At 38.6% G+C, this 72,089-nt stretch overlaps 4 protein-coding genes across 4 annotated transcripts; 2 read left to right on the forward strand and 2 right to left on the reverse strand.

Moving 5' to 3' along the window:
• Window positions 1-20,246: 20,246 nt before the first annotated feature.
• LOC134291697 (uncharacterized) lies at window positions 20,247-23,678 on the reverse strand. Its single transcript, XM_062859792.1, has one exon. It carries the CDS (start codon window positions 22,705-22,707, stop codon window positions 20,851-20,853), a length of 1,857 nt encoding a protein of 618 aa, XP_062715776.1. The 5' UTR covers window positions 22,708-23,678; the 3' UTR covers window positions 20,247-20,850.
• Window positions 23,679-27,026: 3,348 nt separating this feature from the next.
• Window positions 27,027-47,907, forward strand: LOC115264640 (SET domain-containing protein SmydA-8). The gene is made up of 6 exons (XM_029868539.2): window positions 27,027-27,551; window positions 28,522-28,659; window positions 35,329-35,451; window positions 36,666-36,856; window positions 46,728-47,470; window positions 47,531-47,907. The coding sequence occupies exons 1-6, from the start codon at window positions 27,354-27,356 to the stop codon at window positions 47,776-47,778; spliced, it is 1,641 nt and encodes a 546-aa protein (XP_029724399.1). The 5' UTR covers window positions 27,027-27,353; the 3' UTR covers window positions 47,779-47,907.
• Window positions 47,908-56,674: 8,767 nt separating this feature from the next.
• On the reverse strand, window positions 56,675-58,400 carry LOC115269876 (uncharacterized). Its single transcript, XM_029878671.2, has 2 exons — window positions 57,129-58,400; window positions 56,675-57,046 (listed from the first exon to the last, which is right to left on the reverse strand). Exons 1-2 carry the CDS (start codon window positions 57,512-57,514, stop codon window positions 56,887-56,889), a joined length of 546 nt encoding a protein of 181 aa, XP_029734531.2. The 5' UTR covers window positions 57,515-58,400; the 3' UTR covers window positions 56,675-56,886.
• A 2,885-nt stretch (window positions 58,401-61,285) lies between these two features.
• LOC115264754 (uncharacterized) lies at window positions 61,286-62,946 on the forward strand. The gene is made up of 4 exons (XM_029868781.2): window positions 61,286-61,868; window positions 61,937-62,028; window positions 62,463-62,658; window positions 62,730-62,946. The coding sequence occupies exons 1-4, from the start codon at window positions 61,748-61,750 to the stop codon at window positions 62,831-62,833; spliced, it is 513 nt and encodes a 170-aa protein (XP_029724641.1). The 5' UTR covers window positions 61,286-61,747; the 3' UTR covers window positions 62,834-62,946.
• Window positions 62,947-72,089: the final 9,143 nt, after the last annotated feature.

The raw sequence follows: 72,089 nt of genomic DNA on the forward strand, positions 1-72,089 counted from the left end.
GATTTATTCGTTGATTAGAAGACTGTTTCCATATCAAATCACAGATCGACTCAACTTGCTGGTTCATGATTCGAATGAAATTTTTGCACTTCTTTTCAAAATAGGAAACAAAACATTTTTCTCAAAAAAAAAGTTTTTTTAATTCATGAATAAATTTAGAAAAAAAAATGGAATTTGGAATTCTGCCTGTCCTGTCCTTAAACAACTTTTTCATATTTTTTTCTCAGTTTAAGGAGCAATTTATAAAATTTTCATTATTGACTTCATTTTTCGAACATTTTATGCTTTCTGGAGAAATCTTTATCACATATGAAAAATCTGTTTTTGCCTTTCTCGTACACCAAGGTGTAACGAAAGGCTATATGTTCACTCCAAAAACGAAATTTTGATAGAGCCCCCGGAGGGGCAAGTGTTATATACCAATCGACTCAGCTCCATATTTGTATACTAGGCTGCGGCTTATTTTTGAAAAGTTGTTGAAACCTGGAATTCGTGAACTCTTTTGAATTCAAATGACATAAAAAGAGAAACCTCTGAGTTTGAGCCAAAAATATTGAGATTTAGAGGTGGCGCCTCAAAGATGAATTTTTGAGTAATAAAAAGGTGTTTTCACTTTAAGTGTCATAACTTTTCCAAATTTCAACATATTTCCAATCTTTTTTATGAATCTCTCACAAATTAAATTTCAAATAAACGCGTAGAACATTGTTTCAGTCCAAAGTCACGTAAAATATGAGTTTTCCAAGATTTAGTTAATTTTTTCCTTCTTTAAAAAAAATACCTTTAGAATCCAATAACTTTTCAACCGTTTGACCAATTTTAATTTTTTTAGCTTGCTTTTGTAAATAGGGAATCGCGCCACTTGGGCGGTGGCTTCTATATTCGTCTGTTTTCCACTATAACTCAGTCAAATTTGAACCAATTGACACATATTTTGGAATGTGGTGAGCTAGGTATAGTACAGTAGACGTTCGCTCAGTGCAAACGGTTTAACTGCAATGCTTTTTAACTGCAAGTCCGCTAAGTGCAACAATTTTGCAGTTATCGCACTGCTATCTGTCAAAAACAAAACGTCAACAAAGTCGCGATGTTTTTCGGATTCACTACAGCTGCATTGCGATGTTTTTGAGTGCATTCTGGCTGCGTCCAACAGCAATTGACAACTCTTTGATGGCTGTCAGTCATTGCAGTTAACGAATTTCATTCGGTAACTGAAACGTAAACATGTTGCACTTATCGAACGTCTACTGTATCTACCCGTGTACAACATTTCAAGTCAATTGGTTCAAAATTGACTGAGTTATAGTGGAAAACAGACGAATATAGAAGCCACCGCCCAAGTGGCGCGATACCCTGTTTCTGTTGCCTATCTTTGTCCCAAACTATTCATCAAAGTAGTCATTTTTATGATACTTTTCACCAAAAATTGCCAAAACATCCCTTAAAACTTGATTTTTTCATGCATGGAGCTTTTGGCGATTAATTGCAATTTTTCACTCCAAACCAGATACTAAGCATCATATTTAGAGATATGAAACACATTGAAGGATTTTTTTTCAGATTTTTTTCCTCGCATTTCGAACATGAAAATATGTTTTGATTCAGAACGCTCACAAAATTGAAGTTTGCGGCTTCCATATCGTTATTTAGAATAAATTTTTCATTTTAAGCACAGATTAGTGCATGAAAACACTTAAAATTCTGCCAAAATTCTGATTTTTCTAATAAAATACGTTATTTGAACGGTTTTTTAGTATTTATCCATTTTGGAACGATTTTTTAAAGGTACAGTTCATTCCCAGCATTCTCTTCAAAAATATCCACAAAAGCAAACTTAAAAATTCAATATTGATCAAACGGTTAAAAAGTTATAGGACTCTAAAGATATTTTTTTTTGTAAAAAGAAGAAAAAGTAAATTAAATCTTTAAAAACTCATATTTTGCGTGACTTTGGAAAATAATAATGTTCTACAAGTTTATTTTAAATTTAATTTTTGACAAATTTATAAAAAAAGATTAAAAATCGGTTGAAAATTGAGAAAGTTATGGCACTTGAAGTAAAAATACATTTTTATTACTCGAAATTTCAACTTTGAGGCGATTGCGCCACCTCTAATTCTTAATATTTTTGGCTCAAACTCAGACGTTTCTCTTTTTGTGTCATTTGAATCCAGAAGAGCTTACAAATTCTAGGTTTCAACAACTTTTGAAAAATAAGCCGCAGCCTATTGTATACTCTGATGTTTCCTTCAACGAAGATAATAGATTTATTCGTTGGTAAGAAGACTGTTTCCATATCAAATCACAGATCGACCCAACTTGATGGTTTATGATTCGAATGAAATTTTTGCATTTCTTTTCAAAATAGGATACAAAACATTATTCTCAAAAAATTGTTTTTTTTTTATTCATAAAAAAACATAAAAAAAATGGAATTTGGAATCCTGCCTGTCCTGTGCTAGGGGTTTGCTTAGGTTTTATAAGAAAAAAATATTACGCTGGTCAGCACATTACTATTTGAAGGAGAAACCATCAAAATACATCTAAACTTTAAAATGTCTCAATGTCTCTGTTTGATAACAAGTTACAATTTTTACTTTATTTGAAGTATATGTTAATGGCCAAAAGTTCTCATATGAGGCTATTTTCGACATATTTCAAGTAAGCATTTTAGTTTATTTGAAATTCTTGAGAAAAGTATCGAGGTCAAACCAAATCTAATGCCTTGCGACACCCGAGTGATAATTGACCCCAGGTATACCTCGAGCTACTTTTGCGGCATCGCCCAGGATGGAGATCTTTCAATTTGGCCCTCTGATCCACCATGGGTGTTCAGGACTAAAAGTAAGTTAGTAAGTAAACCTCGTGCTGGCTGACGGGTGACATTTTTCGAACGTTATTGATGTAAGGTCCATCAGAAGGCCGACAGTCATCTTGTAGTCACAAAAAAAATCGGTCGAGATTGGCCAATGCAACGAGTTCAAAAACAACTGAACTATGCGTTTAAATATCTATGCTTGTCAGATAAAGGGGTAACAGTACCAGCAGAACAGAGATGCCAGCTTATTTTTTATCAAAAATCTGTATCAATGCAGATTTTACTGTATCGCCGTATTTGAGTATACAGTGGAAACCGAGAGTCCTAGATTTTAATAGAAACTAATAAAATTGTTCCTGTACCGACTTTTCGAACCCTCTAAGCAGAATACCCTCTTCGAATTAGTGTAAGCAGTTTCGTACCTTTCAATTCCGCCCTTATTGCATATCCTTTGACAGATACGCATATTTCGACTACCACTTGTAATCTTCCTCAGGGCGGAATTAAAAGGTATGAAACTGATTACACTCATTCGAAGAATAATAAAATTGTACTACTTTTTAACGATTTCTAATTTTTACTGTCTATTTATTTTTCTAAAACATGTGTGAAAATGCAAACATTTTCATATTTTTTTTCTAAGTTTAAGCAGCAATTTATAAAAAAAAAATCATTATTGACTGCAATTTTCGAAAATTTTATGCTTTCTGGAGAAATCTTTATCACATTTGAATAAATCTGTTTTTTTCTGTACTCTGTATATATGCTATACGAGCCATACGAGAGGAATTGAATTGTCAACGGTTAATGGGAGTTTGTCCATGAAACAGTGTCAAGAACAGCGCAGGATTAGACAGAATTCACAATACAATCAACAAGGACTACAAACGAGTAACGCCAAGCAGTCGAATATTAGTGGCTGGTACCCGGCTCAAAAAAGAGTTATTCGGCTCTGTGACAAGGCCCCCTTTGTAATGTACATGAAAATTAAGTTTTTTATTCGCAGGAATAACTATACAGGTATAGTTCGATTTAATCATGAATAAACCACTATTTCGCTAGCTTGTCACGATCGAAATCTTGTCTTCAAAAATATGTATGGTTGATTCAAAGCCAATATTTTGAGCAGTGGACACACAATAACGCTTTTTTTATCTGTACTAACGAGATTTTTAGCCCTAGGCTAGTTCATCTCGGGACCCACGCTTTACTTCCCTTCCGGAGGAAGAACTCACATTTTGCGAGTTTGTCGGGAGTGGGATTCGATCCCAGGTCCTCGGCGTGATGGTCAAGTGTTCCACAATAACGCTATTGGTATGAATGTCCCAAAAAAATCAGTTCAGAATTTCATTCAGGGACTCTTTTGAAAATGTCCCCGAGGATTTTCTTCGGAATTCCGTTACGAATTGCTTAAAACAATTTTCTTTACAAATCTGAAATTCCTCAAGGGATTTCTTCGGCAATTAAGAGATTTGTGACAAGCACTTGATAGAGCGTGGTTACTGGTTGTGCTGTATTTGCCGAACGATCTTTCTGTACGAGTGGTGTATCCCGGGCAGAAGAGAATAGCAACAGCATAATAAAATACATTTGGCAAAATAACTGAGTACCGGGAAGAGTTATTTTCATGTTAGGAACATAGCATATCTTGTTATAAACTTGTCTGTCATAAGCGGCAAAATAACAAAAATCATAACAAAAAAATGTTCCTGGAGGACCAGTTAAATAACACGTTTTGTTGGTTTCAATAACAACTTAATAATAGCGAATTTGTAAAATATTTCAACAACAAATTTTGAAATGAATAAGTTATTGATAACAATAAAAAAACAAAATAGCTATAATATAATTTCAAAATGAAAGTGGTCGCGATGCAGTGAAAGTGACTTTTTTTTAAAATTTTGTCCGAAATGTATAGTTCATCCTGGATCCAGCTTATCCAAAACATAAAATAGCTAACACTCTGCTGCAATTTCTATATTCGCACTCGTACCCAACTGGAACTGAAAAAAAAACATACTTATCAAAGTGCTTCTGTTACATTTAGAATGTAATGTCAAGAAGAAGAGCAAGAGAAACTGATGAGAAAATAATATTTAATCTTGAATGCTGTAGTTTTGTACTAATAATGATCAAACATTTGAACAGTCTCAATAACACATGTTATGGAACGGTAATAGCTCAATAAGTTAATAATAACAAACTAAGATATAAAAACAGATTGTGTGATTCCATAGTTATTATTTTGATATTCTCCTCTGATCGGGATGTAGGTATATACCGTTATCTGCTCGGTCGCCTAATATTGCGAAAGTAAGTGAACCCAGGATTTTTTACTTTTATACGAAGAAAACTTTCCAAATCAAATAATCATGCGACAGATAATTTCAGAATATCTTGCATGTGTTCCTTTAGAAGTGTCACAAAGAATTCTTTTACGAAATCTGGCATGAATTTCTTCACCAACTCGTCCATGATTTACACATATCATTCAGAAAATGTATGGGAAAATTTTCCAGGGATTACTTCAGGAATTCTTCTGAATATTAATTTCGGAAAGTATTCATTTAGAGAATCTATTGGAAATTCCATTAGAAAACCAACAAAAATTTTATTCAGATATTTAAAAAAAAAATCAACTTTTTTTTGGGAATTATTCCAAGTACTCGGCCTCACAGATTCTTTAAAAAAATCTAATCTTTCGAAAATTTTTCTCAGGGATTTGTTTATACAGTTGTCCTTTTTTACAAATTCAACAAAGAGTTATTTCAGAGCATCTTGCATGATTTACTTCTGAAATTTCTCCATTTATTTTAAAATAATTATCCATGAATTTAGGCAGGGATTCTTCCAAAAATTCGTTCAAAGATCGTTTCAGAAATTTTTTTTAGACAATTATTCAGAAAATTCACTAGAGATTGCTTTAACACAACTTTCAGTGATGCCTTTAGAAACTATTCCAGAGTTTTTCAGAAAATGTTTCAAAGTTTCCTTAAAAAAATTGTACTTTGGAAATTCTCCCAACCATTTCACCAGACATTCCCACAGCAACTTCCAATTTCTCCAGCAATTCCACTAGGGATTCCTCCAGAAGTTTCACGATTTCAGTTAGAATATCTTCCAGAGATTTCTGTAGAAATTCTTCCAAGGGGAACGGAATTTCACAATTTTATACAGGGATTCCTATCGAAGCTGCCCTAGGGATTCCTTCACAATTTTATCGATCGATTCTTTCAGAAAATCTCCCATGGCTTTTATTATAAAGTGGATTAATAATTTCTTCAGAAATATCACCAGATTTTCTTCCACATTTCTTTACAAATTTCTATTTGAAAAAAAAATCCACAGATTTTTTTGATGTTTTTTTCATGCACCCTTGCTGGAATCCATCTTAGGATTAATTAAAAAAGGGTTTCCTTTAGATTTTAAAATGTCCTTCACAAATTTCTCCAAGAACGCCTTAGTTCTTGCATTTATAGCGCCAAAAATGTTGCATGAATTCCTTTAGAAAATACTGCAATCAAAAAATATTGCATAGATTGTTCCAATAATTAATCTACGTTTTTTTTATTATATTCATCTAGACAACCTTTCATGAAGTTATTCCAAAATTCTTCACACACTGTTTTAGAAAACGATTTACGGATTCGTTAAGAATCAGAAATTCAGAAGTCCTTCAAAATTTTCTCAGTACCTTTCTAAAAAGATCTCCATAAAATGCTGCAGAAATTCTAGAAAAGAAGAAAATTCCTAAGATGTCTTCACATTCCTATAGATATTCCTTCAAACAATTTCTGTTCCTGAAATTGCTTCAAGGTTTTCTCAAGAAAGTCAGAAATTTTTCTACAGACTCCTTCATAGATTCTTATCAGATATTGCCTGTAACAGTGCAATTGTTAAGTTGTGAATTTATATACCGGATGTTTGATTTGACCGGCGAGAGGTGGTAACGTGAACTGCCTACTGACGAAGCGGCTTAGTACTACTCGTGAAAAATACCAGCACGGGGCAGGGGTGAATAAGTGGCAGCAATTGGAATTTAGAAGAAGGTGGTGCCTAAGAAGATTTCACACTGAAGAGATTCGCATTAAGATTTGGTGCTAATTTTATGGGTGTAGGAAAAGCGTCGTTAAATAAAAACGGCAGTTGCGATAAAGGAAGAATGGCATCGCGAAATGAGCAAATGTGCATTGGTGTGCACGCTTTATATGCAGTTACAAGTTGTGAATGCCGTGGGTAATAAAACCATAGAGTCAAGGCCCTAATTAGAACCAATATGGTGAGATCTTTCTGATTTATTTTTCTGTTTTTACTCGTATCAGTAACATCTAAATATTACGGGTAAATGTTTATTTACGGAGGGCTGGATACCATAACTTTTTTCTCGTTTCAGAGAGCGAGTAAAGGCGCTTAAGCCTAGGCTTAAAAGCCAGGGCATACGGGGGAAATACCGTTGCCCCATCCCCGGATTCCAGAGGACATGGAGTGACATTAACATTCTTAGCAAGTCACTCCCAACGAAACGGCATATTACTCACACTTTTAACAAAACGGTTGGTACGAGATGTCCCCGTTTACTGATTCCAAAAACAATAAAAACGCTGCACAGTAGGCCTGGCCGCTTTGATGCTTGTAATGCATCTCTGATGCACTGCAAACATTAATAATGACAAGAAAAATGATAGGAGTAGTCGATCTTATCATTTTCCAGGATTCTTTCAATGAATGGCTGTGTATGTGTAGACTAGACTAGACTAGACTAGACTAGACTCCTTCATAGATTCTTATCAGGATTCTTACGCAAAGGCACATTCTTGCAGAGTTTCCGGCAAATTCACACAAAGATTCCATCAGAAATTCCGCCGGGTATTCCTCTATGTATTTTCTTAGACATTACTCCAGAATTTCCTCCAAGCGTACCTCTTGGAATTTCTCTATGAATTCCTAAAGAAATTAATTAAAATATTTGTAGTATAGTATTTGTAGTATAGGAAGATTTCTCCAGGTTTTTTTTCAAAATATCTCAAGAGTTTTTGTTTATTATTCCAGCAGGGATATCCATGTATTTTTTCAGGGGTTCCTACTGGAGTTTCTTCAGAAAATATATCCATGGATTCCTAAAATATTCCTGTTTTTGAGAAATTCTTTCTGGAATTTAGTTAGAGTTTTTTATTTTTTTTTAATTTCTATTGAAAGTCTTTAAGCGATACTTTCGGACATATGTTTAGAGGCTTCTTCAATATTGCTATAGAATTGCTTTAGAAATTTCTGCAGGGATTTCTTCAAAAGTTGTTCCATGGATTCTTTCAGAAATTGTTCCAGAAGTTCCTTCAGAAATTGCTCAAGCGGTTTCTTCAGAGATTCTTCCAGCAATTCATCCATGGGACTAACTAGCTCTGATTTTACCACGACAGCACTGGAAATATTTTATCACACATCTTGGCAGTAATCTGCCAAAGCATTACAATGGCCTTTTTATGAAATTTGCTTCAAATTTTGGAATTTATTCAGCCAGCCGAGTACACGCCCTGATAGTATAAGGCATCTACCAAAAATATCTGAAATATATTATTATTTTCGGTTAGGATGTCATACGAAATTATGGAAGAAATTTGTTGGAAAGCTTTGAGGAAAAGTCTGGCGAATGGGCAGTTTGCATGCAACCGCCAAAAATGTTTTATTATTTCATTTTGGGTGCACCACAAAAGAATTTATTGATGTGAAGTACTCCGTATGTCAAAAAGCTGAAAGCCGCTGCATTATAAGTCATCATAATACAACTGTTTTAAACTGGTTGGACATTAACAAATGTACGATTAAAAAAATGAACATAAAATCGAGGGTCCACTAAATCGAGTATATATTTTTCGACAAAGTCGTAAATCCATTAATTTTAAGCAAGTTTTTTTTAAGTTATTATGTAGCATTAAAATTGGACGATAGCTTAAAAGCTTTGACTGATTCAAGAAAACCTAGTTTCCTGGTTTCTCAATTTTTGATTGTAGTTAGCTATTTACTCATCAATGTTACCAAAAAAACACTTAAACAGCGTAACAACAATTAACTTTTGGTCTGTCTCAAGAGCAAACTTATGTGTCTCTGACAGATTTTGGGCCGCTGAATCCGAATCCGGGCTCAGTTTGCTCCAGCACGTCACAGTTTTGAGCTATACCTCAATTTACAGGGCAAAATATGAGGTTTTGGGCTTTTTAGACTGCAAGCCATTAAGCATGGAAATATTTTTTTAAGCAATCAAAAGGTAAATTGGTCAATTAACATCTAAATTAACGACTCATGCAAAATATTTCGGAAAATTCGCCGGAGACACATAAGTTTGCTGTTGTGACAAAAAAAATGTTGCACTGTGTTATTGAGGCCTTGAAAACGCGTCGTTTTGTGTGCTGAGATTGTCGTTATCTCTTTTGATTCAAGAGTTACAAGCGTTTTTCTTTAAAAATCAAAATTTATTCAAACTTGTATATCACGGGTCAGGGCACACATGCAAATTATTTCTTAGTAGTATTTTAAAGAAGAAATATTCTAAAAATATCGCAAATAAAGAAAGGTCTCTCTCTCTCTTCTTGGCGTAACGTCCTCATTGGGACAAAGCCTGCTTCTCAGCTTAGTGTTCTATGAGCACTTCCACAGTTATTAACTGAGAGCTTCCTCTGCCAATGACCATTTTGCATGCGTATATCGTGTGGCAGGCACGAAGATACTCTATGCCCAAGGAAGTCAAGGAAATTTCCTTTACGAAAAGATCCTGGACCGACCGGGAATTGAACCCGTCACCCTCAGCATGGTCATGCTGAATACCCGTGCGTTTACCGTCTCGGCTATATGGGCCGAGAAAGGTGTTGTTTTTGTAAATTAAGAAAAGATTAGTTGAAAAGAGCTAACTTTTCAGAGAAAATTATCAATATTTTTAAACGAAATTATAAAGAATCATTTTTTGCGCACGAAAATCTATCGCTCTAATCTTTTGCTCTAAAAGCAGTTATTAGACGACTTTAATGAGGAACCTTATGAAAACAATGGAAAAATGATCTGAATCTGTTCAAACTCGTTCTATCGCTAAGAAATAATTAAAAATTTGCAATATTACTGATAAATGTGATATTTTAGAGAAAAGCGTTTGTAACTCTTGAACTAAAAGGGATAACGACAATCTCAGCACTTGAAGTGATGCGTTCTAAACTAAAGATTAGAAAATTATAACCAGAAAACCGAACCACCCTTAGCTTAATCAAGATAATTGCTCAAAAGCAATTCATCTTAAAGCTATGTACATAAAAACTTGCGAACATTTAACCCTCTGATACCCAACTTGTTGATTTTGATCTAAATGTAATTTTTCGTAATCTTAAATCGATTTGAACATGTTTTTGAAGGTTATTCTTTTCAATTTGCAACTTTGTGAGTTCTAGTTTATGATTTTTACTAATTTTTATTTTGGAACATCCCTAAACTTTTATGTTTTTCCGGAACGGCTATATGGGATAGATGAAAATATTTCGAGATTTTATGATAATTGTTAAAATATTTGAATTTCATCTTTTTCGTGGACAACTTCACAGTACGAACAAAATCTGTAAATTTATGACGAACTGAATGTAACAAATTGACATCCATACCCGAGCAGAGGGGAATATCAAATTAATAACTACGAAATCACAAAACCTGTTTTTATATCTTGTTTTGTTATTATTGAATTATCAAGGCATTACGTTTCCATAACATGTTTTGTTGGACAATCTTATTTTGTTATGACCAAGCAATTGGTATGCAGCCCTTAAATAACATTTCAATATTACATTCTGTTGTGGAACAAGTTTGGTTATTATTGTATTATTGAGAGTGCACAAATACTTTATGGTATTGCTATCTAAACTAAAACAAATTTTGAAACAAAATCTACGTCATTCTACAACGTTATTTACAGCATTTGAGGGAAAGCAACTGCATATTCACTCATCAATTTGTCTTCTCTTTCATTTATCATTATATCCAAACTGAGACAAAGTGCATGCCCCATATCACTAGCTAGTATTCCGTGGGAAAAAGTTTGCATAATGCACCAGAAAAACTGTTTTACGATTTTTTGAAAAGTGTGCAAAGTTAGGCCCTAGGTGCGCAAAGTATGGTACGCTTACGGTATCACATTTGATAAGAGGTGTGGTATATTACGTGACATGGAGGTGCTGTAATGTGTACAAAACAAAGTCCCTGCTGGGCGGCGCGAGGTTTTGCTAAATTTCTGAAATTGACTGAGTTGTACACGCAGAAAAATGGCGCTTGTTTGAAACAATAAAACGCATGGTTGATTTTCAAACTGAGGAATTACTTATTCCAAAGTTATATTTAATTGTTTTCATTTAGAGTTTATCGATAAAAACAACCGATTACCATCATTTCAAATAATGTCAAAAATTTCATTTGTTTCAACAAAATAAAAACAATAAACATGGTCCGAAAGCACTCACACATCTATGAAATGCTTACCCCAACATCGCCACAACGAAGAAGGTGTAGCAAATCCATCACGCCAACTTCCAAGTGCAGCTTTGGCCGTGATAGATAACGCGCAGGTACTCACGACAGCATCCACAGAAAGTTGATCGGTTTCACCTTTTCTGTCTTTTTTTAGTCGTTCTCCTCCCCATTCGCTTACCGACGCTCTAAAAATAGATTTCCGAACTGCCGCAGCTGCTGCCGTCACCAACACAATCACATTCCGGGTTTGTTTGTGGCAAAAGTGCAGTCGTTTGAATCAATCCATTATTTCATGTTGAAAATACCATATCTCTGTTTGTTTTAACAAACTTTCAACAATTTCGACAAATGAAAATATTTGTATTATCCAACAATAGAAACGTTCAGTTTAAACTAAAAATCAGTTTGTCGCTATAGAAAACTGAAAAATCGGTTGATATGAACTAGAATTTAATTGTGTTTACAATTTATTTTTCTGCGTGTAGCTGAAAAGTACCCAAAATACCAGCCACTGCTCAATTGGCGCAGTACCCTGCATACATCTAAACGAGAACATAGCAGACGATATTGAAGATTTTTAAGGTTTTCAAAGGGACGTTCCAGATTCCGCCTTTGACATGTGAATTTCAATGATAAAAATGTCAAACTTATGGAGTAAACTTGTTTGAACGAAGCTAATACAGACAGCTGAATCCAAAATTGTAGATCGTTTTGAATGGGATTTTTCAGAAATATTTTGCATTTCACATGTTTTCCCTGTCGTTCCAGAGGATGAAGTCGGATCTACCTATTTGAAAGATAGGTACATGAATAGTTGAAAATACACCTGCTATTCTAACCTCTAATTATAACGTCAAAAAGTACCGAACAGACTATGTATTACGAAGTAATGAATGTTAGTGAGAGTGGAGATAGCAAATATGGTACCTACTAAATAATTCTAATCAATAAAAATGTCAACTATACAGACAATTCTGCTCAATTGATGATTGCATTTGCATTTGTCTATTATAACTTTTTTCTTTCGATCTATTATTATTCGATCATATATTGTTTGACATTATGTCATAAATATCTTTTTTCATTACTAAAAATAATCTAAAACAGAATAAAACTAAACAGCATCTGCAGAAGTTATCATATCGGCATATGATATAATTACCATTTACCTTCGCTCACGTAGGTACGTGTATAATCACCGTTCTCACAACGCGAACAAAACAAAAAATGAAAAAAAAATCATCTCCGTCTGGAAAGAATCTTTCAATCATAAATAGTCGACTAGCAACTTTTTCGTCGTTCTCTTTGTTCCGAAACAGCCGACGACGGGCCATGCGAACGCCACCACTGTTATTAGTGTTACAGTGCACATTTCTGCGCACCGCGATAGCGCTGTTGGTAAGAGAGAGAGGTTCATTGTTTGATCTTGCATTCAAATCTCTGTCTATTTTTGTCCTGCGACTGGCAAACATGAAATGGGGGAATGGGGAAACTGGCAATACGTAGAACCAGTAAAGCTTCTATCGTCCCTCACTGCAAGTGCTGTGATAGCCTCATTGGTAAAGGCGACTGAAAATTTACGATAGCAGGATTGGAGGTTCAAATCCCGTCCATGTTTGTAAGTTTTATAATGAATTCGAATTTTTTTATGTGATCTATTATTTTCTAAAAATAGAATAACACACTTAAAATAATTACCCAAACATGAGTAAAAAAAGTTAGTTTTTACCCTAATTTTGCTTTCGGAATGTTATCAATAACACTTTAATATCAAAATTTGTTATTGAAATATTTCCCAAATCCACTGTTATTAAGTTGTTATTGCCACTAACAAAACATGTTATTAAATTGATTTTTCAGGAACAAATTTTTGTTATGTGACTTGTTATTTTGCCGCTTATGACAGACAAGTTTATAACTCAATATGTTATGTTAATAACATAAAAATTACTAATTCCATTATGCAGTTATTTTGCCAAAATAACGCATTTTGTTATGCTGTTGTTATTCTCTTCTGCTCGGGTAGTGTTTGACAGAAATTTATGTGTGATCTTAAAATTACATTGCTGATTGATGAGGAAAGTGCTAATTATAGCACCGACTTTTCTTTAAAAAAAATCTCGACACGAGAATCGAACTCAGATCTTTCGAGTGAGAGTCCACGCCTATCCTCTCTAGGCTGCCTCACCAAGCTGAAGTGACGGCAATCGAAGACAAACATCTTCCACCATAAACGAACAAACTGTTTTACCGCTTCGGCCTCAGACAGAAAGCCGTCCCGCAACGAGCCAGACGAGAAAAAACATTCCGATTTGCTGACGACTGAGCATGGCTGTCCTCGTTTACGTTACTGCATGTAAATTTCAAGCGACGATGTCTCAAAATCTGTAAACAATACGCATGATTGGCTGACTACTGAGCGAACTGCATCATCTCACGGCACATCCCAAGTAACAAATTGACAACCTTTCAGCTTGCGTGGTAATTTATAAAGGTTTTATTATAGCAGCAAACATGCCGTATTGCATACAGAAAGCATTTGAATATGCAAAATAACCACAGCTCAAAATCTTACTCCTAGTTATTTCCATAACCTTTTGTAGCCGAAATTTAAAATCAAATATAACATGGTATTTAAAATGAGTTTATCATAGCATTCTGTTCCTCTAGAGAACCGTTCATTTAAAACTACAAACAATAACTTATGAATGTTGTGATAAATTGTTCTATAAATATACTTAGTTATTATAAAAGCCACGAATAAGCCAAACGGTTTTATCTAAGATAAAACGGCATTTAAGCCAGCTGATCAGCGGCTGATCGAGTGCCATTTTTGTTTTTGACCAATAAATCACATCCCGTAATGGCACTCTTGCGCTAGCCAGCAAGAATCTATGTTTCCAACCAGATCTCGGCATTCTCCAGGCCGCGAAAGTGAAACAGAACTACGAACGGAATCACAAACGGGGCACTATACGAGGCACCCACCAGTGCCACATCATGAAAGAAGTTCATAGCCGGCTTCTCTAGTTAACTTGAAGGATGAATTGGCACTATGAACAACGGTCGTCTAAATATTCGGCTACTTACCACTCGATTATCGATAGTTTAATGTGATGGCCGATGGGAAATGGTCTATCGTACGCAATTTATGTCGTTTTTTAATTAAATACCTAATATGAGATAGTTTCACTGGAATGGATTGTTCACATGTAAACATCACTCCAGCTGTCAAATTTTTAACAGGTTGCTGTTCAGTCTTCATATAAGTAAAATAATAACGAAACGGTTTTAGACTAGCTTTTAACGTGACCATTTAGCTTGCAGGTTATCATTACAAATGCAATCACAAGACATTATGCGTTAAATGATGCTTTTATGAAAGCAAACTGGAGATGGTAGAAAAATGGATATTTTCGCCGCGGACATATTGGATTGCTGATTTTTTTCTTGTTTGGTGATGATTTTGAAGCATGTTTTCAGGTGGCATTTTTATGTTATATTAACGATTTCGGAGAGGGCGCTAATTTTTTCACATCTTTACCAGCACATTTCACATTAAATTTCATTGGGCAATTGGTGTGGCGCCATAATACGATAAATATTAACCATACAAAATTTGGCAAATTTGGAACGTATCATTTGCATTATTTCCCCAGAAGTTTTATTTTCACTTTCATGATAAATTTATCAAGACTAAATCTAATTTATAAATTCAGAAAAGTTACGATGAAAGTCATCATTAGTGGGGATGGCATTTACCTAGGTAGAGTACTCTAGAAATGGTTACTACAAATGCTGGATTACTTTTGTAGAATACACTTCAAAACCTTCACCAGGATGGGCCAACTAGCAAGATTGTAATCTTCCTGAGGTTATGGTAGAAGCAATGCGGATAATGTTGCTTTGGCTAGAGTTTTATTGAAGTAGGTTTATAATACTCCTCTAGTGTTTCATAAAACTGAAAATGTTACTTGGGATGGCTGTAATTTTCAAGTTTTCTGCTATAACTTTCAGTCGATCCTTAGTTTACGTGCTGTTAATTTGATGATTTCTTTCTGTGTTTATTTCCTTTGTAATTTTGAGAAAAATAATTTAACCCTTCAGGACGCGCGTCGTTGTAAAAAGTACAATACTACCAAAAAACCTCGCTTGTCGTATGCAGCGCGAGCGCGGTGCAGCTGCTTGATGACGCGCGTCATTTTTCATTTATTCAGTTAACATCAAATTAATGATAATACTGAATCAACAATTTGCCGCCATAATACTCGATTTGCAGTTGCGGCTCTCCAACGTCGGTCACGCCCAACTTTCGCCAGATCACGCTCCACCTGGTCCGCCCATCGTGCTCTCTACGCTCCACGCCTTCTTGTACCAACCGGATGGTTAGCAATCACCAACTTTGCAGGGTTGTTGTCCGGCATTCTTGCAACATGCCCTGCCCAGTGCCCACCGTATCCGTCCAGCTTTAGCCACTTTCAGGATGTTGGGTTCACCGTAGAGTGCAGCGAGTTCGTGGTTCATCCTTCTCCGCCAAACACCGTTCTCCAGCACGCCGCCAAAGATCGTCCTTAGCACGCGTCGCTCGAAAACTCCGAGTGCTTGAAGGTCCTCCTCGAGCATCATCCATGTCTCGTGTCCGTAGAGAACCACCGGTCTTATTAGCGTCTTGCACATGGTACATTTGGTGCGGGGGTGAATCTATTTTGACCGCAGTTTCTTCTGGAGCCCCTAGTAGGCACGACTTCCACTGAAGATGCGCCTTCGTATTTCACGGCTCACGTTATTGTCAGCCGTTAGCAAGGAACCGAGGTAGATGAATTCTTCTACCACATCGAAAATATCCCCGTCTATCGTAACATTGCTGCCAAGGCTTGTCCTGTCTCGCTCAGTACCGCCTACTAGCATGTACTTTGTCTTAGCCGTATGCACCATCAGTCCAACCTTTGCTGCTTCACGTTTCAGGCGGGTGTACAGTTCTGCCACCGTTCCAAATGTTCTAGCAATAATATCCATAATCCATATCATCCGCAAAACAGACAAATTGGCCGGATTTCGTGAAGATCGTACCCCGGCTGTTGAGCCCGGCTCGTCGCATAACACCTTCCAGGGCGATGTTGAATAGTAGGCAGGAAAGTCCATCACCTTGTCGTAGTCCCCGTCGAGATGCGAATGAACTGGATAGTTCACCAGAAATCCTTACGCTGTTCTCGTCCATGATTTTCCACAGTTCTGTGCGGTCGATACTGTCGTATGCCGCTTTGAAGTCGATGAACAGGTGGTGCATTGGGACCTGGTATTCACGGCATTTCTGGAGGATTTGCCGTATGGTGAAGATCTGATCCGTTGTCGACCGGCCGTCGATGAAACCGGCTTGGTAACTTCCCATGAACTCATTTACTTTAGGTGAAAGACGGCGGAAGATGATCTGGGATAGCACTTTGTAGGCGGCATTCAAAACGGTGATCGCTCGAAAGTTCTCACACACTAACTTGTCGCCTTTTATGTGGATGGGACAGATTATCCCCTCCTTCCACTCCTCATGTAGCTGTTCGGTTTCCCAGATCTTGACTACTAACTGGTGCAGACAGATGGCCAACTTTTCCGGGCCCATTTTGATGAGTTCTGCTGCGATACCGTCCTTACCAGCCGCTTTGTTATTTTTGAGCTGGTGGATGGCATCCTTAATTTCCCTCAGCGTGGGAGTTGGTTCGTTCCCGTCCTCTGCTGCACCAACATAGTCATTTCCTCCGCTGCCTTGGTCCTCCGTGCCTACATTCTCTTCGCCATTAAGGTGCTCGCCGAAGTGCTGCTTCCACCTTTCAATCACCTCATGTTTGTCCGTCAGGAGGCTCCCGTCCTTATCCCTGCAGATTTCGGCTTGTGGCACGTAGCCTTTGCGGGATGCGTTGAGTTTATGGTAGAGCTTACGTGTTTCTTGTGAACGGCACAGCAGTTCCATTTCTTCGCACTCCGCTTCTTCCAGGTGGCGCTTTTTCTCCCGGAAGAGACGGGTCTGCTGCTTCCGCTTCTGTCTGTATCGCTCATCATTCTGTCGGGTTCCATGCTGCAGCATTACCGCCCGCGCTGCATCCTTCTCCTCCAGAACCGCTCTGCACTCCTCGTCGAACCAATCGTTTCGTCGACTCCGTTCTACGTACCCAATAGTGCTCTCGGTTGCGTTGTTGATGGCTGCTTTGACTGTACTCCAGCAGTCCTCTAGAGGGACCACATCGAGCACACCCTCGTTCGGCAACGCTGCCTCGAGAATCTGCGCATATGCAGTGGCGAAATCCGGTTGCTTCAGTCGCTCTAGTTCGGTCTAGATCTACCGGGGCGACCGCCGGTACTGTACATTGTTATTAACGGAAAGTTTTGAGCGCAGTTTAACCATCACCAGGTAGTGATCAGAGTCGATATTAGCGCCACGATAGATCCTGACGTCGATAATGTCATAGAAGTGCCGTCCATCAATCAGAACGTGGTCGATTTGCGATTCCGTTTGTTGTGGTGATCTCCAGGTGAAACGATACTGGAGGCTGTGCTGGAAGAAGGTGCTACGAATGGCCATGTTCTTGAAGGCGGCGAAATCGATGAGGCGTAGGCCATTTTCGTTTGTCAGCTGGTGGGCGCTGAACTTTCCAATCGTCGATCTGAATTCCTCCTCCTGGCCTACCTGAGCGTTTAGATCCCCTATGATGATCTTGACGTCGTGGTTTGAGCAGCGGTCGTACTCGCGTTCGAGCTGCGCGTAAAATGCGTCTTTTTCATCATCAGTGCTTCCGGAGTGAGGGCTGTGCACGTTTATTATGCCGATGTTGAAGCATCGACCCTTGATCCTCAACCTGCACATTCTTTCGTCGATCGGCCATTAACCGATCACGCGCCTCTGCATGTCGCCCATCACTATAAAAGCTGTTCCCAGCTCACGTGTGTTGCCGCAACTCTTGTAAATGGTATGGTTACCTCTAAAACCGTGGTCACCAAAGTGCGCACGTGATGTCCAGTTTTCTATGTTATCTTAGAAATCCTTGAAACTTTTGTTATGAGAGCTGTTCTTCTCCCGAAGTAATCAAGAATAGCCTGTTGAATGATCCACTTATCGACCCAGGTGTTGCAATACGAGCAGTTGAAAAAATGTGTGATCCTCAAACTGCTCTATACGTTCGCATCATAGATCCAGTCCAACACACCTCCTGCAGCACTATAGCGTATACGATTCCGAACCCGCGGTCCTTCAGTATATTGGCGAGTATACGGGTGCTCCCGATGAAATTGAGAGATCTGCAGTTCCACGTACCGAGCTTCCAATCGTCCAAAGTCCATTTTCGTCGCTGTGGTCGTCGCCATTGGTATCGGTTCGCATTCTTCTCTTGTTGATTTTCCGGGGCTAGTATTTTTTACGGCTGGCTCGCAGGGCCTGACACCAACCCACTAACCCAGGGAGCTGGGCTTACCTTCCCGGAAACTACGGGTTCTGCATTGGCATTTCCTCCAACTACAGTGCTAAATAGCTAGGCTGAAGCGCCAGTCTTCGCCGGGGGTGGTGTTTTTAATGGGGGCTCAGGAGATAATATTTTACCTGAGCTTCCATCCCCTGATGGCGCACGTCCTGAAAGGTTAAAACGTCCCCTTAATGCTAGAACTAGGTAACTCGAAAATCGTCATTTCGAGTAAAATGGGATTGAAATTTGGCATGTTTACAAGACGGTGGTGTATCAATTTGACGTGAAAAAATATAATATTTTTATGTTGTATGCATGAAATAAACTATTCAAATTTATGCCTATGCATGAATTAACAATGTTGGTGTTTTCAAAAAAATACTAAAAATCAAAAAATTAAAAAATACCAAGTTACCTAGTTATAGCATTCACCATCCAGGAAGGATCTTATGGTGGTTAGTTCGAGATACCTACCGTGTTTTCGGATTAATGTGAAAGGTAAACTCAAGGCTCATACATTTTTATTTTACAACTTCATTATTAAGTTTATTCACCCAATCCTCTTATTAAGGACTGTTCATTTTATAAAGAGGACACCTTATTTGTGTGTTATCTTTTTTATTTTTCAATAAAATCGTTATCGGCTTTTTGCATAAATTTCCATAGCTATTCTACAGTGTAGGAAAAATAGAACATTATACAAATTGTCCTTAGTTATGGAACTGAAGCGGTTTTCGTTAAAACTCAATAAAACCCCATTTCTTAAAATTCTACATAACTTTCCACATACATAACTTTAAATTTTCATGAACTTTTCAATGTGTTGGGATCTAATACTATTCTTCTAAAGGTAGAGTGTAATAGTTGGTCAGTAATAATGCACCAAGCATTATACAGCTTGATATAGTGAGTTGCCTTGTTATCAATGAAATTGATCAAAAATACTTATTTAAGTCCAGTGATTCAATAACACTACGGAACCAGTTCAAGATTTGTCCAGTATAGAAGAGAATCGCATTCTAAATGATACCGAAGAAAAATATGCTTAAAAGTACATTCTTCATCATAAATTTAATACTTAATGATGGCCATAATGAAAAATTGCATACTTTTTGCTCCATAAATGCAAGTTTTTGATTCTAGAGAAGCTTATTATTATTTATTTTCAGCAAGGTCTGACCCTATGTGATTATATACCTTATTTGAAAATAACTACATGTTAATTTTTATTTTCGACATAATTGTTAAGTTGTATTTGCAATAGAGTACATCGTTATTTAGAAGAACCTTCAAAGAACAAAGCGGTTTTATCTCCGGTAGCTTCCATGAAGCACAGTAACCAAGCCGACAATGCTATCAAGAAGCGGTTTTCTGCATTTGAAATTGCATTATAAGTACTTTCGACTAGATCTATTGAAAACATTCAAAATTTAATATTTTTATACATTTTTGTTTAACAAATAAATTTTATTCCGAAAATCGAGCCCAACTTGTAACTTTAATATCTCAACAACCATTATTCCGATTAGGTTTATATTTTGCCAGAATATGTATCACTCAAACTGCTGCAGCATGGCAAACATTTTTATGCAATTATAAACGATACACCGATGTTTTACAGAAATTTTGTGTTTATCTTTAGTTTTTGGGAATTGAAAAATTGATTTCTCGAAACACTTTGCCACATTTCTATGAAGTTTAATAATTTTAACCCAATTTATTTATGGTTATTATCTGCTAATATAAAATACTGAACAACTAACCAAGGCTGCTCAAATTTGAACTACGCGTTTTCTTTTTATAGCCTTGCAAAGTTGTCCTCTTTATAAAATGAACAGTCCTTAATCATCTTCATTGTCATCATCGGCATCACGTTCATCGCTAATGTTTTCGTTGTGTGGAAGATTGAAATAGAACTGCTTGTAACAATCCTTCAGAGCTGGTGGATTCAGAGTGAAGAGAGATGTAAGATCGTTGTACTTTGCAGTCGAGATTGGTATCGGAGAACGGTACAGTGGCCGTATCGGTTTGAGTAGCTCTCGTTTGTTTCGCTTGCTGAAATCGATGTAACGGAAATCCTCTTCGAATGATGTTTTATACGCCATTTGATAAGGATCTGATTTCGTGAAACGCATCCAATTTGTTTTGTTTTAAGTCCTCCGGCCATGAAGCTTGGCCAACCCGCTTTAGCTCGGTACCGATTGCTGAATGCATGGAATCACATTCCATTTCGCTGTGACCGGACACAAGAAATTTGTGATCAACTTTCTCAATGTGGTCCATCTCCTGAACTGCCAATAGGAACATTGCAGCCACAAACTTATTCAAATTTTGGCCTCCGCATCGGTCGCTGTAGAATACAACTTCCGTTGTTTCAACAGGAAGCGATTTCAAGAAGACATAAATACTGCTGGCGATTTCACAGCTGCCTCTACCACCTTCGGTTTCATTCCACATGAAACAGTTTCCCTGCTTGCTGACCATGTCGTAAATCGTGAAGTTATACGTCGAAAGCTTACGCTTGTAGAAGAGGGCGTTGTTCTTTGGGTCGTATGGTACTTGCAGAACTTGTTGCAAACCAAACGAAGCACATACAAGCTTTCCGTTTGATTGTGCAGCTAGAAGCTTGTCATTACCTTTCTCGCTTCTAACCCTTTCCTTACGAGCCAAGTGAAGCATGTGTTCATCTTTCAGAGAGTTCTTCACTTCAGTGTCAGCGTTGTCGTAGTGATTGCAAACGCGACACTGATCTTTTTTTGGATTGTGGAAGCCCAGATTGAAATTTTCGTTGAAAATTTTGCGATACATGCTGACAGTAACTTTCTCTTCCCCTCTATTATCGCAGAACTCGCAATACAGCCGGTACATCATGGTGATGTTCAGTGAAGAATCAAGGTATTTGCGAGTAGTTTTTTCTCGACAGTAATGAGACGGCACAACAGGAAAACTTTGTATGTGTTGTTTGACCTTTTGTACCAATGATGCAGACAATCCACATTTAACGTGTTTTCCACGTTGATCAGCCTCAATTACGTTCAGTGATGATTGCTTAGTCATAGCGATATCCACAACCCCCTTATTTATGCCTAGTGTGTTAATGAACATGGTCTTACATACCCGTATTTTATCACCGCGTTGGGGAAGGTGATAGGTGATGGAATTCTTCCTTCTGGATGTGATAGCAGTAGTAGTCAAGGTATTCTTCGGTTTCCGTATGGTGTGGCTACCAAGAAACTCGCGTTGCCTGGTGTAATCAGCTAAGCCGTAGTAGCCTTGGAATATCTCCAAACGTTCACCTTCGGATATCTTCTCATGACACTTGAACCTACAATTCCTGCAAGGCTCTCTCATTGCTGCAGCAGGAATTTCCCGTTTGCTGCTCGATACATAAGCCTGTCCAGAGGCTCGTTGATGCTTAATGATGTTGCGTTTCCATTTTTCCGGACACCTTTTGCGTTTCCGCGAATGCTTTGTCTCCTCAGCAAAAGATTCCATTCCATCCAGCGAGGTACTTTGTTCATCCACTTTCGACGGCTCAGCACGCGAACTTGTCTCCGCCGAAGTTGTGCTGCATTCCAAGCTGGTTTCCGAGGGGACGATGGCGTTGCTAGATGTTCCATCGAGTACATCCATTGAGGATGTATCAACATTCAAAGCAGTGTCTTCATGCATGCTAACCTCAGACATTTCTGTTGAATCTGACTCAGCTGCATCTGATCCACCAGGGACGTATTCTGAGTGGTCAGAGGAGAAATCTTCATCACTTAATTCAGAGATGGGTTCAAAATTCTCCCCAGACGGATCGTCTACGGAGTCCGAGAAACTGATTTGTAATTGGTCGTCAGGATCTGTCGGAATTGAACCAATTTCTCTCTCCAAGTCGCTGCTACCTGAAGTTGAAAAAACGCTTCTAGTTGTTTGTGATAATAAATAATTTAGGTAGGGTTTCATTCAATTAGGAAAAAAAAAGCTGCCACAGCATTGATTGATTCCATTAATTTCATTATCATGCTCTTATAACCAACAAAAAAAAACTAACCAAACAGAACTTTAATCCTTTGTTTGGAGTAGGGTGAGAAAAGGAGCATCTGCATCTTGCTGAATAGTAGGATCGGTTTCTTGATTAGTAGCACTCAGACTAGATTCTAACCCTCAAACGCACACATAAATATTATTTACCTTGTTCTAATTCTGAATTCAATGAACAAGAGCTGCCTGATTCGTCGGTCGAGACATCCTCTTGATCCTCATCATTTTCTGTTTCTGATGCCGTACTAAACAAGAAAAAATATTTGTAATCGTCACTGGATCATAAGTCCACCACTGTTTTTCAAGAATATACTTACAAATCAGACACATATTCCAAATCCGACTCACTCAATGAACTCATTTCACAGACACTTATTAGCAATTCACAACAATAACAACAATAACATCGGTATGCACTGGTATCAACGATGATAACAACTAGAATGACTGCTGGTATGAAGCATTCTTTTGTTTACGTCACTCGGCAAATTGGTTTTGAATGAATGATGCGGCACGGTGTGTCTGGTATAAGACATTTATTACAAAAAAATAGGCATCGCTAATTTTTACGTTACGTGAAAGTTGACGCTACTAGCTTTCATTCAAGCCCAACATCGAAATATTCCATCGGGGGAACTTTTTCATACAAAAATTGGGTATGTTTGTTAAGTAGAAATAGGGATTAATTTGGAACCGTTCATTTTGTATGGGGAAAAACAGTATTCTGAAAAAGTTGTTCGAGATCCCTCGGTGGATTTTTTTGAGGGACCGTGCAAATGAAAGCTGGAAGTCTCTATTTTTGAATAGCGAAAAATTTGGCGATGCCCAATTTTTTGTTATAAACCTTTCCCATACACACGCCGTGGCGGTGTCATTACATACCGTCCCGAGCAGAAGGGAATAACAACAGCATAAAAAGCTGTGTTATTTTGGCAAAATAACTGAATAATAAAATCAATTATTTTCAAGTTATTACCATAACATATTGTGTTATAAACTTGTCTGTCATAAGCGGCAAAATAACAAATTCCATAACAAGAAAATGTTCCTGGAAAACCATTCCAATAACTTGTTTTGTTGGTTTCAATAACAACTTAATAACAGTGAATGCGGAAAATGTTTCGATAACAAATTTTGATATCATATGTTATTGATAATAATCGGAGAGCAGAATTTGCTATGATATCAAACTTGGTACTAAATACTTATTTTATAAAATTATTCGCTTTGTCTTACAAAAATAACATGAGGTTTATCACTCTGACGTAAGAAATATTTTCAAATGATCAAAAAATATTGTATTCAGCTTTTAATTTTAAGTCGCAAGATAATCGAACTTTAGTAATTTCTATATTATCAAATACGACGAGCTTCGATTTCCATCTGTAATTTATAAACTGTTGTACTTTAATTGTTTTCGGAGCACGGTTTTGAAATCTGCACGTGTTCTTGAAAAAGTTTGATCGTCGTTTTTTTTTCAGCATAGAAACTGATTTTTTTTAGAACGCTCAACAGTTCTGCAGAAAATTTTTGGGATATTATAAAGATTGTTTTAATTCCTCCGATTTTTCCCTGGATCCAAGAATGATGTCGAATATTCCTCCTGGATTCTACATGGATTCCTCCAAAAAATTAGCTGTAATTTCTCCTGAACTTCCTCTGATGATTCCAACAGGACTTTCACCAGAAATTTTTGCAATATTTTTTTTTTCTAAAACTCTAAAATTCTTCCAGAAATTACGCCAGTAGTTCTCTTGAAGACTTCTCCAGGGATTTATCGAAAGGTTCCTCCAGAACTTCCAAGTGCTTATCCGAAAATTATTTAAGGAACTCTTAAAAGGAGTCGTTTAGAAATTTCCTTCTTAACTGAATACAAACATGGAACAACACAAACAGGCAAGTCATAATTGTCGAATTGTTGCTATGATTTAAAAACTTGTTACTGTTTTGCTATTGCTGATAAGTTGATCAATAGTACAACAATAACTAAACTTGTACTTCAACAAAACATGTTATTCTAATGTAATTTAGTTAATGTATATCAATAGCTCGATTATAACAATATGAGATTGTCCAACAAAATTTGTTATGGTAAAGCTATGCCTTGATAATTTAATAATAACAAAACAAGATATAAAAACAGGTTATGTGATTTCGTAGTTATTAACTTGCTATTCTCCTCTGCTCGGGGTTCGGTGGTGCTAGAGTGAGTGAGCGATTAAAACTGTAAACACTATCGATTTCATAGACTTGTAAAGCAACATAAATGGCAGCCAAACGAACTGCCAGTTTGTGTAACCAAACAAACATTATTTTACAATTTCACTTGCGGAAACAGATCGTTTTACACCAAATTTTCTCAGTAGAATCTAAACTCTCAATAAAACACCCTCGAATTACAAAACACAATCATGTCGCTGCTAGTCTAGTGAATCTATAGTGTCTATAATTAAAACTATTATGACAATAAAAACATTGTTTCCTCACAACTGTTTAGATACCTAATTCTAGCACACAAAACAAGACATTGTCCAATTAGGATATCCAGTGCTTAAAGTGGGTAACTCAAGTTACCTATTTGTAGCACCAAACAATCATTATGAAAATGTTCGTAATATGAGATATCTAGTTATAGCACCGAAAAATAATCAAAATAAAAATGATATTCTTAGTTACCTAGTTTTAGCATGGAATACAGTTTTTCTACGTTCAGATATCTAGTTTTGAAAATAATGAATATTTCTTATATTATAAATCATAACAATATGAAATTTAGATATGATATAGAGCTGAAAAAAGCAAATTTTTTGATGTATATAACTCAAAAACGTCAAATTTCGAGTTACCTAGTTCTAGCATTAAGGGGACGAAAAGTGCATTCCACTCACTTAAACTCTTTTGCTAGAATAGATTGATTGAGAAAGAATTTATAATATGTTAATTATTGCGAATCAAGTACAAAAGAAACCATGATATCTGAAAGGTGACCAAACATGATTTTTTCAATAGTTTTTAATAAATGAAAACACGTGTTTAAAGATACTTAAAAACCATTTTGAGATATACAGAACAATCTTTAATATAAGCCTGAAATATAGAAGTTTTTATTACTCTGAAAAAAAAAAAATACGAAAATGCGTAAACTAAAGGCAGGGTAGGGTATTTCCCCGAGCAGAAAAGTATAACAACTGATTAACATATCAAGGTATTAATCCTAAATATCATTATACCTCGATATGCTCTTTGTTAGGTGGTAATAAGAGGCAAAATAACAAAAACGAATAACACAATTTTGGGTGAATAACACCTCGAAAATAACAAGTCTAGTTATTTCAATAATGAATGCATACCAAAAATTCAAAGTGCTATATTTGTTATGCAGTAGGTATTTAATTACAAAGTAATAACAATTTTTGTTAGTCAAATGTATCTTTGATCGATAGCTCTATCATGTGATACCAAAAAATGTTCTTCTGTTATTTTCACTGTAAATCAACAAATATCACATCAATACCAAACTCTGTACAAATACTTTCAATTGTTATTACGATATTCTGCTATCATTTCGTAGAACAACAAAGCAATAACAATTTTAGGCCTTAGGTTGTTCTTCGCATGGTAATTGTAAGGTATTCCCTTCTAATCGGGTACAGGATTAATGCATCTTCCGGACCATTGTGCATTGCTTGATGAAGACAGAGATCTATACGCACGGCGTTGGAGTAAAACGAAGTAAGGTAAGATACAAAATCAATGGTTGGTGAGAGGTCTAATCGTTAAAATTTGTTTTTTTACTGTGCGTAAAATCTGAAAGGTTTCAGCTCCAACAAACTAGTTGTTTGAATGTTCTGGCGCCTCAGCACACCAATACACACCACGTGCCGCGATCAGCTGCCAAAATATTCATGAATGAAAATTCATTGGTCCCCGTTTTCCACCCCGTGTTTGTATGACTGTTTATACTGATCGCTAACCACACGTAGCGTTTAGTATGATCGAGATTGTGGGGTTTCCATGAAAGATGTAACAGTCTTATGGTAGAACATACACTTCTAGATGCATGGCAAAGTGTCCAATCTGGAAATGGAATTTTTAAATAAAAGTAAAATAGGTTGCGTAATTTCAGACCGTTGTTTCGGAAAAGCGTAGACATTTTCTCACCGTCCATGTGTGCGTTCTAGAAAATCGGCAAAATTTTCCTCGTTTTCTCAGCGGTGGCTAACCCAAATCAGCGTGAGAGCTCATTCAACGTGATCGTATAGAAGATAGCGCAGCATAGTATAACGTAGTGCGGTGACCTGTAGAATAAATAGATTTCATACCAAAAAGGGAATAAATTGAGCCGTGCGGGCATATTGCATTTTATCGTTCACGTGTGTGGATTGAGCCGTTCGAGAAGAATAAGTTCTGATAGAAAGCTGAACTTCCTTGGACTAAACCTCCACCGAAAGAGTGATAAATCAAAGGTCCACATCGAACGTGGAGTGAGTCGTTTCCGTGATATTGCCATCGAGTGAAAACCCACCGACTGGAATAATTCTTTGCTCTGCAATTTTTCCGCCTTGATCATGGTATCGGATGCTGAGGGAGCTTCGGCGTGCCCGTCAAAACCTTCCGGCGAGGTGGAAGTTCATGGTGGGATCTGTCCGGTGTGCAATCAGCCGGCGAAAAAGCGCTGCTCCGGCTGTAGTGCCGCTTACTATTGCAGCGTCGAGCATCAAAGGCAGGACTGGAAGAACCATAAAAATGTTTGCCATCCATTCAAAGTATGTTTTGCGAGCACATGGGAAAATTTATTATTGTGCAGTTTGGATCCAGCCAGTGTGTGTGTGTCTGGGAGAGGAAAATGCTAGTGGTTCATCTTTGGAAGTTCGCTGTTCACCAAAATGTTGCGCTTGACTGGTGGGGATGTACATTTATTTTTAACAAAGAGTTTTTTTTTGAGTGAAATAAGACCGGCAAAAAATCACGTTTTTTTTCTTTTATCACAAAAAAAAACAAATTATCTTGGTAGAATACTTAAGAATTTTGTGGAGGAGAATAAGAAGGAATATATCTTATCAATATTTGATAGATTGTTCAAAGTTCTTTCGAAAAGCGGATGCACTGTATAATGACTCGACAAATAATATAACCGCGGAGAGCACAGGTATAATTAACCAAGCGTCTCCATTGCGTTGATTCACTTTACCTAAGATTTCCATGGCCCAATAATAAATGCCTCTAGTTAGTGTTGTCTGGAATATTCTGAAAGTAAATTTGAGAAAACAGGTGTACCAGATTTAAATTTGACAAGTTTTGTCTAAGGATATTGTAAAGTCGTTACAAACATTAAGCAATTGATTGAATCTTCATATAAAGTCATAACCAAGGTCATATCAATAAAACACTTCAATTTGAACATCCCCACCGACCATCGCAGCATGAGCGAGCATATCACGAGACTACGAGAGTCTTCATTCTCGATTTCTGTCCCACATTCGCTTCGGTCGTGATAATTTTATTCTATAGTGAATTTTTTTACGACAACTCTATATATGTTTACGACTACGCCAAGCCGGTCGACGATGACGACGACGGCGACGGTGCGACCGACTACTGGGACGCGCCGCAGGGAAAACGACGTCGAAGATTTTACGCGCGTGCATTTTTCTCCAACCATGAGCAGCTGTTGCGGGTCTTTACTTATGCTGTCCGTTTCCGTTAGTACTCATATTTATTTAATTTGCCCGGTAGATTTGTAGCGACGAGCGCTACGGACGGTACATGGTGGCGACCAAGGACATCAAAGCCGGCGAAGTCGTACTGAAGGAGTTACCGTTGGTTTACGGGCCAGCGCAAATTACGAAACCGGTCTGCGTGGGATGCTTGCAGGTAGGTATTATCTAGCGTTGAGACCTTCCTGATTTGAATGATGCTTTGGACTTATATATATGCGTGACTGACGGTGAGCTTTTTGACAGTCTACTTTTATGAGATTTCGAAATAACTTCGATGCAGGATTTGCGATTCGATTCCGATCCAAATTTTGATGACAGGAGAGTAATTCTCACTTCGATCAGCCTACCTTTTATACCCTGTCTTCAAAAATGTTTTATTTAGAGATTTTCTGATAGCCCTGCCAAGAAAGAATTTTCCCAGTATAATGCAAACATAGATGATATACTTTTTTTTAGGTCCGACGAGCGACAGCGCGTTCGGACAGCAAGTAATTGCCCGGTAAATTGCACACATAGTAATGTCATCTTATAAGTTACTTCAATCATATTAGTACGATTCAGCATTTGATTGTTTCTTATTTTCCTGCATTTTCTTTTGATAGGTAATTTAGTTATTTATTTATTGTAATTTTTGAATTTTTATTGTTTTTTCACATTAATTATGAGAAAATCGTATTTATTTTTTTTTTTAAATGCAATTGTTTTTTACTGATTTATTTATTGCATTTCTGTCGTTTTGCTATTGCCCAAAAATAAATTATTGATTTTCTTAATTTGTTTATGGAACTTTTGTTTTTCTATTACTGATTACACCCCTATTTTTTCACTGGGACTTATTGACTTACTTATTGGCATGTTTTTACTTTTTTTGGAACGTTTAATTGTCAAAGGTATCTGGGTGACCTTTTTGATGTGATGCAGCTGCATGGCATGGTCATAGAAAATTCAAGAACTGGGTACATCCGAAGGGGCCACCAAGTGATCAATCTTGTCTTTGTCATCTGAAATGGCCAGTGCTGTATTCTCCATAAAATTCTGTAAATTTACCAACTTTGTAAAATGACCACTTTTTGGGGCCCTGTGTGAAGCCGTTTCGGTCACCTGACCTTAGCAAAAATTCTTCTGGTAATTCACTAAGCTCACTATATAGCTGCTTTTCAGGTGCATTCATTTCTCCAAAAAATAAAATCTGCTGCATTATACATAAGACTGATACAAATTTAATTTTGACTCCCCCCCCCCCTTCAAAAAATTTTGGCTGGATTTCGTATTTTGAGGGGGCAGACGAAACATGTTTAACAAAATATCGGGTTTTGCTGAAAATTCTTTAACAAATCCGATGAGTTTTTAATATTTTTCAGATTAAATGCTTTATTATTTTTATCCCCCCACCCCAACCAGCCAAAGAGTGGCGGGATAAAAAGTGAAATAAATATTTGTAACGGCCTTATTTATCGCGAAAAATACGCCCCTGCGAAAATGACCAAACTTTGATCACTAAGGCGTTGGTGATAAATTGCAACAATCAGCTAGATCTTGGTTTTGAACCAGATCCATAAATTATAAGTACTAACGATAGTCGTTAGTACACTCATTTTAATATTAATTTTTGCGCTTAGTATCATACAGGCGTATCTGCAATGATCTATTTCTCTTCATCTATTTTCGCTTTGGTTAATAACTTGGCCGAAAAACCATTTTTGGTTGTTTACGTTGTTTTAGATGCTAGTTCTAGTCGCCCTTTATCGAATCGCTCCGAGAGATCATCCAAACATTAATAGTAGTTTACGCAACAAGGTGCAAAATGGTTTTTACAGCACGATTTATTCAACGAGGCTTGCCGAGTTGGATAATTACAACGAGTGCTGGAAAAATCGAGTTCTGCACCGAGTTGCGTACAACGTTTTTTGCAATTTCAAAAATTACCTTTGAGGATAGTTTTCAACAAAACATTTTCATCAAACTGTACACTGATGTTCATAGCCAATGTTTAAGAAAATCTGATAGGTTATACCTACTGTGCAGTTGTCACAATTTATCAAAACTGTGTCCAGACAGCATCAAGAAGTTGACCAAAACTGAAAACAGTGCCGTAATGGTTCATTACGCAACGCAAATCAGTGCTGTAATGAACCATTACAGCACTGTTAATTTGGTGTGGGAAAGTAGGCCTTTTCCTGTCAGATTTGCGTGAGGTAAAACAGCCTATTACGATGGGAAATTGCAAAAAAAAAAATGCAAAATGCTTATATCTCAGCATCCTTAAATAAGTGTAGAGTAAAGTGGGGCAAAAGTTCGAGTGGGGCAAGAGTTTCTTTTGAAGTTTTTGAGCGCAATTCAAATTATTTCTTTCGGGTGTCAAGGTTGTTCGAAACCTTTTTGAAAAAGAGTCTTTCACTCCAAAAATTATGAAAATTGATCAATGTTTCGAAAAGTTATGACAAAATGTTGATTTTTGATCAAAAAAATGTAATTTGCGATGGTCCTTCCAACGCATGGATTAGAATTGTAATGAAATCGAACTCGGTCTTTTATTTTGGGGCGTAACTAGGTATATTTTGAAGATGCTTTAGCATGTAAAACTTTTTGCAAAAAAGATTTGGAAATCATATTTTACCCATAGTGGGGCAAAAGTTCGAATTGTGGGGCAAAAGTTCGAGTCAGGTGGCAACTTCAGGTAAAAACCTAAAATTGTGTAAAATGTACATATAATCTCTATAAATGATGGAATTAGTGAGAAAATGCGATCAAAGTTGAAAAAATGTTGTTTTATCTAAATTTAGCGGAAAACTACTAATTTTTGGTGTACTAAATTTAACCCTGATTTGGGTAAAATCCAGATCGAACTTTAAAGTGTATCAGTTCCAACATCAAATATTAATTGGTTTCAATTATTTCTATTACCAAAGTGTCAAAATAGTGTGCCACGGTTAGCGAAATCCCACAAACACTAGATTCGAACTTTTGCCCCAGTGGTGGGGCAAGAGTTCGAAAAAGACGCACACATACAAAAGGTGTTGTAACTCAAAATTGAAAAGACATTTGGTGTAACTTTGTTCAGCAAAATTTTAGCTCATGGATAGAAGAATCACCACACCGTATTCATTTATTTTTATTTGTTTCGATTTTTTCAAAAAAATTGCATTTTCAACTAGGGTCGAACTTTTGCCCCACCTTACTCTATATGGTTGTTCCAGTAAGTTAGAGAGGCGTGAGTTTTATTATATGGTCATGCTTAATACATACGGCTTTGCCGCTGTGGTATCTGTAGAGTAAAGTGGGGCAAAAGTTCGAGTGGGGCAAGAGTGTCTTTTGAAGTTTTTAAGCTCAATTCAAATTATTTCTGTTGGGGGTCAAGGTTGTTCGACACCTTTTAGAATGAGAGTCTTTCCAAAAATTATGAAAATTGATTGATATTTTGAAAAGTTATGACTAAATGTTGGTTTTGGATCAAAAAATTGTAATTTACAATGGTACTTTCTATGTACGGAATGGAATTGTAAAGAAATCGAATTCGTACTTTTATTTTGGGGCGTCATTAGGCATATTTTGAAGATGCTTTGGCATGAAGAACTTTTTCTGAAAAAGATTTGTAAATCATATTTCACACATAGTGGGGCAAAAATTCGAGTCATATGGCAACTTCAGGTAAAAACCAAAAAGTGCATTTTATCTCTTAAAATGGAGAAACTAGTGAGATAATTCGATCGAAATTATAAAAAAATGCCATTTTATCTGGATTTTGCGTAAAACTACTAATTTATGGTGAGGTTAATACAGGGGGTGGCCAAAATGTTTGGGATAGGCAACTTTTTTTCTCCCACAAAAAAATTCAACATGCTGTAACTTTTCATAGAGTGCATCAAAAAATCTCAAATTTTGACTGTTTATCAACCTGTTATATGTGCATGATTGGTACAAAATTGGGCTCGATTGAATAATTTTTCGCGAAGTTAGAACCGTTCGGGTAAAACACTATTTTTTAGACAACTCATTTTTGAGCTGTCATATCTCGGAAACCAGTGATCCGAATTGAATGAATTTTTTAACGTTTATGAACAATATATTGATACTAAATACAACGTTATAAAATGTAATATTTTCTCACGACGAATTAAGTTATACCGGGTTGAAATTTTTACCCGTATAGAGGAAAATAAGTCAAATTTACAATACCATACAAAAATTGCTAAATGTATTTTTTCTTCAATCTAAATAGGCTCTAATATATCTGATTAGAGATTACTTGAGAACAGAAGTGGAAAATCTTTGGACATCAAATTTATTGACATTGACGTAAAAAAATTACCTTTTTTCGAGAAAAATCCAAAAAGTGTCAATCCATGATAACTTTTTTCAACGTTCAAAAACTATCTATGTTTTAATAGTTTGTGAAGCATCTGTATATTGTTAGTGTACGTTCAAAATTTCATTCAATTCGGTTCACTGGTTTCCGAGATATGACAGCTCAAAAATGAGTTGTCTAAAAAATAGTGTTTTACCCGAACGGTTCTAACTTCGCGAAAAATTATTCAATCGAGCCCAAAAGCTCAAAAATGATTTGTCTAAAAAATAGTGTTTCACCCGATCGGTTATAACTTTGCGAAAGTTCAATCAATCGAGCACAAATTTGTACCAGTGATGCACATATAACAGGTTGATAAACAGTCAAAATTTGAGATTTTTTGATGCACTCTACGAAAAGTTATAGCATGTTGAATATTTTTGTGAGAGAAAAAAAGTTGCCTATCCCAAACATTTTGGCCATCCCCTGTATAACCCTAATTTTGGTAAAATCCAGATCGAGCTGTGAAGTGTATTTCACATCAAACATCAAATGTTGATTGGTTTCAGGTATTCCTATTACTAAAGGGTCTAAACTTGGCAAACACTAGATTCGAACTTTTGCCCCAGCGGTGGGGCAAGAGTTCGATTTGGACGCATACTTACAAAACGTGTTGTAACTTAAAATTGAAAAGATGTTTGGCGTAACTTTGTTCAGCAAAGTTTTAGCTCATGGATGGTAGAATCACCAAACGGAATTTATTTATTTTTATTTGCCTTTGTTTTATGAAAAATATTGAATTTTCAACTATGGTCGAACTTTTGCCCCACCTTACTCTAATCAGTATGTTAAAAGGGGGTCTCGGAGGTGTTCACGGGGTGGCAAGAGCGTTTCAGTGACTCTAAGGTAGTTTCAAGGGCGTTTCGGCAATTTCAGTGGGTTCCATGGGATCTCAGGAACGTATCAGTGGCTTCAGGAAGTTACAGAAGGTTTAGGAAAATCTCAGGGGTGTTCCAGGGGATGTTCTAGGGGGTTTTAGGGACGTTTCGGGGGATCTCAGTGGTGTTTAAAGGGGGTTCGGTGACGCTTAAGTGTATCTCAGGGACGTTTAAGGAGTTACCGGATGATTTGGAGGAGGCGTTTCCATTCAGCAGATATTCAGGATGTTTCCAGAGATGTCTTAGGGCATCTCATGGGGGTTTAAAGGGGTCACAGAAGTGTTCGAAAAGGTTTCAGAAGGCCTCAGGGTGTTTCAAGGACATTTCAGGGGGCGTCAGGGGAGAATCAGGCTACCTGTGGGAGATTTACGTGATCTCAGTAACGTTTAAGTGGGTTTACAGGAGCACTACAGGCAGTCTCAGGGGCGTTTCTAAAGGGTTTTTAAGGGAGTTTCGGGAAGTTAACTTTAACGGTTATTCAATGGACTTTCAAGAGTTTCTACAAGTATTTTGGAAGGCTTCAAGAGGTTTCTGCGGATCTCCAAGGGTTTCAATGGGTCCCAGCGGTTAGAGGCTGTTCATAAACCACCAATTTTTGTCCATTTCAGACACCCCTTCCCCCCTCGTAGACAAAAATTTTGGAATTTGTATGGAGCGTAGACTTTGGCCAGAGCCCCCCCCTCTCCCTAAAAGCCTATTTGGTTTATGAACGGCCCCTTATCAGGACAGGATGTTTTTGTTGGAGGGACATTAGGGAGGGTGGGTTTGTTTGGTTTGTCTGTTCGGAGTTTTAGGGGCATTTCAGGAGCTTAAGGTGGAGTTTAAGGGAGTCTCAGTGGTTCAAGGACAGGGTATATGGAGTACTCAGTTCAAATTTTCTTGAGCACAAATTTAGAGAACCGTCAAACGGATCTTGCTTAAAATATTACTCAATGTTATATTTTCAGCCAGATACGTTTGATGATTCTTTAGAATTGTGCTCGAGAAAATTGGTTTTATGTACTTCAAATACCTTGTCCTTAAGGGTATCAAAAGGCCGACATCAGGGGCACGTTATCCTCCATTTGGGACATTTGTACCATTAGTTATCTCGCCAAGAGATATATAGTAAACGCCACGAACAAGCGAGGAATTAAATATTATTATCCAGATTTTACTTTAGTCCACCGAGGAACATCCGAATTCCGATTCTATTGCCAAGGCTGTTATTCTTTGCTGCTACTGAAGCCCACTGGGATACAGTCCACTGTATTCGGTGAGGCAACAGCATTAGTCCCTTCGTCCCCCAGAAGTACACCGTGCGCGGCAATAAGTCTAATACCCCAGACGTAGGCTTTTTGTGGGATCTGCGCCCATACAAGTTTTCAACCTTTTTATGTGACAAAAGCCTTAGACGATGGAGGATCCAAACTAATATATGTGGTCACTAAAGTTTCCGTACAATTGACCTTTAAAATCACAGTATTCGTGTAATAATTTCGGATTTTGTTACAGCCGAGTTCATGTTACGCAAATGAAGCTCAAATTTAGACAACTGTTTGTTGAAAAAAAAACACCGACTCGTTTCCATCACTTGAACTAATCATTGTTTTCGTTCCAGGGTCTCACGGAGAATCAATTTTTGGAGTGCGAAAGATGTGGTTGGCCAGTCTGCAAGCGAGAATGCCAAGACCATCCGAGTCATAAAGCTGAATGCAAATTTACCATCGCTCGAGGAAGCAAGGTTAGTGGACCGTAACGAGAAACAGCTTCATATCCTGGTATTGCATTGTGTGCATGTGCGGGAGAGAACATTGCTATGATTGTCTTGATTGCTATTCCACCGGAAAGCATGTTATTCACAGTCCATCAACAGTAATCCCCGCAAGTCAAAGCTGGAATGCAAATTTGTGGCTAAACTAACACACGCAGTCTGGTTGGATCGACTTGTGGCTTGGATTAGACCGAATCGAAGTTACGAAATATAGTTGGTTTTCTGAAATTAGCTCCTTTGGGTGGACAGAACACAGTTACCAAGTTGAATGTCTTGGTTTATTATTTCGACATTGGCCGTAGAAATAAATCTTTGAAACTAGTGAATAATAACCATTTACTATTATTATACTGTCATTTTTTGGCGTGGCTCATCATAACGCTCTATACAGTAGGAATTCGTTACACACGGCGTATGCTACTTAACGCTCACCTCAATTTCTCAGCTGGTTCATATTAGATTGAACTAATTTTTGGTGTGCATTTGCGTCATATGCCTAGTAAGCGCTGGGTTGGTTGGAAAATTGCGGTGGGCGTAAAGTGGGTTGTTCCGTGGATAACGAATTCCTATCGTAAACTATCTTAAGGACAAACGTCTTGAAATCTCGCTTGAACAGTGCACCAGTACATCAGAGGCACAAATCTCAAGAAGCAAGCTTCAAACAACAGTGCATTTTATTATTCTGTTCTTGCTCACTTGTAATAAGCATAAAATAAGAAGATCAGGTGCGCTGATTTTGTTTACAAAGACATTTGTGCGCCTCAAATCGCGAGTAGGTGCCAAAGTCAGCCATTATGGCGGCCATTTTGGGATTCTAACAAGTCTGTCCTTAACTTTTCCCCCACAGAATATGGAGACGCATGGTTTTTCAGAAAAGAAATTCGTATGATGACTTTGGACCACGATGTTTTGTCTTGTCAGTAGCTACACTTCTAATTATTTTAATAATCATTGTTTCTGTGAACACCTTTCTATATTGAAATGAAGCATAATTCGTATGCAATAATTACCAAATTCAACCATGAACTAGTCTAAGCAATTTCCTTCGAGCACCTATCACTTTGCAGCCGTGTTAGTTATTGCTGCTGTAGCCCTTATCCCCAGTCTGCGTTCACTCAGTTGATATTCAAGACCTCGGTGCTGTTGTATGTAATAACGTTGCTTCCGCTTGCGTAAACTTCCAGATGCAGCTGCGACACTTCTATGACCCGCATCCGGTCTATCAGTGTTTGATTCCGCTGCGCTGTCTGCTGCTGGCCGAGCGAGATCCTGCCAAATGGCAGGCATTAATCAAATTAGAATCGCACGAGGAGCAACGCCGTGGTTCGGAACAGTGGCGTAACGATCGTGAAGGTGTGGCAAAGCTGATTCCACGGTAAGTTTGTTGCTGGCGGTTGCTTCTGAGTGAACAACTTCCTGAATGGCATTATGTTTGTGATGATAGTATTGTTATTATAAGCAAATGGATTTAGCTACGGGTCAAGTTCTAAACATAGCTACTGCCTGTGTTGGATAAATACAATAGCATATAAGTAATGCTCGCTAAAACCAGGCTGCCCTTTGCATAAATTCTGGGGATTTAAGTTATTGTTGCTCTTGATAGAATATGATAGAAAATAATTGAGATTGTTTTTGTCGTTAGATTGTGAAAACATCAACTTTTCACTAAGTTTCGGGAGCCTGGAGCAGCCCGGGAAAGCAGCCTATCCCGAACAATTATGAAACCTATTTTGCAACATATCCAACTTTATGGTTTTGTAAATCTAGTATGTTGAATGATAATTCAAAGGTTTTGTAGTACCTACAATAAGATGGCCCACTTATATGAAAAACAAAAATTTCGAAAAATGCCAAGCCTTACCTCCTAAATCAGTTATTTTGGACTCCCAGAAGCTACGTTCAAAATTTGAGCAAAATCAATTAAGCCTAAGGGAGCGCTCAAAACGCTTGAAGTTTGTATGGGAAAACTAGGCCAAATGTATGCAGAAATTTTAAGTTTTCGAATGTTGCCGCTAGGTGGCGATGTGAGAGTTCAATAACTAAACCCATTGGTATTATTGTAGATGACTTTATGCCAAACAACTTTGTCGAAGACCGCAAGGTGATCCAACGTCTGTGAAAAAAGTTATACCCTAAGTAAAGTGAGGATAAACTTTATTGTTGTTTTTTTCCAATACATGTAAAGGAATAATATCAATAATGAAATCTCAATACTTTGCCTCACTTTTCCTAGGGTATAACTTTTTTCACAGCCGTCGGATCACTTCGCGGTCTTCGACAAAATTCTACAATAATACAAAAGGGTTATTTAATTGAACGCCTACAGCGTCACCTAGCGGAAAAATTTGAAAACTTAAAATTTCTACATACAAACTTCAAGCGTTTTGAGCGCCCCCTTAGGCTTAACCGATTTTGCTCAAATTTTGAACGTAGCTTCTGGAAGTCCAAAATAACTGATTTAGGAGGTAAGACTTGGCATTTTTCAAAATTTTTGTTTTTCATATAAGTGTGGACCACCCTAACCTACAACCATGTAATTAACGACTATAAATATAGCATAGGACTTGTCGAAGACCGCAAAGTAATCCGTAGTTTGTTGCATTGGAAAATTTGGGTGCAATTGTTGAAATTTGTGTTGAAATTAGTGTGGATTTACTTATTTTTTTGCAGTTTTTTTCCCATAAGGAACTTATTCTTTTCTTAATGTATGTAACCAATTAAGTCAAACATTAGCCTTGGATGTACAGGAAAACTTTGTAGAAGACTACAAAACTTTTCTGCACTTGTGACAAACGTTATTATTTACAGATCGTCTGATGGTGCTTAACATTTAACATGTAAAGGAATGTCATAAATCATTATTAATAAAATAACTATCACAAATGAAACAGAATTTGTTTTGCATTGTTTGCTTCAGGAAATGGTCTAAATCGATCCAGGCGTTCTGGAGCTATGACTGTTTTAGTGCTCCGGACCAGCATCGGCGAAAAGATTAAGTATGAAATTAAATTAAACCCTTTGACCAAAAAGCCCAAATGAAACCCTGCGTGACAAAAAGTCCAAGATGGCGGTCCAAAGTTCTAGATGGAGATGGTGTTATTGAGTTTAATTTTTTTTTATCTGTATTAACGAGATTTTTAGCCCTAGGCTAGTTCATCTCGGGACCCACGATTTGCTTCTCTTCCGAAGGAAGAACTCACATTTTGCGAGTTTGTCGGGAGTGGGATTCGATCCCAGGTCCTCGGCGTGATAGTCAAGTGTTCTAACCATCACACCAGGTCCGCTCCTTATTGAGTTTAAGGTTCTGATATAAATATATATGGTGTAGATAAAATGGCAGCCTACAGTTCAAGATGGCGACTGTTTTTGTATTTGGTATGGGGAAGATGTCTAGAGCCCAAAAATGATGACCTCAAAATTCAATATGGCCGTACATCTAAAATTCAAGATGGCGGCTGTATTATTGAGTTTAGGCTCTAAAACTATACAAATACCGTATATTTTGTATAGTTATTTTCATCTTAGGTCCTAAAATTATGACCACAAAATCCTAGATAGCACCCAAAAGTCGAATACAGTGGCCCAAACTCCAATATTACCTCGGCTTAATTATAGGTTCCAAAACCATGAAATTTGATCGCATCAACCCGGAACAAAGCTTTTTCAATCTGTATTGGCCGCCAAATCAACTGTGCAAAATTTGGTTGCGTCCCCGTATTCCACATTGCGATTGAAATTAGTATGGAAATTAGTATGGGAAAACGTACTTTTTTGCATTTTATTCAAAAGTTGAATTATTTTGTCTAATACCATGTAACTAATCATGTAAAGTATAGCCTAGGATATGCCAAAAAATTTTGCCGAAGACCGCAAAGTGATCCGATGCTTGTGAAAAAAGTTATTCGCTTGGTTACTTAGGCCAAAAATTGAAAATTTATTATTGATGTTATTCCTTTACAGGTTAAATGTTAAGCACCACCGGGCAAACTGAACGTTAAAACTTTTTTTCACAAGTGTCGGATCACTTTGCGGTCTTTGGCAAAGTTTTTCGGCATATTTTAGGCTATACTTTAACGTCATTAGATAGATCGTTTTAGACAAAAAAATAGGAGAAAAATGCAAAAAAGCATGTTTTCCTATACTAAATTCCATACAAATTTCAATCGCAATGCGGAATACGGGGACGCAACCAATCGCTCCCAAATTTTGCACAGTTGTTTTGGATGCCAAAAGGAATCGAAAAAGCTTTGTTCCAAAAAATCGACTTTGTTGGCCCAGTCTAATATTTAGGGATGTCTGGAGTCTAAAAATGGTGAACAGAAAATCCTGGATGACGCAACAAAACACAAGAACAGTAGATGAATCTCTTGGCTCTTAAATTATGCAATGTGGGTATCGTAAATCGTTTGATTGTGCATTAATGCAAATAATTTTGTAAGAACCAGGTGCGCAATTTTTTAAAATGTAACCAATTCCGAACGTAATTTCACTTAGTTACATCGTTTTCTATCAATTATCACACGCATCATGTACACCCTGGTTGGCATCGGATAGTGTCAACAAACCCGTTCCAGCAGAAACCTAGATCTATCATCTACCATTTATCTCGGTGGAATAGCCGGGAGGTAAGGGCTATGTCTCACAATCAACGGATCAGTGTACGAATTTATGTCAATATTTTACTTATATATGATTCATTTATCAGCTCGGTTTTAGCGATTGCTGGACCCACTTTCTAGTCACGACGGCTAATTTGCTACGTGGAAGGGATGTAGTTTGTACATCACTTCTACGACGTGACTGATGTGCAACGAAAATGATGTGATATAACAAGATTTTTTTTTGCTACTAAACAGTAGTTTTTGCTTAGTAATTCCTTCCGGAAACCCACTTGAGATTACTTCAGGAAAGCTTGCTGGTATTACTCAAGGAATGCTTCAGGGATTCATTCAGGGATTTCTGGTGGAATTCACCAAGAAGTCACATTGAAATTCATCAGACAATTTCTGCTGGTAATCCTCCAGGAATTCTTGTTGGATTCCCAAAAGCGATTACTGAAGAAATTTCAGCAGATATTATTTAAGAAATTCTTGAAAAATTCTTGAAAAAATGCTAGGAACATCTGATGGTTCTTCTTCTTCTTCTTTTGCTTCTTCTTTATGACTCTACGTCCCAACTGGGACTTGGCCTGCCTCGCTTCAACTTAGTGTTCTTTAAGCACTTCCACAGTTATTAATTGAAGGGCTTTCTTTGCCTGCCATTGCATGAAATTGTATATTGTGAGGCGCAATGATACACTATGCCCAGGGAGTCGAAAAAATTTTCCCAACCGGAACGGGAATCGAACCCGCCGTCTCCGGATTGGTGATCCAAAGCTTTAACCACTAGGCTTACTGGAGATACATCTGATGGTATTCTTGCAAATATTTCAGCTGATATTCCAAGAGAAATTTCTTGGGGGTTCTTTGAAAAATCTCTGGAGAAATCACAAAGGGAATTTCTATGGGAACCCTTGGAAGAATAGCGAGATGAATTTGTATAGAAATCCTTGGAGAAACTTCAAGATTAGCAACCATTCTAAAGAAAACCCATCTGGAATTTGTGGATTTTTCCTAAGACTTTTTATGGATTCCTCCAAGAGTTCCTCTTTGCATTTATTTTTGGATTTCTCTAAGAGATCTTTCATGAAGACATTCAGGAAATACTCTAAGATGGCCTAGTGGGATTTCTGCAAAAGTACCATGAAGAAATCCCTTAAGATGTAACAACAACAATTTCTGGAGGAATCTCGACACACATTCTTGGAGGAAGTCTGAATGTATCCTTGGAGAAATCACTGGAAGTGTTTGGAAAAGCCCCTAGAAGAATTTATGAATAAATTTTTGGGTCAATACCTGGTTTGGATTCCCTGGAGCAATCCCAGGAGAAATTCCTGAAAGTACCCTCGAAGGTATTTCTTCAGCAATTCCAGCAGGAATCCCCTTGCAAACCTCAGCAGGTATTTCTGAAGGCATTCCTCTTGAAATTTCTCCATGGAATTTCAAACAAAGTCTTATAATATGTCTTCTGTGATATCTTCAAGGATTCCTCCAGAGATTTGTCCAAGGTATTCTATTGAACTCCCTCTTGCGATTTAATCAGAGATTTCTTCAAAGATTCATTTTGAAGTTTTTTTTTAAGTACAAGTATAAATTTCTACTAGAATTTCTCCAGGAATTCAAGTTGGGTCGGATTCTCTGATTTATATTAAATCTGTGGGATCGATGGACCAATGTCCCCTCGAACGGCGGTAATAGTTTGTTCAGCAAACTATTCACCGATACATATCTTTGTAACTTTTCAGAAGACACCAATATTCTATCTTCATTTTTGCGAAAAGTGAATTCCTATTACACTTTTAGGTGGATTAATCACAAAGGAGAAACTTTCAATGTAAAGAGTTAACAAACTCTTCTAAAACACCATACATCTGAACTCAATACTTGAAGCCGCAAAACATGCATTATAGATGTGAACCACAGCACATATACAGCTTTTTACAAGAATCTGCCCAGTGACCCACCGGAAAAACTTCGGCCACAGGGAGCATTCCGACATTCTCTGCCCATTTTTATAAACTACACACAAGACTACACATATATACGCGAGTATATTGTACACAAATTACACTAGTTTACAAAATAAAACGAAAGTCGTGAACTTCTGTCAACCACCGAAATTTTTGAGCATAATTTAGCACTGATTTCGAAACCGTGCTTCAAAAAATTTTAAATAGAACAGTTTTTGACTTTTAGCTCAATATCGAGTCTTACAACTTTTTAAAATATGGAATTTACTAAAATTCAAATATCTTGCGTTTTGTTCAACCAATTTTACATATTTTTCCATAAATTTAAAGCTGAATACAATACCATTCGATCATCTGAATGCAGGTTTTGCGTCAGATTGATGAAATTCAAAACGTTGGCGAGTTTTGGGGACAATCTCCTTAAAATTTAGCAAAATTTCCAAAAATATTTGAAGAAATGTATTTTTTTCAATTAGAAAAAATCAATTAAAAAACTATTTCTCAACGTTTATTTGACATATCATATGTAGACGAGTTACAGTAAAAAAAACAGCTCAATCGGAGCATTGATTACGGAGAATGAGATGTGTGGAGAGAGCGACTTTGCTTAAAAATAAAACACAAATCGATTTCTAATCATCAACCTTGTATGGAAAGTCGAAAAAATTCCGCTCTACTGTGTTTTTTTTTTCCTTCTAGTTTTCGAACTCAGGGCATGATTCTACACCAAAAATGAACATCAGCTTACCGAGTTCAAAAATGCTGTAAACTAGTGTTATTTAAATTCGTTGAATAAGGACTGTTCAATTTATAAAACGGACAACTTGCTTGTGTGATATCTTTTTTATTTTTTAATAAAATCATTATCAGTTTTTTGCATAACTTTCTGTAGCTATTCTTAAATGTGGGAAAAATATAACATTAAGCAAAATGTTCTTTATTGTGTAACTGAAGCGGTTTTCGTAAAATATCAATAAAAACCCATTTCTCAAAATTCGACATAACTTTCCACATACTTAACATGCACATTTTCATGAAATTTTTTATGTATTGGAATCTTACACTATTCTACTAAAGGTAAAGCTCAATAGTTGGTCAGTTATAATACACCAAGCATTCTCCGGGTTGATATAGTTAGTTGCCTTGTTTTCATAGAAATTATTAAAAAATGTTCATTTAAGTCCTGTGTTGCAATAGCATCACGGATTCGGCTAAAAATTTGTCCAGAGTAGTAGAATATTGCTCTCTGAATGATACAGAAGAAAAACTTACTTTTAATTGCATTTTTCATCAAAAATTTAATCCGTAAAGATGGTCATATTAAAAAATTTCATATTTTTTGCTCCATTGATACAGATTGTCGACTCTAGCGAATCTTGTTATTATTTATTTTCAACAAAGTTGGTCCTATGTTATCGTACACCTTATTTAATAATAATCGGATGCAAAGTTTTTATTTCCAACATCATTGTTATGCAAAATTTGCATTAGGTTGCATGGTTATTTAGAAGAATCTTCAATGAACGAAACTGTTTTGATTACGGTGTCTGTAATTGCGCACAGTAACCAAACCAGCAATGCTATTAAGAAGCAGTTTTCTGCGTTTAAAACCACATTATTCCCACGTTCGACTGGATGCATAAAAAAATTGAAAATTTAATATATTCATGCCTTTTTTGCTTTACAATTGAATTTTATTCAAAAAATCGAATCTCACTTGAGACTTTAATATCTTAACACTTAATTTTCCAATTGAGTTTAAATTTTGCCAGAATGTTTATTACTCATGCTGCTGCAGCATGGCACATACTTTTCTGGTATTAAAAACGATGTAACATATTGGAACAGTAATTTTATATATATTTTCAATTTTCAGCAATCGAAAAATTCTCCTCATTTAACACCTGGCCGATTTTCTTTAAAATAAAACTATTTTTATTCGATTCAAAAATGATTACTATAATGAGAGATGGCGAACTGAACAACGAAGCAAGGGTGGTTAAATTTGAACTACGCGTCTTCTTTTTATAGCCTTGTGAAGTTGTCCGTTTTATAAATTGAACAGTCCTTATTCGCTGAGATTTTTAGTTTGTTCGTTTGACTTAGACCGACACGGATTAAAACGGCCACGAAGAACCGAAATCAGGAACATCCGGAACCGGTTCCGTAGTGACGGCGTGTTCATAGCACAGAGTGATCATTTTATGGCCAAACACAGTTTACAGTACAAGTTTCAGAACGATAACATGTGTGCGATTCAATAAAAATGCCGAAAAATACCCTCGTGGCAACGCTTTTCTCAATGCCCAGAAAGGGGGGATGTCATACCCAGGTATTGGAAGACCAACTAACCGCATTTAATTATTTTCAATTTTTTTGATTGCTGGGTCTTTAAGGACAAGGTATTTACTTACTTACCTTACCAATCAGGCTAAGGCCGGGGTGGCCTCTGCTGTACATAGTAGCCGTCTCCATTCCACTCGGTCCATGGCAGTTTGTCTCCAGTTCCGCACTCTGCGTAGGGTCCGCAGATCGTCCTCCACTTGGTCGACCCACCTAGCTCGCTGCGCTCCACGTCTTCTTGTACCAGTCGGATGACTCTCGAGAACCATTTTAGTCGTGTTGCTATCCGACATCCTGATGACGTGACCCGCCCACCGTAGCCTCCTGATTTTCGCGGTATGGACGATGGTTGATTCTCTTAGCAGCTGATGCAGCTCGTGGTTCATTCGCCTTCTCCAAGTCCCGTCTTCCATCTGCACTCCGCCGTAGATGGTACGCAACACCTTCCGTTCGAAAACTCCAAGGGCGCGTTGGTCCTCTGCACGTAGGGTCCATGTTTCGTGCCCATAGAGTCGCGAAGCCTAGTGCTGTAGCCGAGGTACTACCTATGGCGGATCGGATGTCCTTCCAGCCATTTTCAAGTGTAACTGCGCCAAACTGCTCTTCCGTTGGTAGGGCCACTGCTAACTGCTGCGCGTAGTCTTGAGCCACTTCTACGTTACGCAGCTGCTCGATGTTGAGCCGCGGCGTTCGACTTCGACGCGTGGTGGTAACTGTCGAAAGTTTTGAGCGCATGCATACAGCGACTAAGTAGTGATCCGAATCTATATTACGCATCGCTGGCCGTTATCATTCGATACGGCGTGCAGGCTGTTTCGCCCGATTACCGGTAGGTATATTTCCTCCCTTCCTACCGCGCGTTCATGTAGCCGACAACGATTTTCACGTCACGCGGCGAGCAACCATCGTATGTTTGCTCTAACTGCGCGTAGAACGCTTCTTTCTCGTCATCGGGTCTCCCTTCGTGTGGGCAGTGGACGTTGATGATGCTGTAGTTGAAGAAACGGCCCTTAACTCTTAACATGCACATCCATGCGTTGATCGGCTGCCACCTGATCACACGTTGCCAACACTATAAATCCTGTTCCCAGTTCATTGGTGGTGCCACAGCTTTGGTAGAAGGTAGCCGCTCGATGCCCGCTTTTCCACACTTTCTGTCCAGTCTAACAAAGTTCCTGCAACGCCACGATGTTGAAGTTGCGTGGATGTAGTTTGTCGTAAATTATCCTGTCACATCCTGCGAAACCTAGTGACTTACAATTCCATGTTCCAAGTTTCCAATCGTAGTCCTTATTTCGTCGCGTGGGTCTTTGCCGATTGTATCGAGTCGTATTTTCTCCTATGTTATTCGCAATGGGGATTTTTACGGGTGGCTTATTGGGCCTACGCCAACACTCCTGTCTCGCCGGAGGGCCATCGTGCCAGTTCTGTTTAACGTCCCAACCAACACTGGGACGACCACGCTGATGGGGCTACCACCTTGGATCTAGCTGGGCGTGGTGCAGCGTTTCTTACTCAGCCGCTGGATGCAAGAACAGACGCTGTTTGAGCCGCACCTCCTTGGTGAACAGACGCTCGGATCGTACCTCCTCAATCTAGCTGAAGTCAGAAGGACAACAGTGCCCAGGCTGCACTACCAGCTAAGCACACAACTCTTAGCTGGCGGTCTTTGTCATTGTTTGACCCGTGGAAGCATGAGGTAGGAACTTGTGAGGACCAGAGCTATGTTGGACGCTCTCCTTATCGACTCACCGTTTTGCAGCCCGACAAGGTACATATTTAGAGTATTTGAATGAAAATGCATTACGATGTTAACAGTCATTGAACAACCAGCATAATGCATTTCCAGCCATACCGTTAAACAGTTCTAAAAGATGAAAATCGGTGTTCTAGATTATTTTTTTTGAGCTATTTATGTACTCCAAATAACTTGTCCTTAAGTAGTAGCCGTTTGAAAAAACGTAATTCGTCTAGGGCTTTTGACCGTTCATTACGCGTGTCTCTTTGAGGCTGAAACTGCACCGCGCTTACGCTGTATATGACGAGCGAGGATTTGGTGGTGTTATACTCTTTACATTGGCGTGCGTCCTGAAAGGTTAAGGGTTAATGCAATTTGGTTGAAGAATTTTTTTTCTATTTCAAATGCCAATAATTCATGACGTTATTTTCAAACTGAATAATAATTATGTTGTGTGTTTTTCTTACATGCCTGCCGATATTTCCTGCAATCGCCATAATCACGGATAAATTCTGTTTTGCAAATTCATGCCAATGACAACGTAAATTATCCCCTGATATATCAAACATAATCACTGCACTACAACGGCTGCATCAGATTCTTCAAGTGTGAAAACAAATGGAGCGAGGAGGAAATATTAAAAGTAGTCGGAATACTACAAGTCAACGGCCACGAAGTACCATTAACGGAGCCTCCATCCGTGGCCATTTACAACAATGCCTCAATGCTGGAGCACTCCTGTCGGCCCAATTTGTCGAAAAGTTTCACCTCAAAGAAGGAGATTGTCTTCTGGGCGCCAAACTCCATTAAGCAAGGTGAACGATTGAGCATTTCCTACTCGGACGTCTTGTGGGGAACGGCCAACCGTCAGGACCATCTGCAGCAGACCAAACTTTTCCGATGCACCTGTGCTCGTTGCCTTGACCCTACCGAGTTTGGCACATATTTGAGTGCTCTCAAATGCTCTGGCTTTAAAAAGGATTCCAACTGCCCGGGTATGCTGCTTCCGGAGAACTTGAAGAACTGGTATGGAGGCTACATTTGCAACAAATGTCGTGGCCTGGTAGATGGCAAAGAGATAACCAACATTTTGGACCGTGCTCGGGTAGACCATGAGGCGATGCAGAAGGCTAATGAGCAGCACTGTCACAAGTACATAGCACACTATGGACGCTGGCTGGGCCCGCATCACCATTTGTTAGTGGATGTGAAAATTTCCCTATCGCAGATCATTGGTGGAGGAGACCCGAATGCGATTCAGAAAATACCGGACGATGATTTGATGAACAAAATGAAAATTTGCCAGGAACTTATCGATGTTTTCCAGAAGGTGTGCCCTGGTAAGAACTGACTGCTCAAATGATATCATTTTTTTTTAATTTCTATGTCCTACTCCTTAGCCGAAGCCCGCGTCATTGGAACCACACGGTTTGAGCTGCACGCTGCCCTGGCAGAGTTTGCCCGCCGGGGAGTGGAGTCGATGAATTCAGCCGTCAGAAGTGCTCTCGAGGATTCCCTGTACAATGCCGAGGAGTGTGTCCGGATGCTTGCCCACGAACCCGATGACCTGCCGGAGAGTAAAATTTGCGAGCAGGCGAGAATAAACGTGAACTCACTTAGAGTGCTTCTCGGTTTACAGGAAGGATAGTTGAAAGCGCAGACATCACACGGCTTTACTCGAGCTTGGAAAAAGACACCACCAATTGTTTGAACTTGATTTTTACCACAATGATTCTGACTTTGTGAACATAATAAATTATAGATATTTGAGAATATACCCCTGATAGTATCTTTATCCGAATTTTCCAGATATATTATTCATTTTTTTTTATCTGGTTTATTTATTTGGGGCTACTTTAACGCTTTATTTTTGTATTTTATGTACAAATATATTTCTTATACAACTTATAGGATGGGGCCAGGATACTTGTGAAAGCTCAAGATTAGTGGGTAGCATATGCTTTTAGGATAGGCGTGATAAGGACTGGGAATAAGGGTTCTCTGAAGCTCATCCGGGAGGTAGAACGTAATGACGGGTTTCGTTTTCGTAGCGACTCAGTATCAGATTGTTATGGGATTTTCTGGGGAGAAAACATAAGTGAATTACAGTCAGGTTTTTTTACGCGGTTTTCATTTACGCGGCCGCGACTAATGGTTGGACATAAGCCTTGACATCACGTGAATAAAATCTCGGCTTACATCCAAACTATGCCACCTCGCTCGCAACTAAACATTAGGAGTAACAGAATGTAAGCACCGCCCCAGCTGGCTATCTCGCCTATCATTTTGCCAATTTCAAAAAGAACTCTGACGAACAAAATAGGAAAGATCTAACATTGATGAATTCTTCTATCATAGACCTCGCCTTCCTGTGCGCCCACCTTTGCGAGAGAGTCCGCCTTCTCATTGCCATAAATTGAGTGATGTTAGGGGACCCATACAAAGGTAATCCCGTATGATCTTTCGACCAGAAGGTTTCATCGACCGTAGTGCTTCAATAGAACTATGACTATCCGAGAAGATGAAGAAATGGTCTGCGGGCATGTTGAAAATCATCTCCAAAGCGAAGTTGATTGCTGCCAGCTCTGCAACATAAACCGAACAAGGTTCCTGGAATTTGCGGTGCCTTTTTCATTGAGGACACCGAAGCCAGTGGATCTATCAATGCGAGACCCATCTGTGAAGAATCTCTTACTGGAATTGTTATTTATGTACTGCTGGCTGAAAATGCGGAAAATAGATATACATCGAAGTTGATCTGGTGTTCCATAAATCGCTTGTTTCATGGCCAGTGTACGCAAAATATGCCAACGCAAGCGAAAAATAGGCAACAAAGAAGGCACGGCAACAACGCTTTGTTTTTTCGTTAGCAGATAATGACAAAATCGCTCCCAAGTTTGTTCACAACAAAAACGGTAGGAATATTTGTCTCGTTCTATTCACATCGTGATTTTCGCATTGTTTTACAACTGAAACTAGACTCTGAGGTTTGCAAGAGTCCTATTTCGTCCAAATGTTTATGAACTCGATAATGTGGGTCGAAAATTTCAGCAGAAAAGCCGAAATATCAGCGCACGCACGGCAAGCGATGTTTGTTTTATTTCTCTATAATCGCCTGACATGCGTTTGTTGCGGAGCGCCTTTGTTACCGACATGCACCGCTTAGGACAAAGCGTTTGTTTTTCGGCGTGATCCGTTTTTCGTACCCTGTTCATGGCAGATCGTATTTAACAGAGAAACTGTCATTGGTGAAGTGTACACGAGGAGGGTTATAACTTGGTAAGCTTATGTCAGACGACATGTAGAACAGATAGATTCTCATAAATTTTGATTGAGTGTTCAGACTAAGCATTTCTTCGAAGTTTTCAATAACAAAGTGTGTTGCTCACTCTACACTTAATAAGTAGCCTTAGCGAGAGCTCCCCGAAGCAGTTCTGGAGAGGTTTCACTCCTGCCATGATCTCTAGGCTCGCATCATGCTGCTGAGTGGAAACAGCAAGAAAGAGCCATACTTACTCGAGAACGTTTTTTAAAGTTTTATGAGGTCTTCCGGGTGAGCATCCTACTATGTGCCAGTAATTGGGAGTAGAAAATTGATCCTTTGTTGACATTTTTGCACCAAATACTTGATTTGGGTACTCCGAGTGCGTTTTGAATCCAACTAGACCCTAAGGTATTTCGAAAATAACCCGAAGGCTACGGGGCTTAATTTCAAACCGCTGGAAAAGACGCAAATATCAATAACACAGCGTAACAAAAATTAGCTTTTGGTCTGTCTCAAGAGCAAACTTATGTGTCTCCGAACGATTTTGGGCCCCTGAATCCGAATCCGGGTTCAGATTTGCTCTAACACGTCACAATTTTGAGCTATACCTCAATTTATAGGGCAAAATATGCGATTTTTGGCTTTTTTGACTGCAATCCATTAAGCTTGACATTTTTTTTAAGCAATTAAAAGGTTAATTGGTCAATTAACATCTAAATTAACGACTCATGTAAAATATTTCGTTTTACCAAATCAAATTTGAGAGATTTATGCATTTTATGTTAGTATGTAAACTTGCATGCAACTTTTGGAGGGTGACTTGTATGGGAAATATCGTACCTAACATAAATCGCTTAAAACTATCAAATTCGATTTCGTAAAACGAAATATTTTGCATGAGTCGTTAATTTAGATGTTAATTGACCAATTAACCTTTTCATTGCTTAAAAAAACATTTCCTTGCTTAATGGCTTGCAGTCAAAAAAGCCCAAAATCGCATGTTTTGCCCTATAAATTGAGGTATAGCTCAAAATTGTGACGTGTTAGAGCAAATCTGAGCACGGATTCGGATTCAGCGGCCCAAAATCCACTGTAAAAATAAAAAATACAAAAACAATAAGATGTAATGTAGACACCATACAGTGAATTGTAAATAAGATTTTTACAATATACTATACGGGTTGTTAAGTATCGTAACAATATAAAAAAATATTTTTCTTCATATATATTTTTTTACAAAACCATACATTTTATTGTAAATGAATTGTTAGAAATACTGATACGTGGGCTTTAATATACCGTACATTGTATGGTACACGTATGGTTTCAAACAATAAAATGTACCGTAAATATATTGTTTTTAATTGAGTTTCACTACTGGTTATAAATTAAATCATGGTTTTGGAATGGTTCTTTTTTGTTATGTTGCATTGTTTTACATTAGATAAATCATAATGTTATATTATCTCGTCATGTTCCTTCGTTAATGGCAGTTCTAGCCAAACTAACCTAAACTCGTCTAAGTCTGAGTAGCCTCTGATTGCATTAACAGTTGAAGCTTAGGCTCCCATGTCCCACCAGCCAGATAACTGGGTTTTGCAAACTAAGCATTATTTGTGGCAACACTTTGAGCGGCATGATGGAACTATGCCTAGCGCGCTAAGTGTTATTAGACCACTAATGTAGTTGCATGAAGTGGGTGACGAGGTACATAAGTATCATTACAGCGTGCTTAACCGTTATTGCAATATTGAGGCTCCAGTTTGACTGAACTATGAAATATGTACATAACAACTCATGAGAAAACTGTCAAGTTCGATTCAACTATAAGTTAGGTTAAAAAGCGAAGACGAACTTATATCAGAAGTCGTTTCAGTGTCCAGTCCAGTCCTTGTGTTAAAAATGGCTCTACGTCAAAGATAAATCGCATTTAATTCGGTTGTGGTTCAAGGCAAATTCACATGAGAGAAGAAGAGAAAGAATAGTGTTGAACTCATCCACTGATTTACGGTAATCTGGCCTGCGTCTTTCCGGGTTGACCTACATTCGTATTCCTCTCATCGCACTCTACATACCTAGCCCGCCATATCTCTTGGATATGCAGTCCTTGACACCTGGTTTACCACTATTTAAACATTTTATTGACTTTAAATAGATGTTTCAACTTATTCACTTTTTTCTCTTTCATTTCCTTTGCAACAAAAATGTCACGAACATGAACAAAACAAAGCACGGAAAAAATCATAAACTGAATAAATAATTAAAAATGCACGGAAAAAGATTGTTTCGGAATAGACCTTTTCATGTGACAGATCCGTGCATGCAATTGTTTACAAAGCTTGAACAACAGCTGCTAACAAGAACGTGTCATCTTCATAGAAGAACTGTCAAACGCCCGAACAATCAGCTGATTTAAGACGTCAAATGAAAAGGCCCATAGTGAATGTTTCATACGTAAGAAAAACAGTATAATATATTGTTACATAAAGATCGGATGTAAATGTATAGTAGCTACCAATGTGTATAGCTTTTAGCGAACCATTCCATTACAATACACTATATTGTAGCTGATACACTGTATGGTACAGGAATGGTTTTCACCAAATACCCTATGGTTAGTTTTTATCCGGGTAGTCATGAACATGAGAGCTTCGCTATCACACCTTAACGTGAACTTCCTTCCCAAAAGATAGTACGCAAACCTCTCCATTGACCAGATAATAGCTAGTGCCTCCCTATGTAGCTGTGGATAACGGCATTCTGCCGCGGTCAGACTCTTTGATGCACAGGCTATGATTCTGCGGTTTACCATGCCTTCTGATTCCTGTACTAGAACTCCACCGATTTCCCAGGGTGACGCATCGGTATACATAACGGTATTATCCTTCTCGTCAAAGTAGCCACGCTTCGTCAAATCATTCTCTGCTGCTTCTTTGAGTGCATCGAAGGCATTCTGTCGCTCATCGTCCCATTCGAATTTTGAATCCGCTGACAACAGATCTCGCAGAGGTTTGGTCTTATGCGCAAAATTGCGAATAAACGGGCTTATGAAAGTCATCATTCCCAGGAAGCTTCTCACCTCGGATACGTTTTTGGGTCTTCCGAAAGCTTGTCACACGGGGGAAGCCCCACTGGCATGAGACAAAAATTGAAAAATTCCTATTTAGAAGAACACGTGCAGAAGTGCTGTTCTACCAGAAAACAGCCTGAACAGGTTCGTGGCTTGGCTCAAAAGTTTGCTTAACGATTCTAATCCGTGAATCACCAGATGAAAAAAAGAATATTGAAATGTTACATGCAAAAACCCTTTTATTTCCCCCCCCCAAATCAACTTAAATCTAAATGGTTGTACTTATCTGCTAGTGTTGTAAATGTGTAGAAGTATATAAGTGTATCCCAACGGCGAAGTCATTGGGCCCGGACGGTGTCCACCGGAGCTACCCACGTGACGCCACGGCACGACTGCGGTCCGCACATGCAGTTTGTCGACCTTGGCCTTCACCGGATCTTCCTCGACGACACTTTCGGTGGCATTAACAAATAGGCCTAGGGTGGGATCAATGCGTATATAAGTTTCTTGGCCACTTCACTATAATCCAACTTCTTACCGATCTCATTTCAAGCACTTTTAAACTACTCCAAGCTACGCATGCTATGCATGCAAAGTTCCGATAGAAAAAATGATCTAACAACCCCAGAGGGGACTTAATTTTGTTCACTGCACTTGTTAAAGAAATACTAATAGGCACAATACTGTGTTCTTTGGTGCAGCACGGGTCGATCGGAACTGATCGTAGAAAAATTGGTTTAGAGGATTGAACTCAGATCTCATACGGATCGATATTCACCACTGCACGATGGAAATGTTGTTCGGCAATTGGGTTGTTTAGTGAATAAAATATTGTTATTTTCTATAGCCTAATCGAAAGAGCTCATTTTTCTGAGTATAACGTGATTTTATTGGATTCTAATACCTTTGTTTTGATGGTTAAATTAACAAAACAGTTTAATTTTCGTGGATAGAATGACAGTTCAATCGATAAAGTGACAGTTCGACCCGAACAAAAAAATTTCCCCATACTAACTTCAAATGCATTTTAAAAATAGTTCCCGGACTAAAAAAATTATGAAATTTTGGATTTCGACTTATTTTTGGACGCCGAATCCGATCATGAAATAATCTGGATACCCCTAAAGAACCCAATTGAGTGGTATCAGTTTTAGTACAAAACGATCGATACTGAGTTCTGTGCTTGAATATCGGGTTTTCAGGTAGCCAGAATTCTGAGACCGGCCTAATGGTCTGTTGTCCCACCGCCTAGACAGGTAGTTACTCATTTGAGTGTTTCGCCGATCTACGATCGGCTATCGACGATGGGTTCTGTGGTTCTGTTGGTAGGTGTTCTGCAGTACAAAATTGAGAACCCCAACATTCTTTTTAATCTGGGATCATCCATTCCACGGCTTTATGTATAAAAATCTGTCGCATGCTATTTTGTAGCAGGTGACAAGCTTTGATATCCGATATTTTCTGTTTAGCGGGCAAAATTCCACTGCCGTCGATTGTGAACCCCAAAAATTCAACTGATTCCTGATTATACATAGACTTCTTCTCGTTAATGGTTAGGTTATTCTCATACAGCGCAGCCTTTACAGCCAACTCATTTGCCTCAAGCTCCTCGATTGTGCTACCGTAAACAAGAATATCGTCAAGATATACTCCCAAGTAACCACAAGCATTATATCATAACATTAATTCAATCGTATTATAGTTTAGCTAATGCAACATAACTTTTATTTTACATCTGTCAAGTAATGAAGCGTTTAATCTACATTATGAAAGCATTGAAGCATTACGAGATTTTGACAGTTCTGTATAGTTCTATAGAGCCGTTGTTAAATGCTTCATTGCATTACCATGTTAAAAGCTTTATAGCAATCAATAATGCAAGCATTTATTACTTTATATATGCCTTTACTAAAGCTTCCATCGTTGTAAACAGAAAAATATCGCTCAGTTAAAAAAAACTGTAAAGCACTTTTAGAAACAGAACCATTCAAAACAAAAGAGAAACAAACCAAAATTTTCATGGATTGCTGCGGAGCACTTAGATTATCATGCTCAGATGTTGCTGTTTGAAAATTTATATTATGTATGGTTTTTTGGGTTTCTGGTTGGGACATGAAAACTATCAGATGCTGAGGGAACAAAAATTATGTGGGGTATCGGATTCCTTATTTAACATAACGCCCCGATTTTATAAATGGAAGAATTAAAGCGCTGTTTGTATTGTTTCTTATATATTGTATTTTAGGTAGAAGTGAGCACGTATGAAAACAAAAAAAAAACAGAATCAACACAGACGAATTTATATTCGAGAGTAACATAACTGATGCCATTCCGTCTCCAGCACATTTTTTAGAGTTGCTGAAAATACAACTCAATAAGGCACGAGCTAAGTATACGTTACTTAATGTTGCACATTTTTCCGGGTGCAAAATATATGGTATCGTAATACACAGCGTTAGCGCGTCCGAGTTTCATCGTGGTTCAGTTTCAGCAGTCTAGGTTCAATTCCCGAAATACAATAAAAAACATCAAAGTAAGAGTATCGGAAGATAAAAATAGATCGAAAAATGAAAAACATACTTTTTTTCCTTTTTGATATGATGCATTAAGTATGCATTCCATACGATTTGATTGCATTAGCTATAAGGTACAAGCATTTTATACGCTTTAGCAATCACCACAGTAAAGCTTGCTTTAAATCAACAATAGTAGCGCCACTTTCGACTTTAAACCTACTTTAATGGTGCCTATATGACAAAACAACTTTATATCGCATGTCATATAATACACTATAAAGCGAAATTAATGCTCTATATAAAGCGTCATGGTTACTTGGGACTATGACGTTCTTGCACCTGATTAGTATTCTCTCCATCACGCGTTGGAAATGCTCGGGCGCACATGACAAACCAGAAGGTAATCTTTTGAAACGCATAAGCCCATTTGCCGTCATGAAAGTTGTGAAATGACGCACACTTTCGTGAAGCTCAACGTGGAAGTATGCGTCCAGCTTCGTAAAGAACATTGTTCCTTTTGGAATGTCTGACCAGATTTTCTCCAGTGATGGCATGGGATAAGGTTCTCGGATGATCGCTTTGTTGACTGCTCTATAGTCGATGACTATGCGGAAATCATTAGTACCTTTAGGGACCAACACAAGTGGTGAAACGAGGGTGATGATATCATGCTCTTTATCTGCTCGCTCGATTATTCCCTTCAATTCCATTGTTCGAAGTCTGTCGATAGTGGCGCTTTCAAAAGCTTTCGGAATGTTGTATCTTATAATCTGCCTTGGAGTTACCGACTCATCGATCCTGAACTTGATAGGATCTGAGCGGACCTTCGAAAATTCTCGAGTCTCCGCTGTCAGGTTAAAGGCAGCATATTTTTGGCGATTGCATCCCTCTCCCATTTTTAGTGGAAGCCCAACTCGAACAAGGTCCAACTTTTGGGAAGTTTCGAAACCGAGCAAGGCCAGTTGAGATCCCTAAATGACGAAAAATTTGGCTAACTGCAATTTTCTTTGATTGGGAACTCCAATGTAAGCCCAAAAGGAACATTCAACATCGAGAGAGTTCTCCTGACTGTAAGCTTTCAAAATTTCTTCCGGATATGCTACCAGATCATGAATCACAGATCTACAGTTTTTCTTGATTCTGTTCCAGCTCGCAATCGTTATTGTGTTTATTGTAGCACCAGAATCGATCAATAATTGAACCGGTTCGGTACCAATCAAACAATCAACAAGTCTGGGGTCTGTAAAAGACTTCTGTAGTCCAGGCTTTTGAGTGATCAAGTAGAAAGTGAATGAAAAAAAAAAGAATTTTGTAGTTTATTTTCGCCTTGACATGAGCGTATAACCAAAAAAAAAAACATTAAGCTAGTTGCTTTATTGAGAACACATTGCATCATCTACCTGGTTAATCCGCTCCGCTTCTGCTTTTACTCCGTTTGTATGATCACTGGCGTTGATATTCCTCGGTGTGTGGCAGTATTCAGCGTAGTGGCCCACTTTGCCACATGAGTAGCATTTAGCTCCAAATGCTTTACACTGCTTAGGGCCATGCAGCCGTCCACATTTCATGCAGGATCGAACTCCTTCGTTGCTTCGGAAACTCCGCTGCTGAGAACTGCCACGGCGAGACTTGAAACGTTCTGCTTCTGGTCGTCCTCTGGTATACGGTTCAAAAAGATACGATCCGAACAGCGTTCACTGGCCGAGTCTCAAAATTTTCCACACTCCTTTCTGCATTTGAGCTGCTTGGCGCATCCTTTGGTGCTCTGTTCTGGTCGGCCGCTTCAGCTCGGATATAGTCCAAGTGCTTGCCATGCTTGATGATTCGCTGAAGATCATTCTCGAAGACGTCGGACATCTCATACAGTTTGTCGGCGATTTCGGGGATGGAACGTCTCAAAAGAGCTTATACAAACTCCTCCTCGCGTTGTTGGCCAGCGAAATCGCAAAGTTTTGCTTGTGCTTCGAGCCGCAGCACCCAGTCTCCAAAAGATTCGTTTACGCTCATGCGCATCTCGCGAAACTTCAAGCGTTCCTTAGCCGAGTCACACGTCTGATTGAAATACCTACAACGTCACATAATCACAAAGTCAATTCTCTAATACATGTTAACCCTTTTCTAACTCCGTCGGGAGAAAAAAAAAATACCTGTTCAGTGCCGAAACTGTATCAAAGTACACGTCGGTCGAGTCCGCCGCCAAGAGCTCTTCATGTAGCTCGATAATGCTCAACAAATAATTTCCGGCAAATATTTTCATTCCTGTGAGCCTCGTACTTGATCCAACAGGCGCTTTACACGACACGATTCTTTCAAATTGGTCACGGAACCGAATCCATTCCGCCTTTCGTTTGTTAGTCGGCAAAGTTTCATCGAAAGGTTTCAATGGCCATGTACCGGACAACCACTCCGATTTCGGCTGCGATAGGCTTCGAGCCGTGGTCGTCGTATCGCGTAGTGGCACGTAAATTTTCCTGTCCTCCGCATCCGAATCGTCCGACGATGAACGGTCACTTTCTCGCCAATGACCACTCATTTCACGTAATACTCAACCGGAAGGAAAACTTTACCGCGGTTAATCAAGTAATTTTCACGCACAAACAAAAACCTGCTAGAACCTTTGTCGTTGCACATGCTAGCGTCGTCGTACGGAAACAATTTTTTCGCTCTACAGCCGCACCTCAGCTTTTTGCGCTGCATCTGATGTGCCTTGCTGTCTCATTTCTACTTGCTAGAGAATGACAGTTGGAGAGAGACAGATGGAGTTTCCACTCACGAGAGCTACTGGCATGAAGGTTAGCAAACCTACGTTAAAAGTATGGAACGCACCAACATATACACGCTAAATAAATGCCACCGTAAATATGTAAGGAAATTTTGTGCATAAATTGTAATTTTACTCGAGTCTTAGGTTTTTTTTCCTGGCAATGTGTTGTGTTGTTCTTTCCTTTTCCACAATTAAGCCCGTAGCTTGTCTCTTTTCTCCCTTTTCGTATAAATGCATGTTGCACAAAACCAACGTCACTTACTTCCACACAGTGCAGCTCACTTCTTGGTTTTATTTTGCAAGCCTCATTTTCCAGTGTTGGACGTTTCTTTTTTTTTTAGTTATGAGCCAAACTCAACGTAACTATAGCTATGAGCTATACTCAGCGTATCATTTTACCTTTCAATTTTTGACCATGGGCTTTTCATTACCGGTTCAAAAATTTAACTGGAAGGTCATGAGCTGTACTCGACTCAACCACTCAAGGTGTAACTGACAATGGACAAAATCCTGTTCAGTTACTTATCACAATAGTCACATTTTGTTTTTTTTTTTTGTTCGGTTATGGCCTTCGCCGGCTCGAACAATAATCTATTAAAACTGCAATTCGATTGCAGCATTGCATAAGTTTTCACTCATGCTCATACTTTACCCAGTTGACAATGATCTAAAAAAATCTGTTCAACTTTCGCATGTCCTGGCAACACTTTATCAACAGAATAATAATAATAATAACAAGTAAAAGTCCGAAATGCCTTTTCATCAGTCCGAAACGGAAATCAATATGTATGTGAAATACTTACTTCTCACCTTCTCTGGTTCAGATCGCCAATGTGATAATCCCAAGATCATTCGGAACACCGTCTCATCATATACACAGTCCATTCACAGGTTTAACACCAGTTCTTATTTATTTGACTTCTTTCTTCTCTAGCCATCTTTTACACACTAAACCTGCAGTACCCTAGAACTAGTTATAATGCACACTTAACTTGGAATACCACAGTACCCAAAAAGGGTGACCTGACTGTATGCGTTAATTGGCGGGGCATCATATTACTGTGTAGCGTTCTCAAAGTCCTCTGCAAAGTGATCCTTAACCGGATACAGGAGAAGATTGACGCAACTCTCCGACGGCAGCAAGCAGGATTCCGTGCCGAACGATCCTATCTAGGGTAAGTGTATCAATTATGGCTATAGTACCAATTATTCGCCATAGTAAATTTTCACCCTTTAGCGATGTAAATCAACAAGAAAAAAAAATTGTGAACAACAGACAACGTTCACAAAAGATAGTCGCTCTCATTTAAACTCCACATTTTCCTCAAATCATGGTAGAAATAAATCATTTTCCTTAAAATTTTGGCTTCCTTGCACCCTTTTTCGTCATAGTGTACCAGTTATGGCTAACCCCATAAGGAATGCATGCAAATAGTGCGAAAAGGAACCGAAGTTAAAAAATATAACCATAACTGGTACATGGTTCCTATCATTGGCACACGCGGTAATCAATACTAAAAGTAGTTTTGGCTCCGTTTCTATATTTTTCCTGTAAAGTATGGAAACTAAGCTGTCTTTTAACTTATTGATGACATTCGTTGGTCTTCTCGTTATTTTTGTATAAATGGCTTTCCTTAGGTAGTGCCATAATTGGTACACTTACCCTACCTGGTGTTCATTGATTACAAAAAAAGCTTTCGACCGCCTCAATCACGAAAACATGTGGAAAGCCCTCAGGCGCAAGGGTCTCCTTGAGAAAATCATCGGCTTCATTGAAGCACAGTACAGGCCATTTCCGTGTAGAGTACTGCACAACAGAGTTTTGTCCGATCTCATCCGGGTCGTTACTGGAGTGAGGCAAGGATGTATACTATCACCGCTACTGTTCCTCATCGTAATCGACAAGATCCTGGTAGGTGCGATTGACCGTGAACCAAATCGTGGATTGCTGTGGCAGCCCATTGCCATGGAACACCTAAATGATTTCGAATTGGCTGATGACGTTGCTCTCCTAGCTCAACGGCGCTCTGATATGCAGAGCAAGCTCGATGATCTTGCATATCGCTACTCAGCGGCAGGTCTTATAATCAACGTCAACAAGAACAAGTCGTTGGATGTAAACACGGTCAACCCTTCCAGCTTTACGGTAGCTGGGCAATCAGTGAAGAATGTTGAAAGATTTCAATATCTTGGTAGCCAAATGGCACCAAGATCGACATAGGTGCACGGATAAAGAAAGCGAGGGCTGCTTTTGCGAGTTTAAGAAATGTATAAAAAATAACCAGATCAGTCGACGCACCAAAATCCAAATTTTTAACTCGAACGTGAAATCTGTGCTGCTATACGCCAGTTATCAGCGGAGAACACTCAACGGCTGCAGGTCTTCATCAATAGATATTTACCTGCGGTATATAATTCGTGCATGGTGGCCTCACAATTGGATCTCCAACGTGGAGCTCCATCGTCGATGTCATCAAAAGCCGATAGCGACAGAAACTCGGGAGCGATAGTCGAGGTGGGTTGGCCACATTCTACGCAGGGGCGGAAACGAAATCTGCAAGCAAGCTTTAGATTGGAACCCAGCAGGACATCGCAGCAGAGGCAGACCCAGAGGCTCATGGTGGCGCAGCCTCAACAACGAAATCAAGCAAGTCGATAGAAATTTGACCTGACCACAGGCCAAGGCGATGGCTGGCAATCGCCCAGGATGGAAATCTTTCAATTCGGCTCTCTGCACCACCGTGGGTGTCCAGGAGTGAAAAGAAAGACCGACTTTTCGAGCCCTCTAAGCAGAATACTAAAAAAGTAGATAACTGACACTGAGGAAGATTACACGTATTTGTCTGATTACACTCATTCGAAAAAGAAAAATCAAAAATATGACTTTTTTTTAATATTTAAGAAACCAGTAGAGAATTTTGAGGTCACCGATTTAGTCTAGAAAAAAATACTTTGAAAATTAATTTTGAAATGTTTTTTCATTGTTTGCTCTAGCATAAATTCCACTTAAACCCTTTGCGTCACCCCTAAATATCAACTGAAATCGCTCATTTTTGCACAGCTCACTTATTTCGACCAGTAGATCTTTTTCCACTTGGAAAATCATATCCCGGAGAGTTTTTTAACCTTCTTTTTGTATAAAAAATGACCCCAATTCCGAAGGAGGGTTAAATTAGCCCCACTCTAATGTGTATGGATGTTTACTAAAAATGAGTAGGCCACACACATTTTCTGTGCGTAGCCATCCAAGCGTGTACTGCGATAGTCGTTAACATTAGCTTCCAGTTACCCTGTATGATGATTCTTCCCTGAGCATCATAAAAAAGCAATTGAAAGTGTTTTGGAACTAAATTCCAAAAATGATACACAAATGAAAAAAATGTTTTTTTTTCCGGAAGCTTAACCTTTTTAAACTTTTACTGTAAGCATAACTCGTAGATGTATTACAATCAAATATACTAATTAAATTCAATTTTGCTACTGAAAGGCATATGAGATTTTTTGTATTATTTTTTTCATTGGTGCATAAGGTGCTCTCGCTTTCTTGAAGTATCAGAGGCGTGATGTTCACCGCACGATATTCCTTCTGCATATCAAACAAACATTCAACGGTCGCGATTAAGGTTTTCGCTGGCATCAGCTTTATACAAAACTTGATACATAGTTTCATTTGCATAAGGGATAAACTTTAAGTATGAGGGTTCGCGCACAAATTACGTAGTGCTTTTCTGGGGGATGGTTCGGTAGATCGTGCCAGCTCTTGATATTATGTTGGAGGCTCCGTACATAATGTGCGTCACTTAAAATGAACAGCTTTTTCGTGACATATTCCATGTATAACCCTTGAGCGGGCCACTAAGCCAACGTAAGAATTAAGATAAGATTGGCTAGGGAGGGATAGTAGGTATAGTCTAGACTCAACCGTTCCGGCAGTTAGGGCCAAGTAGTGAATATTGTTAGTTTGTAGTGAGTCGTCATTGATTTAACCCTTAATCCTTCAAGATGACATCAAACAAGAATTTTCGTGTGATGGGCTTCATTTATACCGGCCTATGTCTGACCGGATCATTTTTATTGATCATCAATTCAAGTAATACAGTAAAATCGAATCGTCCTTTCCATGGTATGACGATATTTGGTGTTATATCAATTAAATTAAACAAAAATAACATGGGCACTTTACCTTTGCAGGCGAATCAATCAGTGGCGTCAGCATTGTGGTACTCATTGCATCTCTAGTTTCACTCATTTTCAATGCTCTTCTTACATTTGGAATGCTGATGGTAAGCATGAATATAACAGGTTCTTCAGGTTTCCGACGCGGGGAGATAAAATCGTTGGTGTTATACTTTTTGAATAAAGTGCTAAACTGTGATTCGATTTTTATCGACACCATCACCAAGAACAGTTCATAAACGCGTTTAAAAATTTAAAAAGTGCTTTATTGAATTAAAATCGTTAGAATTTTGACTCGACCTTAGAAGAATTTCGCGTATACCGAAACAATGAAGGTTGATAAAATGAACCAGTTACTGGTCAATCTTTGACATCCGTAGCCTATTTCTCTATACCTAAAACATTAATCATAGCTTGGATCATAGCCAAATCAAAATTTCCCTCTTCCTCCGTAAAATTTTTCGTCATTTATAGACGCTTGCTTAGTAATTTAGTATTTCAAACTACTATTCCATTTCAAACCATACTATTTCATTTTCAGCATCGAGTGGAATTCATCAGATATCATTTACGCTTCATCTCAACTATTTACGTGCTGATTCTTGTCGGATTATTCATCGGTTGCATTGTGGGTGGCATCGCTCTAGGAAACAGCGGTGCATCCGATGCTAATGAACTGGGTGCAGCGGCAATCGGTATGACAATATCGGTCATGATTGGGATCACTTTTGTAACTCGTAAGTCTTGCTTATATATCAATAATATCACCACTAGTGTTCATGTAACTTTTTGTTTCTTTTCGATTTAGTGCAATTTACCTTGATTGTTTGGATACTTAACGGAGTAATACGTGTTATCTCAAATGATGGTATGCATTTGGTGGCGTCTGATGCTGCTAGTGAAATGGCCTGAAGCAGAAATGAGGATTAAATATTCCTCTGTCGAATATTCTTTCTTGTGTTCTCGAAGTTAACAAAGTACAAAACATATAAAAATCTAATAAATCGAAAAGCTAAAATTCATAAGCTTGTCTGGAATTGGCATAGTTCTTCGAACATCTTATCCATTGAATCTTTATTGCGCATTTCCCACCCCACTGGACCCTTTTCGCGGTTAATATTAATGCGGGATCGTGCATAAAACTGCGATTTTGCATCGAATCGTGTCGGTGTCTTCTGCGCACTTATGCATTACAAGGTGCTGAATAAGTGCGCAGAAGACACCGAAACGATTTGATGCAAAATCGCAGTTTTATTTACGATCCCGCACTTATCTTCTTCTTCTTTATGGCTCTACGTCCCCACTAGAACTTGGCCTGCCTCACTTCAACTTAGTGTTCTTTGAGCACTTCCACTGTTATTAATTGAAAGGGTTTCTTTGCCAGCCATTGCATGAATTTGTAAACTGTGGGGCAAGTACAATGATACACTATGCCCAGGAAGTCGAGAAAGTTTTCCCTACTGGAACGGGAATCGAACCCGCCGTCTCCGGATTGGCGATCCATAGCCTTAACCACTAGGCTAACTGGAGATCCCGCACTTAAACTTACTGCGAAAGGGGCCCAGTGGGGTGGGAAATGCGCAATAACATTCATGTATATAAGTGCCGTAAAATAATCATCCTGATCATACACCGAAGGCTTTCATCGATTTCCCGGGAAGCAAAAGCATTCTCGCATTTTGAGTTTGAAGTATACGTATGATATATATATATATATATATATATACGTTTGAAGTATACGTATACTACCCAACTAACAATTGCAAGTCACAAACAAGCAAGCTTGCTGAATTGTTACTTAATAATGGTCATGATAGCTGAACTAAAATTATGCTCTACACATTACTGTTTAAATGATTTTTCAATTGAAAAAATAGTCACTGTTCGACTTTCTTCATCGGTATCAACAATGATAAATTAAATCACTTTTCAAAAGTTTAACAAGAAATTTATTCGACAAGCATTGATTCCTTAACAAAAGAATTTAACAAAACATTTGTCTGCATCTTATTAAGCTGATGTATCGATAAGCATATGCTCCTCAACAATGTGCTTTTCACTTGTCAAATAAACGCCTTCAGCCCGTCATAGTTTGACTCGGAACTTTGTTCGGATTATGGGATAAATCATGGCTAAAACTGTTTAGATAACGAAGTTATTAAAGAACCAAAACTTTAAACTAATCACATAAAATCAAACAGAATAGAATTATGTAGTTTAATATTGAGTGCCAAGAGACGTAATCAACGTAAAAATGAGGCATTTTTTTATTATTATTGATCTGTAACAAGATATCTTGTACCTTGATTATTATATATTTTTATCTTCCGCAGCAGTTCGATTGTACGAGACGCTTGGATCGATGCATTTTAAATTTCAGTGATGTCGTGTTTACTGAATATTGTTCTCACAGTCACCTAGATAACCAAACAGCATTCAGAAATCGACACATTTCAAGTATCCCTAACATCCTTATGCACTATTTATTGAACATAATATCAAGATTCCATGACAAAAGCATAAATAAAAAAAATGCTTAACGGATCTTCGACTGAGCATGAATAGATTACCTGAACAGATGCTGTGAATGCACCATGTCCAAGACCATACCGCACCACATATTGTCATACATTTTTAAAGATCGATATTCAATAATAAGAATAAAAACATATTCATTTCGCAATTAGTACGTCTGGAAACAATATCTTCAATAAGTACCAACACTTTTTGGCCGCATTCGATACAAGTTTTCTCACCGTGCGATAAAAATACTGACAGCGAAATCAGAATGGAAAACACGTGTTTTGGGCTGAACAGCTGTTGAAGTATAAGGCGTTGTTCAGTTGATTACCACGTTCTGTGGTAATTCACCACTGCTGAACACAAGTTCAGGAGTGATCATTATTGAGTCATGGGAAGATTATGTTTTGCTTTGGGTGCTGCATCTCACCATCTCTAGGATGGCGCAGATAGGAAGGCATGCGGCTGGCAATCAACAGGTCTCGAGTTCTAATCCGGATTTAGGTAATTTTATATGTAATTCTTATTTCGTAATAAGTGTTCTCAACATGAGAGCAAATAACACAGCGTAACAAAAATTAACTTTTTGTCTGTCTCAAGAGCAAACTTATGTGTCTCTGAAGGATTTTGGGCCGCTGAATCCGAATCCGGGCTCAGATTTGCTCTAACACGTCACAATTTTGAGCTATACCTCAATTTATAGGGCGAAATATGCGATTTTGGGCTTTTTTGACTGCAAGCCATTAAGCGAGGAAATATTTTTTTAAGCAATCAAAAGGTTAATTCGTCAATTAACATCTAAATTAACGACTTATGCAAAATATTTCGTTTTTACAAATCGAATTTGATAGATTTAAGCGATTTATATTAGGTACGACATTTCCCATACAAGTCACCCTCCAAAAGTTGCATGCAAGTTTTCATACTAACATAAAATGCTTAAATCTATCAAATTTGATTAGGTAAAACGAAATATTTTGCATGAGTCGTTAAATTAGATATTAATTGACCAATTAACCTTTTGATTGCTTAAAAAAAATATTTCCTTGCGTAATGGCTTGCAGTCAAAAAAGCCCAAAATCGCATATTTTGCCCTATAAATTGAGGTATTGCTCAAAATTGTGACGTGTTGGAGCAAATCTGAGCCCGGATTCGGATTCAGCGGCCCAAAATCCTTCGGAGACACATAAGTTTGCTCTTGAGACAAAAAAAATGTTGCGCTGTGTAATTACTCTCGTGAGAGTTCAACATTTTTGCATTTGATTTATTTTCAGTCATTTTTGCCAAAGCTTAATAACAACTTTCTTGTACATTTGTAAAACGTTTTCAACAACAACAAAATAAGTTGGTGCACAACATGATGCTTTATAACTTCTCCAAATTTGTGTGAACAAAACCCGAACATAGGTTGTACGTGGAAATAATTCAAATGTTATTCAACATTATGTTGAATTAATTCATCATAAAGGTGCCTGTTAAATGAGTGATTGTTAGTTGGGTTAGTTAGTACGCCACGCCCTCGTAAGCGAGCAAAATGAAACACGCAATAACTTTGATTTTTCAGCATGGATAAAAAAGATAACGCTCTTTAAGATAATGGAAATAATAAAATAGATAGGGTAAAGGTACCAAATATGGATGCAATATACAGTCATACCTCGATATAACGTAACTGCATTTCTATTTTCCTTATGTTTTATCAAAGTTACATTATATAGAATTTTTTTCCCCGAATTTCGTTTTAAATACATATTTTGCAAAGAAAATTATCATAAAGATCATGTTATGCACACAACAGTAATTTTCAGTCTTTCTTATATGTTTTTTTTCCATCATTGAATTTTATATATTTTCAAAACTTTGTAAGATCATACATAAGTCGAATTCTTAACATGTTTCTTTATATTTATCTATTTAAACCAATGTGATATATATCAAGGTTTTTCTTATTTTTTGCATTTAGAAGTGATCAAACGTCGTCAAACGTTATCTGTTGGTGTGATCGTAAGTAAGAAATCTATGTGACGCAGGGGCTTACATCAAGGCAAAATTTTTATCCGAGCTTGCCTCTAGGAATTCCTCTTGGGATACCTCTGGAATTAATTCGAGAGTTCACCCAGGAGTTTTTGATTGAGTTCATCATGAAATACCTCATGTGATTCATCCTGAAGTTCTTTAAGGAGAACTTCGGGATCCTTCTATCTTCTATGATTCCTCCATTGATTCTTACATATTTCTATATCTACTATGATTTCTCTGGACACGCCTGTCGTTATTGCTGCAAAAATTCTAGATATGATTCCTCCAGGAATATCTCCTGTGGTTTCTCAATGGATTTCTGTAGGATTCGCCAAAAAGATTTGATTTTCAAGATTCATTCTGGTCAAGATTTTTCCAAGGTTCAATTCTGTCGTTCCTCTTAAAATATCTACTAGGATTCCTCCCGTCACTCCTGCAAGGATCTTCTTAAAAAGCTCCAACTATTTCTGCTCGAAGAGTCTCAAGTAACACATTTGTCACAGATGAGTCACGGCGGTGCAGGTTTTTATTGTGCAGGAGTCACTGTGACTTACTTCTAACAAATGAATTCGTTATTGCTATAAGTACATCGCAGTGACTTCCGCGCCATGAAAACCTGCGTCACTGTGACTCTTTTATGACAAGTGTGTTACTTGGGGTATTTGCCAAGATTCACCCCGAAATTCTTGCTGGAACTAATCCAGCACAATTTGATGGAGTTTCCAAAAGGTTTCGTGCTCAGATTCCGCTAGAAAAACTTCTGTGATTTCTCCAGATGTTTCTCCAGATATTCCTTAGAAATTTCCATCTGAAATACAAAGGTAATTCTTTCAAAAAAATATTAAAAGAATTTCTTCAAGAATAACAGATAGAATTCCAGAAGAAATTTCTTCGAAGATTCCTCCAAATATTCTTGATTTGACTTTTCCAGGAATCTCTGCTTGAGTTTTTCCAGGTATTCTTCCTGGGTTGCCTCCAGGATATTTTTTAATAATTCCTTTGGAATTCTCCGTGAGTTTTATCAATGGATTTTCACTGTCACCCTTCTTGAAATTCCAACTAGGATTCCTCCAGTGCTAGAGTTTCTCCAGAAGTTCCTGCTGAGATTTCTACAGTAACTCATTATGTAACTATTTATTCCTACTTTTCTGGTAAAGTTACCGGGAATAACTGTGTTCATTGCGGTAGAAATTCCTCCGGGGATAAATTTTGAATTTTCCAGGCATTCCTCCAGGAGCTCCACCATTTTATTTAGAAATCACTTTATGAATTCCTTCAAGAGTTATTCTGAGGAATTCTTCGCGGATTTGTCTAGTGATTTCTCAAGAAGTTCTTCCAGGGATTTATCAGCGAATTGCGCAAGTGACAATGCGGACTTTCCCGTTACTGGCGTTCTTACACACGTAGATGCCGATAGGGCAAGGATTTGAATAAGAGAAGAAATTAAAACAAACGAAATATAAATAGAAGCATTTTTACTGCATTTTTTGAAATAATCATAGTTTTCTAAGTTGTTCAGAGTATTGCTAATATCATTTAACTCTGATGTAAGTACTGCATTTATTGTGAGATTTGAGCATATATTGGACCCATTGAATTATTTAGATCAACGAATCTGGCTATACGATTTGTTTGTTGCGATAGTGGATTGTATATGAGGAAGGACAAGTAAATGTAAGTCATTGTAAATTTGTAACATAACCCATACCTAACAAAATGAAATTTCAGCTTTTAGCTTACTCATCCTCCAAAACCGAGTGTGCTTAAAGGAAGTCCGAAGAACTCTCCACTCGTAACAACAATCTAAAAGATTTACTTGATAGTAGATCGATCAAGATGCCAATGAGCACCCGAAGTGCGAAAGGTGCGACCGGTAGTACATCCCGCTGCCAGGTATGTAACAATCCGGACACGAAGAGGATGGTTAGCTGTGGCCAATGCACGTCATTGTGGCATTTCCAATGCGTCGGAGTTGATGACGAAATCGTTGATCCAGATCGCACTTTCGCCTGTCCGAAGTGCCAGCAGCCATTGGTTAGTACTGCGGCGGGAAAGAAGACGACAAACACCGGTAAGTCGACGTCGAAACACAGTAGCGTGCCGTCGGAAAGGACCAGCTCCAGCGCCCGTGCTAGGAGGGCCCAGTTGCAGCTGGAGAAACTGGAAGCGCAGAAGGCTCTGGGTTTGAAGCGACTGGAATTGGAGAGCAAGAAGCTGGAACTAGAAGCAGAAGTCCTGGAGGAGTCTTTCCGACTACGGGAAGAGATCGAGCGAGATGAGGTAAGCGATACCCGCAGTGTGTCCTCGCAGCAGAGCTCACGCAGCAAGGTGGAGCAATGGCAGCAGAAACAGAACGAGATGCTGAGTTCGACGATAGTGACCACAGCGGCTACCGTCACAGAAGCTGAGCTTCAGGAGGGAATCGCAACGACATCCAGAATAGGGGCTAGTCAGGGCGGCGAAACGCAGCCGGCTGGTAACATACTAGGCAGAACGTTGGCAGGTATTTCCTTAGAAAGTTCAGCTAGTGAGGGAACGTTAGGAGGTATGATCGGACGAACGTCAGAAACCGTACTGCAGATAGGTGTCAGCGACAATTTAGGAGTTTCCGCGGTTCCTCCAGTGACCACTGCATCCAGTGTGAGTGGCAATTATCAATGTTCCCTTGAACTGGTACATGCGAGCCCCAATAACAACCGGTTCCCAAACGAACCCCATATTCCAGGGTCTTTAGCCCGCTGTCTCCCCAGTCAATCACAAACCGGCGGGGTTCGAAGTCAAATTTCGCGGGTGGAAGTGAATCCAAGAAGTGATCAAGCATTCGGCGTACATGGATTAGTGCAAAGTGTTCCACAAGAATCAACAGAACGAGAACATTTGTGGCGAATCCCGCGGGAGCGACCGTTGATGAGCAGGAACCAGCCGAGCGAGGATCCCGCGGTCCAGAGGATGGCGAGTCCAGAAAGTCCCGTGCAGTATCCGAGAAGAGATTTCACTTCATGTGTTCCTGCGCCAGCTTGGGGACCGAGCCCACAGCAGATTGCCGCCCGACAAGTGATATCGAAGGAGTTGCCAACGTTCACCGGAAACCCAGAGGACTGGCCACTGTTCATCATTTCGTATACCAATACAACACAAGCGTGTGGGTATTCAGAAGCGGAGAACTTGGCTCGGCTGCAACGATGTTTAAAGGGGAATGCACTAGAAGCAGTACGCAGTCGTCTGCTTTTGCCGACAGCGGTCCCTCACGTCATTGCCACTCTCGAAACGTTATACGGTAGACCGGAGCTGCTGATCCACACGTTGCTGCAGAAAGTCCGTGGAGCGCCAGCACCGAAGCAAGATCGACTAGATACGTTGATTGGGTACGGAATGGCGGTGCAAAACCTCAGCGATCACCTAGAAGCGGGGGGACATCAAACACATCTCAATAACCCGATGCTGCTATTCGAGCTGGTAGACAAGCTGCCAGCTAACATGAAGCTAGATTGGTCGCTGTATAAGCAACGGTGTGCGGAAGTAAACGTTCGGGCATTCTCGCAGTACATGGCGACTCTGGTCCGAGCAGCGACGGATGTAACTCTGCACTAAGATCCGAAGCAGCAACCGCAGCAGCAGCCGCAGCGAGCTGTGAAGGACGGCAAAGATAAAGGTTTCTGTGGGACGCACTCCTCGGAGGAGGTGCTGAGGACACCAGTGAAGGAGAAGGCCACTTCCGCTAACAAACCAGAGCCACCGAATCTAGCGTGTTTGGTGTGCAAGGACCCTGATCATCGAGTAAAGAACTGCTCCGTGTTCGCCAAGAAGCTGCTGGAAGATCGCTGGAAGCTAACGGGACAGCTTGGATTGTGTCGTATCTGCTTGGGTCTACATGGCAAGCGCCCTTGTAGGATTCGGGAAAAGTGCGAAATCGATGATTGTCAGCTCCGGCACCACCCTCTGCTACATTCAAAGCAGGAAACTAGCGATTGCAAGGAAAGGACCGGCGCAAAATCGGCTGCCGCGAACGTGATTACCAACCACCATTCTGCTGACAGGGCGGCGCTGTTTCGTATCATCCCAGTAAAACTATTTGGGAACAATCGATCCGTAGCAGCCTACGCCTTCTTGTATTTGTATTTGTATTTATTTATTTCTCCATCTACCCTAAATGGGCTTAATGAAAACTTAAAACTATTGTTCGCGCCGACGCGAAGGAAACCCGCAAATATTGTTGCCAACATTTTCTGTACTACACTCCACGTTGTCCAACTGTTCATCCACCGATTTCATGATTTCCCCAAGCCGACATGTACGAGCATGCACAAGAGGATCGACAGATCGACCGCCCATCCATCTACAGCGTGTCCTTATGTGCCAGCCGCCGACGACGACCGAATCACCACAGCGTTCATATGCGTGGAAGATTCCACCGCCGCCACGATCGTTGCATGCAAGCAGCTATCCTTCTCCTTCCCATTCATCTGTCTACCCATTCCGTACGCTCGACGCCGCCACAGCACGAGAGTCAACATTCAACTACCGACAGAAGAAGTCTAGAATCGCCCCCCGACGTGTACGAAACAATCGAACCAAACAACGAAATATACAGTTTTATTAGTTAAGTTTTAGTAAATAAACCGCGTCTTTTCTGTACCAGTGAAAACAAAAGTTATACCATAGACTAATTTCAAGACCTCGATGTACCAAAGAAAACAATCAAATTTTCGATGTCCAGTCCGGTACCCAATAAATATTCATAACCGTGTATTTTTTTCCGTGTAAATTGCCTTTTGTGTAAATTATATTTGGCGTGTTACACTGATCTGACAGCTCTGACAGCAAGGGACTAAACATAAATTACGTAAAGTGAGTACCGAGGATTGTTCACAATCTGCGAACTTGACTGCGGAAAAAATTGCGACCATGACGCCGCTGGTTATACAGTCCACCCTCCAATTGAGCTACCGGTCCCGAATCCGTTCACCCCGAAAATCCCCGTTCCACGACGGAACAACTATATCTAACATATCACATCGTAAGAACATCAACGAATAAAACATTACATATTAGAAACATCAACAAATCTAGTTACAATATCAGCCAATACACTTTTCTCAACACTGTCAAACCATATATTAATAATCACAATTCAACATTCGAAGACGTAGCAAAAACAAAAACCAAAACAATGATTCACAATAAATTAAGGCCTCCAAGTCTCATTATGCCGATTCACGAATTCGCGGAATTTGACCCCCTTTGGCCAGGTTTTATCATTCAGTTCTATTGCTTTACAGTTTTTATCCAAGACTAACTTGAAAGAAATATAATCGAGTTTCGTGCAATCTCTTCGTTTCGAAACTAACTTTATAACATCAAAGCTATCTGTAGAGTTCATGCCTAAACATCGACATGCTAGTGAACTGATTTCATGTTCGGTCACAAATGGATCTATATTGGTCAAAAACAAATCGAACGTATTGCTTCCGAACGAGTTTATCTGCGACAGCTGATCATTTGACTCGCACACATTAGCATTCGTTCCTCCACGAAGCACAGGCGACGTCACAGGAGTAGAGTGACACAGTTTCCTTCTTTCGGACGATGGTATCGCAGGTACGGTAATAGTCGCCAGAATTTCCTGTAT

Source organism: Aedes albopictus, chromosome 3 (genome assembly GCF_035046485.1).
Source record: "Aedes albopictus strain Foshan chromosome 3, AalbF5, whole genome shotgun sequence".
In the NCBI taxonomy this organism is placed as follows: Eukaryota; Metazoa; Arthropoda; class Insecta; order Diptera; family Culicidae; genus Aedes; species Aedes albopictus.

Coding starts and splice junctions, on each gene's coding strand:
- LOC115264640 (XM_029868539.2), top strand. CDS start 27,354: ATGGTATCGGATGCTGAGGGAGCTTCGGCGTGCCCGTCAAAACCTTCC. Junction 36,857..46,727: donor GTGGCAAAGCTGATTCCACG/GTAAGTTTGTTG, acceptor CGGCTGCATCAG/ATTCTTCAAGTGTGAAAACA. Junction 47,471..47,530: donor TTTCCAGAAGGTGTGCCCTG/GTAAGAACTGAC, acceptor CCTACTCCTTAG/CCGAAGCCCGCGTCATTGGA.
- LOC115269876 (XM_029878671.2), bottom strand. CDS start 57,514: ATGAGTGGTCATTGGCGAGAAAGTGACCGTTCATCGTCGGACGATTCG. Junction 57,047..57,128: donor ACAGTTTCGGCACTGAACAG/GTATTTTTTTTT, acceptor GTGACGTTGTAG/GTATTTCAATCAGACGTGTG.
- LOC115264754 (XM_029868781.2), top strand. CDS start 61,748: ATGACATCAAACAAGAATTTTCGTGTGATGGGCTTCATTTATACCGGC. Junction 61,869..61,936: donor ATCGAATCGTCCTTTCCATG/GTATGACGATAT, acceptor TTACCTTTGCAG/GCGAATCAATCAGTGGCGTC. Junction 62,659..62,729: donor TGGGATCACTTTTGTAACTC/GTAAGTCTTGCT, acceptor TTTTCGATTTAG/TGCAATTTACCTTGATTGTT.
- LOC134291697 (XM_062859792.1), bottom strand. CDS start 22,707: ATGAAACCCTACCTAAATTATTTATTATCACAAACAACTAGAAGCGTT.